At 37.7% G+C, this 72,089-nt stretch overlaps 3 protein-coding genes across 3 annotated transcripts; 2 read left to right on the forward strand and 1 right to left on the reverse strand.

The window, feature by feature from the left end:
- Window positions 1-649: 649 nt before the first annotated feature.
- RIOK2 (RIO kinase 2) lies at window positions 650-12,083 on the forward strand. The gene is made up of 10 exons (XM_032214342.1): window positions 650-816; window positions 1,599-1,737; window positions 2,685-2,801; window positions 2,943-3,118; window positions 3,964-4,052; window positions 4,683-4,874; window positions 5,358-5,450; window positions 7,928-8,443; window positions 9,200-9,296; window positions 11,737-12,083. Exons 1-10 carry the CDS (start codon window positions 751-753, stop codon window positions 11,896-11,898), a joined length of 1,647 nt encoding a protein of 548 aa, XP_032070233.1. The 5' UTR covers window positions 650-750; the 3' UTR covers window positions 11,899-12,083.
- A 4,340-nt stretch (window positions 12,084-16,423) lies between these two features.
- On the forward strand, window positions 16,424-50,449 carry LIX1 (limb and CNS expressed 1). The gene is made up of 6 exons (XM_032212493.1): window positions 16,424-16,517; window positions 28,770-28,933; window positions 42,372-42,512; window positions 47,098-47,193; window positions 48,033-48,110; window positions 50,022-50,449. The coding sequence occupies exons 1-6, from the start codon at window positions 16,436-16,438 to the stop codon at window positions 50,304-50,306; spliced, it is 846 nt and encodes a 281-aa protein (XP_032068384.1). The 5' UTR covers window positions 16,424-16,435; the 3' UTR covers window positions 50,307-50,449.
- A 2,151-nt stretch (window positions 50,450-52,600) lies between these two features.
- On the reverse strand, window positions 52,601-59,133 carry LOC116506213 (2'-5'-oligoadenylate synthase 1A-like). The gene is made up of 7 exons (XM_032213863.1): window positions 59,028-59,133; window positions 57,866-58,056; window positions 54,610-54,770; window positions 54,360-54,484; window positions 53,964-54,153; window positions 53,398-53,607; window positions 52,601-52,757 (listed from the first exon to the last, which is right to left on the reverse strand). Exons 1-7 carry the CDS (start codon window positions 59,131-59,133, stop codon window positions 52,601-52,603), a joined length of 1,140 nt encoding a protein of 379 aa, XP_032069754.1.
- Window positions 59,134-72,089: the final 12,956 nt, after the last annotated feature.

The following is a 72,089-nucleotide window of genomic DNA, read 5'->3' on the forward strand; positions in this document are numbered from 1 at the left end:
TGCATCTTTCCAGATTTTAATGTTTTTTAAAGTCCTTAAAAACATCCCTCGGCTTCAACTTTTCCCTAAACTGTTCCCCCCCCCCCTCTTTTCTCCGAGCACAGTTCACACGTGCTGATGGACACGGGACAGTAGAGGGAGGGAAGGAGGATGGCACAGCAACTGAAGCACTCCAACGGAATCTACTCCATCATCTGCCACCCCACCGTCTGGAGGCAACGGAGGAGAGAAGGGCACCATCATTCTGCAGCCGTTACCTTGGTTGCTGTCCGAGGCAAAGGAACTGGCCGCTCACTTCGGCTGTTCATGATGCTCAGGGGAGCCGCGGGGGGCGACCCTTCTTTCCAGGGCTTCCTCTCGCGCGACGCGTTTCCCCGGCAACGGATCCTGTCAGATGGCTACGACAGGAACCGTCAACTCTGAAGAAACCCAAGATTTCTTACTGAGAGGGCAACATTTCCCTATTAATATGCTAATTTTTCGCATCGTGAGCCAAAGATTATATTGGTTTGCTACAAACACCGACGAACGTTTTACTGGCGCGTTTACATAGCTGCCAGGATCCGAAAGGAAGAACGGCCTCAAAATAGCCCTCAATGCGGAGAGGAGGAGGTGTGTGCATTTTGGCGCGTGCGCATTAGACGGACAGGAAGAGGAGCGCGCATGTGTATCCCAAATAAAAGAAACGAGCTTGGGCGAGATTGAGGCGTTGTTTCTCTTTGGCCTGCCGGCGAGTATCCGGACGACGCCATGGGGAAATTGAACGTAGTTTTACTCCGATACCTTTCTCGGGATCATTTTAGGGTCCTCACTGCGGTAAGTCTGGGTTGACGGATTCGATTCGGTTTGAGAGCTGAATTGGTCGGGACGGCCACGTGTCTCCTGTTGCAAGAGATTTAGGTTGGCTCCTGGTAAAAGTGCTGAGACCGGAGACCTTCCAGATGTTCTTGAACTTCCAGAACCCTTCCCTTTTAGGCATACTGACTGGAATTGCTGGGGATTCAGGAACATCTGGGGCTTCCACATCTGTTTACAGATGAGTCTCTTTTTTTTTTAAAGTAAATAACTTTATTATCATATTGTACACTAATCGGCATACATTAAAATGAAATTTTATTGTATACAGCTCTGAAAGGGTCATCACCTCTAATATACACTATATAATCATAACAGAATAAATAAATAATTAAATACAAAATTAAATATGCATATACCCACATATGACAGCATACGTGTACATGGCAAGAAAAGTGAATCTTGTGAGTTTACCAAGTTATGTCTGACTTTTGGAAAGATGATAGAAAGCAGAGTGGCCGCCCCCACCCCAGATAGAGATAGATTACTCTTCCAGATTCTGGAAGATTGGGATTAATCTGGACTCGAATTAAGGCCTGCCAAGAATTTGTTCTATCATTCATTTGCCTTGAGAATGCCATTTCAACTATCTATATTTTATCAGATTATCAATGTTAAGGGAAATACATGCATTCGAAATAGGCGTTAGTACATTTAAAATACATTTAAAAGAGTAGGAAAGAGATCAAGTTGGGCTTATCATAATACCTTGTATTTATTATTCTTTCTTTTTGTTATTATAGGTAGAAATGGGCATGAAGAATCATGAAATAGTCCCTCCCAGTTTGATTGCCTCCATTGCCAGTCTTAAACACGGGGGTTGTAATAAAATTCTGAAAGAATTAACAAAACACAGACTTATAGCTTATGAACGAACTAAAAGTAAGTACAAATGTTTTTATTCTTCTGTGCACCTGTATACCTACCAACAAAGGTTAAATTTTGTATTAATGTAGTAATAATTTGTATTAGTATGATGTTTTGAATTATATAAATAATAGAAAACAGAGGACTTGTCATCATTTTGGCTACATTCAGTCCCCTTCATACTTAAGTGCAGAGCTTGGGCTGTACCTTAGTATAGGCAAGGTTTATTTCAAATTGAATAATTATAAGAGGTTGTTCCAAGATAAACTATTTCAATTCCTTTTAGTGATTTAAAATAGTTTTTCCCAACTTTTTGTCCTCACATTACCTTGGGTACAGTGCCCAACACATTCAATAAAAGAAATAATATGTGGCTTGGGTTTGAACTGTGCAGTTTGTTCTATCTGAGGTTGGCTATCGCAGTCAACTTGGTTGGTGCAACCAAGCTCAGAAAATATCAAGGCCTTCATAGTCAACATTACTGTTGATGTGTTTATTTCTTTGAATTTCATCTCAGTGCTAGAGTAAGTCTAAGCAGTTTACAAATTCCAATTAGAAATAATAGATATTACCATAGAACTAATAAAAAGAAAAAGAAACTGACATGTCCAGAAAGATGGCCAACTCATTACAATAACTACCAGGGAGAAAATCCGTAGGTTTCCTGTGAAGCCAACTTTTCACAGCTCTACAAAAAGAGTCACATCAATAGATCCTGTTCCACAGGATAAGTCCATTTACAGAGAATATATGCCTGCAAGCGTCCACAGGTTGACAGTGTCTTATAGTTGAGACCTGGAGCATGTCATTCCTTCCAGATTGTATTCATCAAGCAGAAACAACAGGATGATTGGCAATGTTAGGAATTATAGTTCAATATAATGGCATGGTTATATCATCAGAAATATAATCATATTAAATTATTAACATACGCACACTGTTGTCATATTTTAATTTTTCAGCTGTCCAAGGTTATCGATTGACTAATGGAGGGTATGATTACCTTGCCTTGAAAACACTGACTTCCCGAGACGTGATCTGTTCTGTTGGAAACCAAATGGGTGTTGGAAAAGAATCAGGTATTTTAAACACTAATTTAATTGGCAAGGACAAGTTGGGAAAGTTATCATAACCTTTGTTTGTAAATTCTCTCCCCACCACCTTCCCCAAAATGCTTAGGGATAATGTGAATGTGTATGAATGAAATTTTGTTTTCAAAGATATTTACATTGTTGCAAATGAAAAAGAAGAGCAACTTGCATTAAAACTGCATAGGCTTGGGAGGACCTCCTTTCGGAACTTGAAAAACAAGCGTGATTACCACAAACACAGACACAAGATGTCATGGCTCTACCTCTCGCGTCTGGCTGCAATGAAAGAATTTGCCTATATGAAGGTACTACTTATATATCCCTGATTGATGGCCCAGGGTAGTTGTAATTGAGAATAAGATACATCCAAGGCTCCGTTGCCTTCCTGTAATTTCCTTTTCACACATTAAAATGATGGATTTGATTTGGAATACCCGCAGTTTTTTTAAATATTTTTCTAATATGTTCCAGATAAGTCTTGTAAGAATCATCACAAATTTGAGTTCATTTAGCTCATCCATGATTGTGATTCACTGATAAGTTGATCCTTGAATTTTTAATAAAAATACCATGAAAAATGTTCTTTCCACACATAAGCTAACCTGCATTTTTCATGCTATTTTTGTTTGAGGGAAAATTGTGAATGGGCTTCTCTGTGGCTGTATATAGGATACATGGCTGTTTTGCCAAATATATTATTTTATAAGCTCATTCCCAGATGAGCCAAACTCAATTTTAGGGGCATATTTTGGCATTTAAAATTATTAGCTTATCCACCAGTATATATTTTAGTGTCATTTGTTGGAAGATAAGTCCAGACATTTTCTCCAGTCGATGCTTTTTGAGTGGCCATCTTAAGAAATGAGAGGGCTCTTTGGCCTGATATGACACTGCCACTCCTATATTAGTGCATAATTTGTGCAAATGTGTTTGGGCTAATCACTAAAGTTAATGTAATAGATTAGAACAGTGTTTCTCAACCTTGGCAACTTGAAGATGTCCGGACTTCAACTCCCAGAATTCCCCAGCCAGCATGCTTCTAAACATTGAGAAATATTGGATTAGAATAATTATTTGCTCTTCAGAAGGAAATTTATTTACTCATGTTGTCTGTGTGTATTTCTTTGGTGTTTATTTCCTCCTTGACCAGGCTTTGTATGACCGACAGTTTCCTGTTCCAAAACCATATGACTACAACAGACATGCAGTAGTAATGGAACTTGTCAATGGCTACCCACTGTAAGTATCAGTGCTTGCCTGGCACAGACCTATTAAGGCTCCTTCATTTCCAGTGTGGTAAATTGATAAGCTGCTAGTCACTGCTATTTGGAAAAAAAACCCGCACAGAAATAGTTATTGTGTTTAGGATGCATTTCAGAAGGAATAAGCCCAAAATCCAAAATATGTCACTTCAATTATATGTGAACTGTCCTCATTTAATGTAAACAATTATATAACTAGGTCTCCCAACTAGATAGTATTGACATATATGACTGTTTACCACGCATCTTACAATTGGCTTAAACTAGAAGTGGGTAAGTTTGAGAAACATTGTATTTTTTTCTGATATGTTGTTTTTAATTTTTTTTAAAATGTATGCACATACACACACACTTGGACATTTAACCCTTACTTGTAGCTGGGTGACATATCATCTGTAGGGCTTATTGCAGCTGAGTGGACCGCCTTGAGTTGACATGACAGGGAAACTACCAGTGCATATTTTGTCTGAGTTTATAATTTTTTCTGCTTTTCTTTGTTCTAGTGATATTTTTTTCTCTTCAGCCAATTGTATTCTAGTCCGTCTAATCTGATATTGTTTTTCTATATAGCTAAATGGAGCTTTTATCTTTTTAATTTTTTATGTAGATGTCAAGTGCGTCATCTTGAAGACCCTGCCTCCCTATATAATGAGTTAATGGAATTAATTGTAAAACTTGCCAACCATGGCTTGATCCATGGTGACTTTAATGAATTCAATCTCATGTTAGATAATAAAGACCAGGTTACAATGATTGATTTCCCACAGATGGTATCAACTTCTCACCCAAATGCTGAATGGTGAGTAACTTCTTCATGTAAATAATCTATGTGGCTCAACAAAGTTGCCTTGGTTTAAATTTCAACTAAATCTTGCATTGCAACTCAGCTTTGCTGAATAATAATGGCTTGTTCACATAACACTAAATTCCAATTGATAGCTTATTCAGAATTAGGATAAATTAAAACCAAAGGGCTTTATGCATCAATCACTATGTAAAATAATGTATTCTAGGGAACTTTGAATAATTACTTTGTAATTTGATATTTTAAAGATTAATGTGAATTTGTGTTGGAATAATTTCCAAGAGCTTTTTCCTGATTTAATAACGCCTTTTTGAATTTGTGTTTTTATTCTTAAGCTTGATTATTGGTTTTAAATTGTTCTTATTGTAAAGTTTGTACCATGGATATTTTAATTCTTTTATTCTAATTAAGCCATGAAGAGTCTTATAGATTGTGGCCAGAAATAAATGAGAATCTTCTAATAATATTTTAATTCAGGTATTTTGACAGAGATGTGAAATGTATCCGTGATTTCTTCATGAAACGTTTCAGCTATGAAAGTGAACTATATCCAACTTTCAAGGATGTTAGGTAAGCTGTGTGGCATATTAATACATGAACATGTATTTCATTCTTTTTAGTCTTCTTCCATAGTGCTGAGTATACAGTACACATTGAGATTTCACTTGTAGGTATATGTGCTAAGAACTCAAATCATGTTTTGTACTTCACATACAAATGTAAATGTTTATTAATCATGTAGGGCAGGGCTGTCAAATTTGCAGGCCAGATGCATCACGCCCTGGCCACACCCAGTTTAACAAAGGAGGAATATGTCACGTGACAACACGGATTTGACACCTTTGATGTAGGAGATTGACTTAACACGGGGTTCAGAGTAGCTATTTTGTAATAAATGGATGTTATTAATCTATTCCTTTCATTTATCTACAGTATTCTGGGGTTTCAAGATGTTTATTTTTAAACATTTTGGGCATGTTATTAAAATCTGACTGATGATCTCTGGAGAGCCAGGGATGGAGGCCACGCCTCCATCCTGGTACTCCTTGACCTCTCGGCGGCTTTCGATACCATCGACCATGGTATCCTTCTGCGACGACTGCGGGAGGTGGGGGTGGGAGGCACTGTCTTACAGTGGTTCTCCTCTTACCTCTCGGACAGGTCGCAGTCGGTGTTAGTCGGAGGGCAGAGATCGACCCCTAGGCCCCTTATGTGTGGGGTGCCGCAGGGTTCGGTCCTGTCCCCCGTTCTTTTCAATATCTACATGAAACCGCTGGGCGAGATCATCCGACGGCACGGGATAAAATACCACCAGTACGCGGACGATACACAGTTGTATCTGTCCGCCCCGTGCCAACTCAATGAAGCGATGGACGTGATGAGCCAGGGCCTTGAGGCTGTTAGAGACTGGATGGGGGTTAACAAGCTTGTACTCAATCCAGATAAGACCGAGTGGCTGCTGTGCTTCCCTCCCAATAATTGGCCAAGTGTTCCATCTCTCAGGGTGGGGGGTCAAATGATACGCCCCTCAGACAGGGTCCGCAACTTGGGAGTCCTCCTGGACCCACAGCTGACTTTTGAACACCACTTGTCAGCTGTGACCAGGGGGGCATTTGCCCAGGTTTGCCTGGTGCACCAGTTGCGCCCCTACCTGAACCGGGAGGCTCTCACAACAGTCACTCGTGCCCTTGTGACCTCTAGGCTGGAGTACTGCAATGTGCTCTACATGGGGCTGCCCTTGAAGAGTATTCGGCGACTTCAGCTGGTCCAGAATGCGGCCGCGTGAGCGATAGTGGGTGCACCACGCTTCACCCACGTAACACCTATCCTCCGCGAGCTGCACTGGCTGCCTGTTGGTCTCCGGGTGCACTTCAAGGTGCTGGTTGTCACCTATAAAGCCCTTCATGGTACTGGATCTGGGTACTTGAGAGACCGCCTACTGCCAATTACCTCCACTAGACCGATAAGATCGCATAGATTAGGCCTCCTCCGAATTCCATCAGCCAGCCAATGTCGGCTGGCAACTACCCGGAGGAGAGCCTTCTCGGTGGCTGCTCCGACCCTCTGGAACGAACTCCCCGTGGAGATTCGTACCCTCACCACCCTTCAGACCTTCCGCACCGCCCTTAAAATCTGGCTGTCCCAGCAGGCCTGGGGCTAAAGACCCTAACCCCGCCCGAATGGTATGACTGTTGTGCTTTCTTTTAATAATGTATTGTCTTTATGTCTATAACTTGTTTGTCATCCCCTCCCCCCTGAATTGTGAGCCGCCCTGAGTCCCCTCAGGGAGAAGGGTGGCATACAAATAAACTAATTCCAATTCCAAAATCATTAACTATGGATCAAATTCTTCTTAGAAAGCAATACATCCAAACAAGCATTCTCTTTTGTATAAATAGACCTCAGCAACGTTTTTCTTACTGTATTATGAAGGGAAGCCATTGTTCCCATTTACTTCTAGTTTCTACTATCATTTTTACTTAAATTCAGACTTTTTGTTGATCTAAATGGAAATCTCCCTCTGTTTTTCTTTATAATCATTATCTAACACAGATTCATCTTTTCTTCATCCATCCCTATTTTTTAAAAAATAAAAGATTGAGTCCATTTACAATACACAACTAATCATTCTTTTGACTTACTTGACTTAAGTCTTTAGCGTCGGTACGGCATCGCCAATCCCTTCGCTGTAGAGTCGCATGCATCCCGAATCAATGGGATCCATGATTCTAGGCTGAGTACTACTTGAGCTCGCCGGGCCCAAGAGTTGACAGAGCCCCTTCTGTTGGAAAACGGTGGGCACCTCGAGAAGGCTTGATAATGAGAGGCTATATTTTGCGCGTCAATTATCCTTGCCCACCAATCATTCTTTTAGTAATTTCTAGAATTCCATCTCAAGATCACAATTCTTTTTTCGTCCTCTCCTTTTGGAAAGCACTGGTACATTATAAATAAGCAATGTTTTTGTTGGCGGGGGGAGAAATATTATGGTTTTTGAGTATTACTTGCAAAATGATTTTTGTTTCACTTTATTTCAACATTACCAGGAAAGAGTGTTCTCTTGATGTTGAAATTTCAGCCAGTGGCTACACCAAAGAAATGCAAGAAGATGATGAATTACTTTACTTGGATTGCCCTGAACATGAGACTCTTAAAACTGAGACATTTTCTGATGGACAAGATCCAGAAGGAGAGATTGCTTCATGTAACAGCGAAGATCAAATGTCTGATGGGAACTTCATACATGAGGTTAAAAAAGCTTCAGAAGGTTTGCTGCAGAGCCCTGACGAAGATAGTACAGATGAAGATGAAGACAGTTTAGATTTGCAGGGATTAAGCTGTGCCTTACAGCAGATTGAAGGGCAGGTGATGATAACTGAACAGAAGGCTGATCCTGAAAGCTCTGTCATTGATTTTCCTGGTGATAAGAAGAACATGGAAAAATGTACCCAGTTGGAAGACGAAGTGGTTCATGAAGAAGATACTGCTGACAAAGAATATGAAGATGAATGCTCTGGTCTGGTTGATTTGTCTACATTCAACAGGGAATTTAGACCTTTCAGGTAGAGGGCTATACTAATCATTTATAAGCTTTCTATGTGTTGTTTCTTTGTTTTGCCTTTCCAGAAGGTGAGCTTCTTTTTCAATATCCTCAAGCATACAGTGTATTGTTTGCAGATAAGTGATTTTTAATGGTTTCTTTCAAACGTTGGCACATACTATGAGCTTCATTTTAACTTCCTTACATTTAATATACTCACCAGATCGTTTTGCTATTTCTTAATTGACCCCGCCATAAAAATATTAAAAATGTAGATTTCCCATTCATATATATTGATCATTTAAATGGCATCTTGTATTGGATCAGTTCATGATAGAGGAACATGGATTCTTTTACTTTGATATTATTTCACATTTACAACCTTTGCAGCATCCCCATGATCATGTTATCAAAATTCAGATGCATGGCAACTGGTTCATATTTATGACCGTTGCTGTGTCTCAGGGTCAGGTGATACCCTTTTGTGACCTGGCAAGTAAAATCAATGGGAAAGCCCAGAAAGTTTGGGATCAATTGTTGTAAATTGAGGGCTGCCTGTACACAATAAACCAGATTACTTTAAGGAACCCAAACAAAAACCTCCATCCCTTCAGCAAGTTTTGTGTGTGAATTCCTTAGTGCATCATGTCCATTAATGAAATTGGGATTGTGGGAACAGCCTTTGTGAATGTCACTGTTCTAGCTTATTTGCACTGGAAAGGCTGTTTAGCAAAACGTGGATTAAAAGTGAGTGATTAAAAAATATTTCTTATTTCAGGGATGAAGATAGCCTGTTTCATGTCAATCAGCACAGGACAAGAACCACTAGTATGACTTCAGTACGGAGCACTACAAGCCAGTCAACAATTCCTCCTGTAAGTTTTTACATAATGGGTCTCAGGATCTCTTCCCCCCCCCCCCAAAATCATCTACTCCCAAGCCTGACTGCAGATTTAGTAACACTTGTTCAGTCTAATTTCACATGCTTTAGGTCTTTACTAGGAAATAGAAATTTAATATTATTATATTGATAAATATTTTTTCAGCTATTGTCATTAAATAAATAAAAATAAATTTAAACTTCAGATAATGGATAAAACCAATTTAAGTGGATCCAGAATATTCAATTTCTTTATTCTTAAATTTCGATCATTTAAACAGCTTACCGTAAACAATTAAATTTTAAATTGTTTAAAAAAACTTCTTAAAGATGCTTGTTTTGAATGGAATGGTATAGAAATGACTTCTAATTAAATTCTAACACAGATACCTCTTTGAATCTTAAGGTGTTGATGGGATTATTGAGTTCTTCTAGTTATTTTTACCCTCAAATTAAAATTAAGATGAAATTATATATATATTGATTGTTGCTCTAATATAATTTTGTAAATACAGTGATCTACTTACTGCACACAACAAAATAAAATACATTTCCACAAATACGAAAAATGTCCCCTGTTTCCCTGAAAATAAGACCTCCCTGGACAATACGCCCAATCAGGCTTTTGAGCGCATGCGCTAAAATAAGCCCTCCCTAAAAATATTGCAACACAACCGCAGCCATGAGGTGACCACGCTCGCTGCCTCCTGCACCTCAAAAATAATAAGACCTTCCCGAAATAAGGCCAAATGCTTATTTCGGGGGCCAAGATAAATTAAGACTGTCTTATTTTCAGGAAAACACGGTATTTCTATAAATGTATGCTTCAGCTTTTGCATAGCATTATTGATTTATACTTTGCTTATGCAATAGTGCTTTCAAGAGGTTGCGTATTATCTGGAGAATACAAAAAAAGCTAAAGCATGCATGGATTTTTTAGGATTAATGCTTTACTTCCTGTTTAAACAACATTAATCAAGCATACAATGTGTGTTCATTCCAGTACATGCATCTTCACTGTTTTGAGGTTTCGGTAGTGCATAGAAATAGGAAAAGGCCCCTACTAGCCCCCCTTCCATGTCTAAACAATCCGAGCACAGCTTTCCAAACGAGCACAGATGGGGAGGTATTAATTCCTCCTTTGTTTTGGTGGGTGACCAAATGAATATTGTGTACCCCATTCCCCACCCATATCGTGGTCAACAAGATTGAAAGCAATCTACTTAACAAAAGAGCCCTCTTGCTTCTTTCAAAGAGATTTTCAGAGTTAAGTTTGAAAGGCCCAAAAAATTGTCACCCTGGAATCCAGAAATCCCCAAACAAAAGAGATGGACAAAAAAACAATAACATCTTTGTCTTCTAGATGCTTTAAATTCCTTTGATGGTAAAGTAATTGAAGAACAGTATTGTATCTTCAGCTTTGTATTCTTTAGGATCTTTCCTTGAAGAACCTTGAGATGCAAAATAAATGGGAGAAAAGAGCTGGTATTATTTTGCAGGAAAAAAGAGTAAGAAAAAAGGAAATTAGAGAGAGAAGAGGGTATAATCTAGTTCCCTAAAACTTCCTTTCCTTGGATATGATTACTAGGATTCCTTCTTTTAGTCTTCCCTTCAGAGTATTGAAAACTCTGCCTTGAAATAGATTTGACCCAGTGGTAAAAAGCTATCTTTGTATCATGCCAATGTCACACATAGAATTTATTTTTTATGATATCTCCGTTATGCAAAGGCTTCAAATTTCCTTAAATATAAATTTGTTTTGATTTGTCAATCCATATAAATCCCTAATGTTTTGTATCAGTGCTAATCGTATATTTTTAACTTTCTTTTTTATAACGTCCCAGTCTCCTTTTGGGGAACTAACTTGGAGCAATGTCAGTGAGAATCACTTCTTTGTCTTATAAACCTATAATATGTTTGGTGCTCCAGAGAACTTCTTAACCAAGTTAGAGATTTCAATCTGAAGATAAAATTCATTCTTAGCATTTCACCACATAGTTGTTAATGCCAGGCGCTCCTTTTTCATATTTTCAAACTAAAAATTATGTATTGTAGCTGTGCTCATTAAATTATTTTTGCAATGTTGAATGAAAGGAAAATTTTCATCCTGTCTAATGAATCGGGTTTCAGAAAATAGTTTCTAATCTATTTGTGTACTTCCTGGGCATTCATTTCTTTGCATAGCCACAAGAGGGACTAGTATTCTTCCAGACAATCTCAAAACACATCTAAAACATCTTTGCATGACTTGCTTATTCTCAAGTACATTGGTATTTTTTAACCTATTACAAGTTTTTTGTAGACATCAAAAGAAATTAATCTTGAATGCTCCCCAGAAATTTTATTTTGGTTGAAATAGGATAAGATGGATTGTAATATTTTGACATTGTTTCATTGCAAACAAGACTAATATTTCGATAAAACTATTATTTCAGGAAGTGGTAAAACAGAAAGTAAAACGCCAACTAAATAAACAACAAAAAGCTGCTTTCAGACGACGACTGCAGAAAGGAGAAGCTAATGTTTACACCAAACAACGGCGGGAAAACATGTACAATATCAAATCAAGTTTGGATTCATCCAGCTTCTGGGAATGAGATCCTAAGGAGAAATTTATCTTTTTTTCTGCCAAATCAAACGAATCTTTTATTTTGAAGAAATACTTTCAGAGAGGAAACACAAAAATAATCACATCTTCACAGCCTGACACAGGTTTATGTAATGTGCTTCATGACTGTCTTACACAAGTGAGGCAAATGGCAACTGTCCTTTGTGTAAGACATCACAACGCAAATAGTGTCAATTGCTGTGTAAATTTGGTCCTTTGCTTAGAAAGTCCATTGCATAAGTTTTAATTGAAGTGATATATTCCATTCTTGTATCCTGAGTGGGGTTTTTAGAAATTCCAAAATAATAGGTTATATGAGGGTAGGGGAATAGGACTGATTTTGAACAATAGGGTAAATTATGGCAGACCTTTCAAGACAGTCCATAACTTGATTAAAAGAAATTGCTACTTAATTTGACTGTGTTTGAATTGCCTCGAGGTCTATGCAATAGTTGATATAAAATTTTCAATGATGCTTGGATCTTTGAGTTATACAAATTTAACACTTGCACTAAATCTAAAGTTCTTTTTTTACAAATCCCAAAGGTTAACAATATAAACCCCATCTGTGTCAGGTAATGAAAATGATATTGCACAGAGCCTGCGAGAACATTTCAAAAAGGCAATGGGGTTCTGCTAATATTTTTTCATATATTTATTCAACATTTTACTAAATGGCCTACTGCCAAGGGTCCTGAGCCCTATAGGTAAGCTTATTTAGATAAAATGTTGTGCCTTTACAATATAAAAAATAATTGGCATGTTTGATTTGATCTAACATTATTTAAGAAAAACAGCATAGAAATTTGGATGCAACCCAAGGATTTTGATTTTTTTTAAAAAATGTTTTCAAAAAAATTACAGGAGAACAGAGTTAACAAAAAATAAATTAGTACCTGATGACTTAAGAGATAAAAAGCTCAGTGGAATAAGTACTTTAATCACTTAAAAAGTTACATGTGTATCAGAAAGTACTATTTTATTAAACAGTAATTGTTATTTTTGTGTTATGAACACTTCTTGCCCTTTATGAACTTTGTACGAAGAGTGTTTCTGTTATTTCAAAAAAAATACATTAAAATTATCTGGTATTTTGAAAAAACAATCAATTTTCATGTGGTATTACTTCTTACAGTTAACCAGAAGCCTAACATATGATAATTTTATTATGAGACACAACAATTTCTAATTTGCAACCAGACAGTCTGCTAGATTTTAATTCAGTGAGATCCCAGGAAGTAAATCAAACCATGATTAACTTCACCAAGGGTAGTGTTATTTTTTTAACTGGCAATATGCAGCAACAATCGATCAAGTAATTTGCAGAATGACCAGAGAAGGTGCCATCAAAGGAACAATGAAACCACATGTGATTTATCACCAAGCACAAAATATAAATGTTCACAACAAATTGAGAAAGTGGACCAACCAAGAGAATAGCACCAAATTCAATCACTGATCAATGGATACTTCCCAAGAAGTATCCAATCACCAACCAACCCCCCAAAATCAAGATCCCCCGCAAATTATAAATATGACAACAATTCACTTATGGGTCACTGCACTTCTGAAACATAGCAAAATGTCTGCAACATTTGTGATACACATTTCAGTTCAGATTTTCCTGAACCCAGAGAATCCCAAAGAAAGTGTGTAAAAGCAAAACTGAATTTGAGACTTCAGAATTATGCCTAATTTTAGCTGGCACAGTACAGTCTTTAGAATGTGACCAGGATCCTATAAATAGAGGTAATGCCACTATGTAATGCTCAAGTTACAATGAATCATCCTATTGGAATATACACATTGCATTTATCAAAGCATTGTACCTTTCTTCATCCCAAAAGTTCAAGTGAAAGATTTTGCTGTTAACAATACGATTTTTGTATTCACACACACCAGTAAACCAGGTTTTACCATAGTTTGACAAATAGGCCATTATAATTTGGCTTGCTTAGTGCAGTGTTATATGAAGCAAAAATCAAACCCATATCATTAAATCTTAGTATGATGCATAAATCTAGCTCTGATCTAATCTAAATGATCGATTTAATCCAAAATGTGGTAACTCAATATAATTTTTCCTTCCTTGCAAAACAAACTTTGAATTGGTTCAATGTAATTTTCCAACTCAATTAGGAAAAAAAAATCAAGCATCAGATTCAATTCATACACCATGCTGCTATTCCAATTTGGTAAATTGATTCCATTTAGTTATTTGATTTGATAAACACTGCACCATCTTTTTTCTAGGTTCTCATCTTATGGCTTGTTCATCAGCTTTTTCATACAGTACAGAAAAGGTCACTGGAAGAGAAAAAATGGTACATTAAAAAATTAAATATAAATGTAAGAATTTGGCTCTAATCCTATGCACATACTTCAAGGTTATGCACCATTGAACAATTAAATTTACTTCTGAATAAAACAGCACTACTTAGGGGAAAGGGATGGCCAAAAATAACCAATGTTCCCTAACTCCACTTTTAGATTAATACCAGTCTCTAAAAGGTCAACATGTCATTTATACAAAGCATGAACTCAACCGTTCCTCTTTCATATACATACATTCAATCAAATCTATTTACTAGGAACTTCAGCAAACGTGTAGGCTAGATGAATGAATGTTCCTAACAATCTGAACACAGCTGTACGCAATAACATTCCATAGAATGAATTCTTCAGTATTTTTCTTGCTGTATTCAGGACAAATATCCAACTAATCATTGCTGTTTCAAAAGTTGCAATTGTTTACCAAACTGCTTAATGTTAAATGGGATTTGGATTTTAGCAGGTGAGTAGAGATTTGTACTATGAGTTTTTAATACTCAGAAATTAAGGAATTACCATAAATAACATTTGATAAAAACAATAGAAGTTGGGGAAATTAGATTACATGGTTATCTTGGAAATTATTTCTCTTCCAGCCTGCATTAATAAAACAACTTCCCTGGCAATATAATTACTTCCAGGTAAATTCTAAGTGCTGTTTATGACTTTCATTATACAGAAATGGTTAGGGATGATTTCCTGAAAAATTCTTCCATAGGAGCCTGCCCAATTTTAATATCCTTTGAAAGCCATAAGGACCAGAAGCCCTTTTCTGGGGAATTCAATAACTTGGATCCTCTGGAACTACTGGGCTACTTTCTCTCAGATATTCATTTATCAGAGACAAGAATATTTCTACCCAGACAACTTTCGGCCTCTAAGCCAACTTTTTGCCAAAGAAATCTGTAGTGCGAGTGTCATTTATTTCTTCTTATTAAAGTATGTTAAATTTTACTTTCAATTAATTTGTATTTTTAATTTTTCTTTTAATTTCAGGTAGTCCTCAACTTACAACGGTTCATTTAGTGACCGTTCAAAATTACAACGGCATTGAATAAAGTGACTTATTGATTAGTTTTTCTCTGCAGTTTTTCACAGTTTCAGAGTTTTTCACTTACAACCTTTGTAGAAACCCCATGGCCATGTGAACAATATTCAGATCCTTGACACCTTGTTCATATGGTTGCTATGTCCTGGGATCATGTGATCACCGTTTGTGATCTTCTGACAAGCAAAGTCAATGGGGAAACCAGATTCACTTAATATCTGGGTTACAAATGTAACAGCTTCAGTGATTCACTTAACAATTGTGGCCAAAAAAGTCATAAAATGGGCCAAAACTCACTTAGCAAATGTCTCACTTAACATCAGAATTGTTGGGCTCAATTGTGGTAAGTCGAGGCCTACCTGTAATTTGTAAGTCTGGACATTTTTACAAGTCTACTTCTATTTGTTTATTACTCTTCTTGACTGCCTCGTGCTCTTTTCTGCAAAAAAAACCAGTGAAAAATGTAAATGAAAGAAAATGTTGCTCTTCTAATAGCTACTCTTTTCAGATTCATCACGACACTAAAGTGATTTTGTGATGAAATTCAGAGATAAACCCAATCATGAAAAAAAAACCTTAGGAGTGAGGCTAAAATGTTTGAAGGTGTCAGGAAATAAAGGAAGGTATTTAAATACAGACGGAGCATGTTTTCATTTAAAACACCAGCATTGTCAATAGCCTGAGTAAATCTGTTTGCATTTTACCACTGATTGAATATGTGAAATTCTATATACCTTGTCAATGTCTTTAATTTTTCCCCTTTGTGTTAGCGACATGAGGTTGTATTCTTACTTAAGTTAACAGAAATCCAAACTCTGGCTCTCTCGATGTCAGGATGAGAAGAGGAATGCTTTTCTCATGATTAAGCTTCTCTAGCCAGCCAGTAGGTGGGTGTGTTTCACAGAAGAAAGCGGTAGTCAGCCTCCTTCTCTCCCTAATTAGCTCAGCCAACAACAAAAATAAGTGAGCCAGGGAGGGAGACCCCCTGAAGGGTCTTTCGAATCTGGCCAATGTCTGATTGGCAGATGTTGAAAGGGATCAGTTGGTAATCCAGTTCATCAATGAGCTGCATAAATTCAAGACAGGACTGGAAGAATTCCGGCATGTGGACACTTGGCGGGGGCAGTCTGGCAAAAGGCAGCTCAAGATGGACAGAACTTTGGAATCTCTACAGCACATCATTTCTCAAGTCTTGCCTCACAGAGACCCTACACTAGCATTTAAAGACTGTGAGTACCAAAGTTTCTGCACTACTGGGAGGGTACTTGCTGAAATCTGTAGGACAGAGATGTTGCAAAGATGTCCGTAAGGTTTTATGTACAGATTCACTATTGAGAAAGACTAAGAGACTGTGCATGGTATTTTGCTTTCTATCAGTAACATATTTGACTTAATATAAAGTAACTGTTTTTACTGTCTTAGAATTCAGCAAAAAATAATAATCCACTCATGTATAGCATATTATATTGGGAATTACTTTGTCTCTAGGTAGTTTGAATGTGTCTTATAAAAGGCTTGTTGCAAAATATTAAGACTTCAATTTACATTGTGATCTTTATAGGAGATCATACATAGTTTTGCATGTATGTGTTATTTTAATACATTTCATACAATACAGAATCTCAGTAAAACATGATTTTAGTGTATGTACTCATGCAGACACACAATTACTGCATAGAGCATTTAGTTTCACTATAGGGAATTCTAAATTGGTGTTACAATTTGTGCTGTGTTTATTTTTCTCGTTAATATTTGTACTATAATAAATCTAGCTCTAAAAATGCTAAATATCAATATCTAAAAGCTTTCTTCCTTCAGCTTCAATCTGAGCTTGCTAGTTTTGAATCATGCGTCTAAATATTCAAAGATGAACTTTTAAAGACTAAGAGGATCAGGATCCTGGAATCCCAAGTTCAGAAAAGTAAAATCCTTGAATGCTACAGAAAATCAGTTTTGAGCAGTTTGCAAAATTTCTTAGGTTTATTTAAGAATATTCCATCACCTTCTTTGATATCACATTTTGTTTACCATGAGTGTGAGGTAGAAAGACAATGGAGAGAGAAAGAAGGAGACAGAGGAGCAGTCAGTTAGTTTTATCCTAATTTTCACATTTTTTTTCAGAATAATATTTTTAAAAATAGCTAATCATGAAATATGTTACAAAACATTAAGGATATGCTTAATTCTTATGTTAAATGACACTGCATACACTGCTTCTTTCTAAATTAAATGGGATTAATGCTTGAAATAAGCAGCTGGCAATGAGCAGTTATGCATTTGTTACTGCATACATAGTTTGTCAGAAATCAACAGTTATGTAAACAAACATGAACAGAACTTCCTTAGCCCACCCAGAATTAAAACTCCCTCCTGATGCAACCATCCTACGTTCAACTGAGGTTTTTTTTTTTTCACTCTGTAACCTTGTAGGAGCAGATGCATCTTATAAGCAAGGAGCATTTGGTATAGAAAAGATGGGAAGCTTTCTTTCCCCTTCTTTGTGGTGAATTCCTGAAAATCATCAGACAAGGTTTTGATTGAAAGTATATTTACTGGCCTCTCAGATGGTTACTGTGACCACCCATAGATTATAGGGTGAGAACATAGCTATAATAAAGCAGAAAAAGCACATGTCAAATAAGATGTGTTTAAAATATCATTTTAATAGAATCTCACCACAAAAGTGGAGCCAATCATCAGAAACAGTACTTTAGTCATCTTCGCACTCTTTAATTATTTCACTACTTCTTATTTGCTGTGTTATAAACTGACTGCTCTAAATCACTTCTAAAGTAGAAATTATCCTTTAGGAGGATTTGAGAAATCCAATAATCATATTTCAATATGGCAAATTTCCTAATATTGAAAATGTGGAATCCAGTTATAAGTTCTACAGAGTACTGTAGAAGTACTCAGAGCACTCTACAGGGTACTGAGAAGCAGGAGTGCGTTCCGGCAGTTGCTACTGCCAGTTCTCTCATGGCTGCACTGCGTGCACACTCTTGATGTGCACATGTGCAGAAGCAAAAACAAAGAGAACCAGTTTGGGGGTGTGGCAGGCCTGGGTTGCTGCAGGTTACAGCGACCCAGGCCACCAAACCACTACCTTTTCTACCGAACCAGTCCGAACCGGTAGGAACCCATCACTGCTGAGAAGTAATGGGTCTTTGTCAAGCTATTTCTTAGTTTTCCAGGTGTCCCTCAAATTTTATGTTATGAATCTTTAAAGCAGGCTCTTGGTTTGGTCATTATATTTATAAATCCTTTGGGATCTACATTTTGTACCCCACAGTTTAGACAACATTGAAGTGAGCACCAGGACTGTATGTTCATTTAGAACATGCTTTGTGAGTTCTACAAATATTGAAGTTGTCAATTTTTTAAATTCATTTTTTGTCTTTTAATGACTCAGTAATATCTTGCATGGGGGTGGAGTCAGGGCCACCTAATGGAGCTGAGTGTTTATTGGCCGGATGCCCTTCCTGTCACCAATGCAGAGTTTGCTGCAGATATTTTCTCATTGTGCCCAGAGAGAGAAATATCTGCTGCTACCTAAGAGCAGGATTCCTAGGGTTCCGAAGTTTCAATGGCTGCCCCCAATGGGCACATGACCGCATTTCAGGTGTTCAGCCACACAGCTGTTTATAGTATTCTGTGGTCACATGACCACGATTTAAAACCTTTTTTTAAATTAAAACTGACATTCGCTTCCAATTTTCAGCAAAAATACCCCATAGCAAAGAAGCTTAATGACAGTGGATTCACTTAACAACCATGACGATTCACTTAATAACCACTTAAAAGATAGTAAATTCAGGTTGGTCATGTGATGACCCACTTTACAACCATCACTACTTATAATGGGCAGGTCCCATTACGGTCGTAAGACAAGGACCATCTGTAATCAATCTACAACTGTTTCAAATTGAAAATAAATAGGAAGCCATGGGCTTTTTCTCTTCCCTTCTTTACAGTGACCTTTCATTATTCTGTTTGGATGGTTGGGTTGATAGAAAAGATATTTGTAGACAGGCAGACAAAGACATCTATATGGTTGTCAGGGTCCTAAGTGTTGCTCACCTATATAATAGAAGAAAACATTATCGTCTCTTTTTGCTTGCCACACCAGAACAATTTTGAATTCAACCCATCAAGGAAATGTCATCCAGGTCATGATTATCCCAAAGGTGCTTTTCAAAGGCCACTGGACTTCCTTTGTTTTTTCTTGAAGAGTTTTCATTTGTCATCCAAGAAGTTTCTTCAGTTGTGACTGAATGGTGGAGGATGGAAGGATTTATATTCCTTGCAGTTATCTGGTCGTTAGCACTGTTTATGTGGATCGTTGAGGTCACTTTGGGGTTTATCTGTGCCCTCAGGGTCACCTCAATAGTGCAAATAAGTGTGAAACCTTCTCAGTCCTCTCTGTCCACATTTCTCAGTCCTCTCTGTCCACATTTCTTAGTCCTCTCTGTCCACATTTCTCAGTCCTCTCTGTCCACATTTCACAGTCCTCTCTGTCCACATTTCACAGTCCTCTCTGTCCACATTTCTCAGTCCTCTCTGTCCACATTTCTCAGTCCCCTCTGTCCACATTTCTCAGTCCTCTCTGTCCACATTTCACAGTCCTCTCTGTCCACATTTCTCAGTCCTCTCTGTCCACATTTCTCAGTCCTCTCTGTTCCCATTTCTCAGTCCCCTCTGTCCACATTTCTCAGTCCTCTCTGTCCACATTTCACAGTCCTCTCTGTCCACATTTCTCAGTCCTCTCTGTCCACATTTCTCAGTCCTCTCTGTTCCCATTTCTCAGTCCCCTCTGTCCACATTTCTCAGTCCTCTCTGTCCACATTTCACAGTCCTCTCTGTCCACATTTCTCAGTCCTCTCTGCCCACATTTCTCAGTCCTCTCGGTTCCCATTTCTCAGTCTTCTCTATCCACATTTCTCAGTCCTCTCTGTCCACATTTCACAGTCCTCTCTGTTCCCATTTCTCAGTCCTCTCTGTCCACATTTCTCAGTCCTCTCTGTCCACATTTCTCAGTCCTCTCTGTCCACATTTCTCAGTCCTCTCTGTCCACATTTCTCAGTCCTCTCTGTCCACATTTCACAGTCCTCTCTGTTCCCATTTCTCAGTCCTCTCTGTCCACATTTCTCAGTCCTCTCTGTCCACATTTCTCAGTCCTCTCTGTCCACATTTCACAGTCCTCTCTGTTCCCATTTCTCAGTCCTCTCTGTCCACATTTCTCAGTCCCCTCTGTCCACATTTCTCAGTCCTCTCTGTCCACATTTCACAGTCCTCTCTGTCCACATTTCTCAGTTCTCTCTGTCCATATTTCACAGTCCTCTCTGTCCACATTTCTCAGTCCTCTCTGTCCACATTTCTCAGTCCTCTCTGTCCACATTTCACAGTCCTCTCTGTTCCCATTTCTCAGTCCTCTCTGTCCACATTTCTCAGTCCCCTCTGTCCACATTTCTCAGTCCTCTCTGTTCCCATTTCTCAGTCCTCTCTGTCCACATTTCTCAGTCCTCTCTGTCCACATTTCACAGTCCTCTCTGTCCACATTTCTCAGTTCTCTCTGTCCACATTTCACAGTCCTCTCTGTCCACATTTCTCAGTCCTCTCAGTTCACATTTCTCAGTCTTCTCTATCCACATTTCTCAGTCCTCTCTGTCCACATTTCTCAGTCCTCTCTGTCCACATTTCACAGTCCTTTCGGTTCATATTTCTCAATCTTCTCTATCTACATTTCTCAGTCTTCTCTATCCACATTTCTCAGTCCTCTCTGTCCATATTTCACAGTCCTCTCTGTCCACATTTCTCAGTCCTCTCTGTCCACATTTCTCAGTCCTCTCTGTCCACATTTCACAGTCCTCTCTGTCCACATTTCTCAGTCCTCTCTGTCCACATTTCTCAGTCCTCTCTGTCCACATTTCACAGTCCTCTCTGTCCACATTTCTCAGTTCTCTCTGTCCACATTTCTTAGTCCTCTCTGTCCATATTTCTCAGTTCTCTCTGTCCACATTTCACAGTCCTCTCTGTTCACATTTCTCAGTCCTCTCTGTCCACATTTCTCAGTCCTCTCTGTCCACATTTGTCATCCAAGAAGTTTCTTCAGTTGTGACTGAATGGTGGAGGATGGAAGGATTTATATATCCTTGCAGTTATCTGGTCGTTAGCACTCTTTATGTGGAGCATTGAGGTCACTTTGAGGTTTATCTGTGCCCTCAGGGTCACCTCAATAGTGCAAATAAGTGTGGAACCTTCTTGGAACTGCTGAAAGGACTGTGTTGTAAAGGGGACATAGGTAGTGTCTCTATCCCCTCCCCGCTCTATTGAGAGAGGCCTGTTCAATCTTAATGTCTCTTTGACTCCCCTTTCAAACTAGCAGTCCTCTCTGTCCACATTTCTCAGTCCTCTCTGTCCATATTTCTCAGTCCTCTCTGTCCACATTTCTCAGTCCCCTCTGTCCACATTTCACAGTCCTCTCTGTCCACATTTCTCAGTTCTCTCTGTCCACATTTCTCAATTCTCTCTGTCCACATTTCACAGTCCTCTCTGTCCACATTTCTCAGTCCTCTCTGTTCACATTTCTCAGTCCTCTCTGTCCACATTTCTCAGTCCTCTCTGTCCACATTTGTCATCCAAGAAGTTTCTTCAGTTGTGACTGAATGGTGGAGGATGGAAGGATTTATATATCCTTGCAGTTATCTGGTCGTTAGCACTCTTTATGTGGATCATTGAGGTCACTTTGAGGTTTATCTGTGCCCTCAGGGTCACCTCAATAGTGCAAATAAGTGTGGAACCTTCTTGGAACTGCTGAAAGGACTGTGTTGTAAAGGGGACATAGGTAGTGTCTCTATCCCCCCCCCCCGCTCTATTGAGAGAGGCCTGTTCAATCTTAATGTCTCTTTGACTCCCCTTTCAAACTAGCGGTCCTCTCTGTCCACATTTCTCAGTCCTCTCTGTCCATATTTCTCAGTCCTCTCTGTCCACATTTCTCAGTCCTCTCTGTCCACATTTCACAGTCCTCTCTGTCCACATTTCTCAGTTCTCTCTGTCCACATTTCTCAATTCTCTCTGTCCACATTTCACAGTCCTCTCTGTCCACATTTCTCAGTCCTCTTGGTTCACATTTCTCAGTCCTCTCTGTCCATATTTCTCAGTCCTCTCTGTCCACATTTCACAGTCCTCTCTGTCCACATTTCACAGTCCTCTCTGTCCACATTTCTCAGTCCTCTCGGTTCACATTTCTCAGTCCTCTCTGTCCACATTTCTCAGTCCTCTCTGTCCACATTTCTCAGTCCTCTCGGTTCATATTTCTCAGTCTTCTCTATCCACATTTCTCAGTCTTCTCTATCCACATTTCTCAGTCCTCTCTGTCCACATTTCACAGTCCTCTCTGTCCACATTTCTCAGTCCTCTCTGTCCACATTTCTCAGTCCTCGCTGTCCACATTTCACAGTCCTCTCTGTCCACATTTCTCAGTTCTCTCTGTCCACATTTCTCAGTCCTCTCTGTCCACATTTCTCAGTCCTCTCTGTCCACATTTCACAGTCCTCTCTGTCCACATTTCTCAGTTCTCTCTGTCCACATTTCTTAGTCCTCTCTGTCCACATTTCTCGTTTCTCTGGGTTTCTCTGCACACTTCTAGAAATCAGAGAAGGAGTTTTCCTGAAGGTATCACCACTGAAACAATCACACTATTACTTAGGACTCGAGCTTTCCTGTAATAGTGCCCACACCTTTGAGGCACCCTACCACTTCAAATCATCTCATCTTTATCAAGCTTCCAAAGAGTTGTAAATCATAGTGAATGAAGACCCTAAGGGTGTTGTTGTTTTGTTTTATCATTGATACTACTTAACTGGCTCTAACATGTGCTCAGCATGAGTGAGTGAAATCTAACAAAGACCACATTCCATTGGATACCACCAGGTGGTCAAAGCAAAAGAGAAAGGCCAAACAAAAGGCGATGCCAAACATTTCAGGAAGACCTGAAAAACATCAATCTTAAATGGAAAGATGTGGATTGAGACTTGTAGAGTATGCTTGTAGCCCAATGTGCTTAGCACAAGACATAACAGACACTTTGTTATTATTATTTTAATCTTATTCATTTCAGTTTGCTGTAAGTCAATGAAAACCTTTTGGTGATGATTGGCATATGCATCAAAGTAAATAAACTGTTTTGCTTTTTGTTGTTATTTCTTGTATCCATATAGCTATTTCAGCATGCATTTTTCTCTTTGTATACATTTAATGTGTGTATGCAGAAGTGAGAACACCTTTTGCAGCTTCGGTGTGAGGTATCTGTTAAATTATAGCCCCTAATGGGAGGCAGCTGCCAGAAGGGGAACATTAAAGTTATATATGTTTAAATTACCTAATTTTACTGATTACGTGCTGTAGATTGATTGAGGAAATGGGGGGCAAGTTTAGTAGCCTTGCATTAAAGAATTTTCCTTTAAAAAAAGAGGGTGAGGGGACGTTGGATATATACCACTAAACTCCAAAAGACTGTTATTTTTCCTACTCAATAGTCAAACAGTTGTTTAATATTAATCTGACAAGTTAAATAAAACAACCTTTCTCTTGAAAAGTCTTTTTACAATTGACTTAGCAGGAAATATATACTGCCTGTCTTCTGTATAAATGGTTTACTTCTGACCATTAAAGAGCCTCAGGATTGTCTAAGTTCCAGACACAGCTAGGAAGGTTGCAACAGGCTTCTGCTCTAACATTCCTCCATCAGTTCTAACAATTTATTCCTCGGGTGGTTTCCTTCACTTCTGTGTGGTCTCTTTATTGCAATTTAAACCTGAGACTATTGTCTTCTTTGCCTCTTTGATGCTTTATGTATCCAGTGCAAGTCTCCATTATTTTTGCTGATTTCCAAGGGGCCCACTTCCACTTGATTGGTAAGGGCACTGACCTAGCAATAAACCTCCACTGAAAGCAATTTTTTTTGCAAGCAATCCTAAACAGAACTATTCCAAAGCAACTCTTTCGCAAAGGAAAAATGTTATTGGGGTTGTATTATTTTATCAACTAGAATATAAGGGAAAGGAAGGGATACGTTACAGGTTACACTCTTGATAAAAGAAATAGTTTCATTGAAAAATAAACCTTTCCCAAAACGTAGTGAAAAAAATTCAACCTAACTTAATCATTTTATTAACTGTTCTCTGCTTTGTGATGACTTGTGAAAAATGGTCAAAAACAAACATGCTTGTCCTTCAAAATATCAAAGCCTTGTAGTGACACTGCTTGAAAACAGGTAGGTAGGTAGGTAGGTAGGTAAGCAGTTAGGTAGATGAGAAACAGAGAGAAGGAATGGAGGGAGGGAGGGAGGGAGAGAGGGAGGGAAAAGAGAGAGGGGGAGGGACGGAAAAAGAGAGAGAGAGAGAAGAAAGAGAAGAGAAAAGAGCTAATTTTCTATTCTTAGTCTACAGGATAATTTTGCTTTCCTAATTCACACATCTTGTTCCTGTTCCATATTACAACCTCAAGCCTAATTTATCTAGGGTAGAATAATGCACAGAAAGAATGTCACAGAAATGATTACATATCATGAATGGAGAGCCAACAGAAACAAAGAATCTGTGATCAATGTAGTGCTTTCTCTAAAGCAGTTATTCTGTAATGGTTCTTCAGCTTTAATATTGATCATTTGATCATTTGTTGTTCTATAAATTGCAGCAAGTTGGTAACTCATGTGTAAGTAGCCACAAACAAATTGTTCAAAGCCATAATTAAGTTTGTATGTCTTTAGCTTTCTAAAATAAGTAATGCATCAATTATGGCTTCGTGTTAATAGCAATAGCATTTAGACATATATTGCTTCACAGTGCTTTAGAGACCTCGCTAAGCAGTTTACAAAGTCAGCATATTACCCCCAACAATCTAGGTCCTCATTTTACTAACCTCAGAAAGAAGGAAAGCTGAGTCAACCGTGAGCCAGTGAGAATCAAACTCCTAGAGTGAGCAGTGAATTAGCCTGCAGTACTGCATTCTAATCACTGTGCCACCACGGCTCTTAATGGGTAAACTAAGGGCACTAACGCATGTGTACGTATGTGTTATGCATGTCCTAGCTTTGTGAATACAGTCAAAGTAAATAAAATACAATTTGAATTATGCAGATTTATGACCCCAACTGAGCTCAAAATTTCTGTTGTTAAGTGAAACATATTGAGTTTTACCCCATTTTACAACCTTTCTTGACACAGTTATTAAGTGAATCACTGCATCTGATAAGTTAGTTACCTGTTATTAAGTGAATCTGGCTTCCCCATTGAGTTTGCTTCTGAGAAGGTCACAAAATGTGATCGTATGGCCTTGGGACAAAGCAACAGTCATAAATATGAATCAGCTGCCAAGCATCTGAATTTTGATCACATGATCATGGGGATACTGCAAAGGCCATAACTTTGAAAAATGATCATAAGTCATAGGCAATGCTAGGCTTTAAGGACAAAGAGATTAAGTAGTATCCCTTAGTGGTGATCAGAAATCAATTTTGTTAATTTTCTTTGTTAAATCTTAATTCTACGGTACTACTATACAATCACCTGTTTTCTATTTTAGTTTTTGTTTACTTGGATCTCTTTGCTCTTCTGACAAGTAGATCAACCCCCTTTTTACTCATATTTTATAACAGCCTTTCCTTAATCAGATACCTTTCTAATTCATTGGGACAGCAAATCCAGAAAGCTAATCTTACCGGTAATTCTGGAAGTCTGAATTGCTCCGTGTTGGAGAAGGCTTTTTGATAGAGTTGGAGGTTTTCCATTAGATCAGTGGTTCCCAAACCTGGCAACTTTAAGACTTGTGGACTTCAACTCCCAGAATTCTCCAGCCAGCTCTGGCTGGAGAATTCTGGGAGTTGAAGTCCACAAGTCTTAAAGTTGCCAAGTTTGGGAACCACTGCATTAGATTATCTATAACAGGATGGTGAAACAAAAATATTTAGCGTTATGGTATTCTTATATAAAGCTGTTCAATATAGCCAGACTATGTACTTTTTTGAAATAGCTATCAACATTTTGATAGATGACATAAGACAAAGAGAGAATAAGAATGATGTAAAATGCATGGAGTTTCAATAGCAATTGAGAACCTATTTTATAGAAATGGCTTCATATGGTATTCTTCATCAGAAATTTTCATTCTGTTACCACACAGCTCTGCACTAAAGACAGCTATAGCACACTCTCACATTTTCCTCCATTAAATTTTAAATGGACCTGAAACAGGTGAGGTCAGCTGAAAGCTAGTTTGAAAACACATTACTTTGTTGTAACATGGAGATCAATAAGCTAAAAGGAGAAATCTATGCAACTGATACTTTGAACATGACATTTGAGCTTTGCTTTGATGCACACTGGTTGGCCACAATATCAGAGGTGGGTTGCTTCTGGATTGTCCCGGATCAGCAGAACCAGTAGTGGGGGCGGCAGGGGGCTCTGCCCACGAACAAGTGCATACGCAAGCATGAGCGAACTGGTAGTGCTGGAATTTGAAACCCATCTCTGCACAATATGCAATAGATCTGTGATGGTGAAACTATGGCATGCATGCCACAGCTGGCACGCAGATCCATCTCTGCGGGCACGTGAGCCATTGCCGTTTGTCAGCTACAGCGCACATGTGTGCACCAGTCAGCTGATTTTCAGCCTCTCCATAGGGCCAGGGGAGACCATTTTTGCCCTCCCCAGGCTCAAGGACAGCTTCTGGAGCTTGGGGAGGGTGAAAAACAGAACTTCCAGAAGTCCCATTTTTTGCCCTTCCCAGGCTCCAGAAGCTTTCCTAGAGTCTTTGGGAGGGAGAAAATGGCCTCCCCTGGGCTCCGGGCTCACATGCACTTGAGCAGGTGGGTGGGGCGCATTGCATTGTGGGTGGAAGGCACGCACCTGCACACTATCATGCACACACACACAATTTCGGCAGGTGAGGACAGAAAAGTTCGCCATCGCTGCTATAGAGTTTTGTGTTATTTTTCTATGCATGTTACCATTTTGATTTAATTTACTCTTTTATCCCCAAACCAAATTTCCTGACAGTGTGAGAAATATTAAGAAAGGTATCACTTAATTATTATTACTTTTATATCCTGTTGCAATTCGATCAAGCTTTTCCAAGACATGAAATATAGAAGGACACACACACACACACACACACACTATATCTTCTTGTCAAAAGATCTGAAGGCTAGAAAGAAACATATTGTCTAATCTTAATAAACTTAGCTCCAGTTGTCTTTACAATTAAAGGGAAGAAAACATGTGAATGTTAACTAAAATTTCATGTATCTTTGAGATGTTGCATGCAAGTCTATAAAGTGCAGAGAGTTACATAAAACAGTCAGCCTGTTACTACAACAGTCTATTATCCAAACAAGAGGCAGGTGGAAATTGTCCTTTCAACCCAGAAGACACTGGCTTCTCTGAGTTACATTCCATGGGCAGTAGAAAGATGTAGGAATCTGAATCCTGACTTTGCTCTAAATGGATTTTGTATTTAATACACAGCTGTTGCTGGGATTATTTCATAATGGCTCCATTAGCTGTTTTATAATAAATCTAATCAGAAGTTCTTGTATTCTGTACATCTTGTTTCCAGTTCATATTGTAAAGAAATGTAATAATCTCACAGGAAATGATCAAGACTTGTTCTCTCTAAATCCAGAGTGCAAGACAAGAAATTCTGTAATGGATTTAAGTTGGTTAATTTATTCATGACAGAAGCATCACAATTAAAATAAGGCAAGCAATATGACAAAATTTAAAACATAAAATACTGCACATTAAAATATGTACAAATTAAACAGATCTTGCCCAGAAACTAGAAACATTAATTGTGTTCTGTCATGCTACCATGAGGAATGGATTTAAGTGATAGGAAGTGAATACTGATTCCAACTGAATATTAGGATCCCCCCCTCCAAAAAAAAGTAAGAATAGTTCATCAGTGAGACCAGTTTTCCAGAAAGATGGTAGCCTGCTTTTCCCTGGAGATGTTCAAATAGAGGCTAGACAGCAATTAACTGTGTTTTCATCTTGATCCATGCACTAAACAGTAGGTTGACCTCAATGACATAGTATGCTTCTTCCAACTCAATTCTTATGAAATCAGAAAAAAATGAAATAATTATTGAAGTTCTACTTTAACTAATCAACTTTCCTATTTGGAAAATGAAAAATGCCAGTCTATGTGAATACTTCAAATATTGAATCACACTTGGGTGACCCAAAACAGGGCTCCCATTTATGGACTTCAACTACCAAAATTCCCTCTGGCTGAGAAATTCTGGGAATTAAAGTCCATGCATGTTCCAGTCGTCAAAAATGGGAGCCCCTGCCTAGACAACTGCTTTCTGGCTACAGGTTGATCAGTTCAACAGTGGTATAACTCTTGTTTTGCTATTAATATAGGGTTTTAGGCAATGAATTGTGACTAAAACATTCACTCCTATATTTTGATAGTGAACGTTGTGGCAATGCTTCAGGAATTCTGGGAGAACAAACAGAAACAGAAAGGTGTATTTTCAAGTGAAGGCACTGTGGTATATGAGTCACTAAACTTGCCTGGGCCTCCGTTTGTAAGTTATGTCACCCTGCCTGGAGGAAGCTGTTTTGGTAACTTTCAGGTAAGAATGTATAAGGTAGTGTATTTTATGACAAAGTATGAAATATGGAAGAAATCTGATTTATCCTACCCTGAGTTCGTCAGAATTATGTCAATATCACAAGAGCCAAAGGCAATGGCTCTTTGTGAGGCAATGTGGGGAAAAGATCAAATGACCTAGTGAAACCTATATGGAATTTCCCTCCCACTGGAAGCCCAGACATTTTCCCCATCTGTTCCTCAAGATCTCCCTATCTCCTGGAACAAATGCCCAGGAGACTTCAGGATGGTGGAACAATCAATGATATCACTGCTTCCTTTGACCATTTTGGTCTGTGGGATTCCTCAACTGACTTAGAGCCTCCTGGGACTGGAGGATCCTTTCATTTACAAAAAGTTCATAGATACATCTAATAAAAGTAGCAACATGTGGGGGCCAGTTGCTAGATAGCTTTTTCAAAAGAAACATTGGCAGATAACAATCACCAACTGGATCCTTTAAATCCAAATATAATATTTGTCTCAATGTCATAGAGCAGGCCTTCACCTTCTTATTCCTTTCATGTAGACATCTGGGACCAGATTTTTAAAAAATATTCTTAAAGTACAGTGTACAGTCTTCACATTAACTAGTGTATTGGATTATTAGATCTAATACCTAATATTAGATCAGGTCAAAATCACAAAGCAAACAAGTATGTCAAATGTAATCAGAACAAGCATGAAAGATATTCAAGTATTACAGTTTAAGTTTTCAGCTTAAGTCCCTCTATATTTTCTCCCTTCACCCCAAGGTCAAGCTACCAACAGTTCAAATATTATATAATTCTATGTTGTTTATTTCCAAACGTAGAATCATATATAAATAAATAGTAATGAATATGTAATATTCAAAAGACAGAACCCAGAAAGGTGCCTTCCATTTTAATAACATGTGTCTAAGGAATTCTATATAATACTCTTGTACCTGTAACCTTTAACTGGGTGAAATATTCCATTTTAGGGCAACCATTTTTGAACTAAGATGTCTCAAACAAACTAACTTACAGAATGTGTTCAAAATCTGGGTCCCATGTCTTCTATCGAATTGAAATTTGGCAAATGTTATAAAACATTTTATACATAAAATTATGTATTTTATGACATTAAAATCATCATAAAACAGTTTATGACATAATACAAAATATCACAAAACATTCCCGGCACTGATGTTTGACTGCTATACAGTTCAATATGGGCTTTTTTGAAAACATGTACATCTCCGAATAGATCCCAATTTTTCCAATGAAGGCAGTGCTGTACATTAGAAGTTCTGTCATTGCTGAAGGTATTGAAGAATCTGCTAAGGAAACATCTCTGAAAGGATGACCCAATGAGTCATTAAATGAAAGTTACTCTTTATTGTAAAGAGCGTTGTATTAACAATTCTTCTACTTGATGCAAACGGGATTGAATTATTTCTCTGAATTTGCAATCGTTGTAGTGCTTTCAGCTACCAGGGATTTGCATCTAATGAGAGAAAAATAATGGGAAGATTGTCATTAGTTTGCCTTTAAAGTTTTTCATAAAAACAATGCAATTACTACTTGTTATGCCATCATCACTGTATAATATTTCACTCTGCTTTGCCAACATTTGCAACTGTGTCAGTACTCCTTCCATTAGTCTCATCACCTAAACTAATGTTTCCTAAATGCAATTACAAAGGAGCTGATGATACACTTTGGATGCTGTTAGTTGACATGGAACATCCATTCTGTTTAGCCTTCTTTATTGATAGCTATGATTCATTACCGAGTCTATCAGTGGAAGGCTTGAAAGGGTAATTAGACTGATTAGACAGGATAAGCCTGATGTACTCTTTAGACAGGCGCCTCTACTTTTTTTCAGGAACAAAGTAAAGGGGGGTAAATATCCTAATTGCAAGACCAATTTCCAAAAGATGGAAGCAATAACACTGATTAATGGGTTGGCTTTTAATGCAACCCAGTGCACAAACCACCTTTTTCCTTTCCTATCTATGAAACACTCTCAGCAATAACAGGCAGAACATTCCACTGACTAGGAATCAGAGTTAAGAGTTTGAGGATATTTCTTTTAGGTGCATGTGAACTACCTTGCCAAGGCTTTTGCAAAACCCTATACACTGATGTTAGCTAATAAAATATGGGATTTGAGTATTACATTTATCTCTCTTAGGTCACTATAGTGTTGCAGTGGTTTCACACTGAGATTGGGAAGAACGACATCATTTTTTTCTTAATAATTATAGTTAAATTAGCTCCTATTTCAGGTAGGGTGCTTTTTCTAATTAAATATCAATATTGTGTTTAAGGATTTTTTTAAAAAAACAGAATCAATTAAAATATCTCTCAAGCATATTTGAACACTAGTTCTGGAAGGGTCTGAGAGTAATGAAATTACCTGCCCTCCGCAACTATGTAAAATTTAAGAAGTTTCATGGATCTATATCATTCTTATTTTCTTAATGCCTTTTATACCAGGCATTAGCAGAAAAAGCCACCCATGAAAATGGTGCTTCATTTTCCACTTACTATACAGGAGGGCAAGCAGAGGCCTATCTGATAAGCTTTTGGCTCCCCTTTCACTGAACCCTGATGTCAACCTATTCATTATTCTAGCAGATGGTTTTGCTTTTTTACCAATAAGAATGTCACTCACAAAAGTGTTTACTGCCATAAAATGAAGAAATTCAATTTATCTTTAATTACAAATAGGTTTTGAAATTTCTTTTAACATTTAGGAAATAAAGAATTCTAATCAAAATTCAACTAGTATTGACATTAAACTAAAAGTTCTTACCCTACATCATTTGTGGGCATGTTTACTAGGTATTAGACATGTATCTGCTTTAAATTCATTCTAGATGTTTATATATATATATATATGAGCTTATATACAAAAAGTTACTATTTGTTGTATCTAGAATCAGGAATCCCATCTCAGAGGTGATTTTATTGTTTTATCAAGCAACACAAGAATTACCTCTTTATCAATCTATGTGTTGTCTCAAACACAGGTGTAACCAAAGCGAAAAGCAATTTCTGCTTTAAATTAAAACAACTTTGAAAGTAATAAAATACAAAACAGTAAGTAGCTATTTATTAGGGAGAATAACCAATTCAATATAATTATAATAATTGGGAATAAACTACAAGGAGTAAATCATTACACTGACCTATCCCGCTGAAAGAACTAATTCAATTGGGCCAAGACTATATGAACCATGTGAAGTTTTAGAGGAGATACACCACCTAGATTCCACAGGATGACAGTTTTTTACAGCTGGAACTTTGAACATGCCAACTGGTCAGTAAGGTTTTGTTTTAAAGCTTAAGCTATAAATGAAACAGTGGTGAGTAACTTTCCATCCACACTATACGGAAAGCCTACATGTGTATCTCACTGTTTTATCCATATCCATGAATGTGACACAGCTGCAGCAGACCTACAAAACACTGCAGGAAGAAGTTCCTAGAAAGTTGATCAAGAGCTTTATTTCAGAGGTCCTCGACTAGGGACCTAAATTTATTTTAACTGGATCCAAACTTACAACAACAGCTGATAAGTATCATCATGCATGCATTTATCTTCTATACGAACAGTACACTGAGCTATAAATTAAAAAGGGAAACTTTTAGACATAAATAGGTCAGTGCAGGAAAATCTCATGAATGAACAATTAAATAGTAAATATGATCTTACTTCAAAAAAATCAAACATCTTACTCCAAAATCAATCTGACATGATTTACAATAATATAATGTATTGATGGGAAAAGTTGATTCAGAGCATATGCTGTAGTTGAGGTGCCACTGACTATAATGCAATCTGTTTCACATTTTAGCTGAAATATGATCATGATAAATAATGTTCTAAGAGAAAGTTCAGCTCTTTATTTAGATGAATTAAAGGAAACCTGAATATAAGATTGAGAGTTTGTATTACAGCTAAGAAAATGAAAAGTAGCCAATAGTTAGCTCAATTTAAATCTTAAAATGCATGTTAAAGTTATTGCAGCAAAAAAAGAAATGTTTCTAGAACTTGTTAAACCTTTGCATGCTTGCAATTGAAAATTGCTAGGGAGAAGTGAAAGTAATATTACAAAGAAAAGACCACATGTTTTAATAGGTTGACCTAACAGCATCATGTTGGGAAGCATTGCTTTATATTTAGCACTATATGTTTAGGTTGTGTATGTAATCCATCGATTTTTTTCAAACAATTTTGGAGTTAGGCAAAGAATTATAATTTCAGGAAGATTATTTTTTCTAAGTAGCAAAAGCATTTCAGTTATGCCACTGGAGCAAAAAATAACCGTTCAATAAAAACTGATATTGCCAATCTTGGAATTTTGAAAAAATGTAATAGTGACTTTTACCCGTGATCTATTATACTACTAATCATAAGGCTTGGTCTCCAAACACATAGGATTTTTGCATTCAAAGGTGGGTTGGCAAATCTAACTATTTGCTGAAAGAATGCTTTGCAAGACATTGATTTCTGAGAAACCAATCATGTGGTCCATATTTTTCACAGATAGGTAGAAAATGCGTTCAGGCATTTCAAGCATTGCAAAGGGAAAGGGGGGTGAATTGCCTCAGTTTTCACATAGTGTTTGATGTGGTCTTTTAGATCCCAGCCAGAATTTACCAGCATCTGGCATATTCAAAATTCACTGTCTCAAAACATGGGGAACATCTGCAATGATATCTAAAGTTGATTGCAACTGCTAGACACAACTTCAAAAGATTTTGTGAAGAATAAATAGCATGAATGTTTGTTTACCAGATAGCAAAAGTTGTATACACTACAAGATTTCATCAGTATCAGTGCTGAATATTGATTCATAAGGCATCTTAAAGTTTGCATTTGTTTATTTGTTTATTTAATTAATTAAGGGTATGCAGCTGCCCATCTCACAAAATGTGACTCTGGGACACATGCAACAATTAAATAATGACAAATATAAACACAGACAATATAATTTACATATTGAAACCAGTAACAATCAAATCATGCTAATTATAGCTCTTGTAAGGGAGAGATTATAGGAACATGGTGGCTCAGTGGCTAAGATGCTGAGCTTGTTGATCAGAAAGGTTGGCAGTTCAGTGGTTCGAATCCCTAGCACCATGTAACAGAGTGAGCTCCCGTTACTTATGCCAGCTTCTGCCAACCTAGCAGTTTGAAAGCATGTAAAAATGCAAGCAGAAAAATAGGAACCACCTTTGGTGGGAAGGTAACAGTTTTCCGTGCACTTTTGGCATTTAGTCATGCTGGCCACATGACCACAGAGACCTCTTCTGACAACACTGGCTCTTTGGCTTTGAAACAGAGATGAGCACTGCCCCCTAGTGACATCCTGAAATAATACCTTTGCTGGCATGTGCTTAAGTCCTGCCTGGACTTAAGTTGATAATTCCTTCCATCATCGGGACTCACCTGCCTTCTCAACCTTCTCCTTGATCAGATTTCTCTTCAAAAGGCAATTAAAACCTGACTATTAACTCAAACTTTGTAGGTAAAGATCCTTAGATCACTCTAAGACCTAACAATATGTAGAAACTCATATATCTAGTTGTATAGTAATACCCGATTTAAAAAACAAAATTCATCTCAGGAAAAGAGTAGGATATAATACTTTAGTTTCTGGGAACAAGATATAAATGTATAGAACAAAATTTGGTGGAGGATAACATAATGAATATATTAAGGAACAAAATGTAAATATTCTATATGAACAACCTTAAGGCTACTTCTATCACATATACCACAGGATAATTTTCTATCCCCCTTTATTGTCTTCAGATTTTTTTAAGCCTACTCTTTTCAAGAAGTGCCTGAGTTGTTATATAGCACAATAGTTTATTTTATATATACATACATACATACATACATACATACATACATACACACACACACACACACACATACATACATACATATACAAACTAATTGTGTCCCTTCTTTTCACTCTCCTCCATCTATTTGAATATCCAGCTATTTAGTACTGATAACCTAACCCTTTTCACCCCGATGATTCATTCACAATTAGAAAATGAAACAGTGCTGAAGCAGTGTTTAAATTAAGTACTTCTAACTTAAAATATATTTCTACAAAGCTCTGAGATATATAATAGATCTTTTTACATAAATAGGTATTTATTTCTATACTAGGAAGAGCTCAGTTTTATTATTCTCAGATTATTGTGATTTACAGAATTCTTTAATTCACTGGCTATGGACAATCATCACCTAAAATACATGAACATATGGTTTTCATCTCCTTCATTGTAGCCTTAGGTAACTTCCTGAAACCACATCCTTGACTCTTAGAAGGCATGCAATTGGGCCCCAGTCTCGACCTTCTGTTTCTATATAGTGATATTTTGTATACCCTTCCTTTAATCTCCAAGCTACATATAAGCTGCTGTGAGGATTGTGGCAAATAAGATCTTTCAATTATAGCCCCTGAACCACATTTTCTTCAGTTTCATTTAAATTTGGGAAACTGAGTAGCTGTATCATACACCCAAGTTATAACTTTTTGGGTTTATGTCTCCTTTTACATAATCAAAATATATTTCTATACCTGTGAAATATTTCAATAGATACAGCCAAATTTTCTAGTGTTCAGGTTCAGGGAATCAAATAGCCATCAGGAAGCTCAGCTATGTGTAGAGGTGGAAAACAAAGGAGACCTTATCACATTTCCATGGTACTGCAGTCTCATTTCTGCTGTCTCTCTGAAAGTAACTCTGGGCAAAGAAGAGTCATAGCTTATTCTGATTTTCTTGAAGAAGCACAGCTCAAAGAAGGATATTGGGAAAGTGGGAAAGCATAATTTTCACATACAAAATTCCTGTGAAAGAGAAATTATTTCTTACGAGATCACTTTCTATGTTCCTTGGACAGTGCAAGTGCATTTGCTTCCCATGGAAGTGTAAACAGATGCTAACATTTTTGTTTCCTGTTCTCATTCCCATCTTTTCCATGCTTCCTTAATTATGAAACACTTTTCTGAGATCTCCTCATTTCTATATGTGATGGTTAATATATTCCCTTATCTAATACATGTAGTGGTGGGTTTCTGATCCATACACAGGAATAGGAAAGAAAGCAAGATCAACCTCCCTACATTCCCTTTGGTTAAAAAAGGGATCCAGATCTAATATTATTAAGTGGCAGTAGCCATAAGGATAGCAAAAACTATTGGGAATACAAAGAAGACCAACACAGCTGATAAACAGCATATTCATGGAACAAGCAGAGAGCTTTCAGTACAGCAAATAAGCCTCTGTATTTTAGAATTCATTGTTTGCATCACCCAAGCAGTATACATGGACACGTAATTCCATTCCATTCCATTCCAATGTAAAAAGCAGCATTTTTCAGAAGATGCTTTACAATGAGCCCGAAATAAATGACAAGAGAATATGAGAACTTACTTCTGAGATCACTTTTTGAATGTCTTGTTAGCCCAAATCAGTTTCTAACCATTCTGCTTTCAAAATTATAAATAGTGAATTACTATTAAAAATATTTTAGATCCTTGTGGTTCCATCCTTCCGTTATCTATGGAAGAGAAAGAAACTGTACTAAGATGTTGGTATCTTAAGAGGAATCTGGAATCAAAGATTGAAATAGGAAGTATTAGGAATATCAAGCAAGAGAATATGCATGAAAAGCTGTAAAACAAGAATCAAAAGACTCAGTTTTCCATTGATTAATCTGGCCCATGCCATGTTCCCTTGAAAATAAAGTTTCACAAATGAGGATTTAATTAATGTATAAGGATTTAACAGGTTCAATGCTGAAGTCCCACCTGAAATCATCTTATTTAAAAAAATAAAGCTTTAATTCACTGGGATTACCTTATTGGTTTAATTTCAACATATCTGTATTACTCATTGTACAGTACATTACAGACTAAAGCTGGACACATGTAACAGATTGCCCACGGAGCAAATAGAAGCCTTCTAAAACTATTCAGAGTTCATTAAAAAGACTATTCAAATTGTTTTGGATTTAAAAGGGAATCACAAGGAAATGTGCAGGAGCTTCTATTGTTGTTGTTCAGTCACTAAGTCATGCCCAACTCTTCATGATCATGGATCACAGAATACCAAGCCCTTCTGTCCATCACTATCTCCTGGAGTTTGCTCAAATTCATGTTCATTGCATCAATGACACTATTTATCCATCTCATCCTCTCCTGTCCCTTTCTTCTGCTTTCAATCTTTCCCAACATCAGGGCTTTTTTCCAGCGATTCATATCTTCTCATTAGCTGGCCAAAGTATTTGAGCTTCAGCTTCAGTATTTATCTTTACAAAGAACAGTTAGGATTGATTTCTTTTAGGGGTAACTTCTGTAATGATTATTAATGCAGTTTGTCATTGAGTGGTGAGAACGATTTTAAAATTATACTGTATTGGTCTTCTTTAGCAAATTGCCAAATTCCTTAACTTTCTGAAAAGTCCACCTTGCCCAACTAGCCCTCAGCTGCCTGGATATTTTCACCCTTGCCTCATATGCTCAGTTCCTGCACTTCATTTCTACTGCCAATCCATTGTCCTGACTTAGAATTCTGAGTTTCTATTTAATGTTGAATATTGAATTTTTTTCATAGTTGTAGAGTATCTATCTGCTGCTGCAGTTTGTTGTATTTTCACATTGCTTGGCCACATCTAATATCTACAATTGTTTTGTTCTTTTAGACCAGTACATCACTGCAACGGAGTCTAGAACACAGCATACATGTCCATTTATTTATTTAGCACATGGCATACAATGTCAGGGAAACCTACATAGAATAGAATAGAATAGAACAGAACAGAACACAACAGAACAGAACACAACAGAACAGAATAGAATAGAGGTGAAACTCAAAAAAGTAGAATGTCGTGCAAAAGTTTATTTCGGTAATGCAACTTAAAAGGTAAAACTAATATATGAGATAGACTCATTACATGCAAAGCAAGATACTTCAAGCCGTGATTTGTCATAATTGTGATAATTATGCCTTACAGCTCATGAAAACCCCAAATCCACAATCTCAGAAAATTAGAATATTGTGAAAAGGTGCAATATTCTAGGCTCAAAGGGTCCCACTCTAATCAGCTAATTAAGCCATAACACCTGCAAAGGGTTCATGAGCCTTTAAATGGTATCTCAGTCTGGTTCAGTAGGAACCACAGCCATCGGAAAGGCTGCTGACCTGACAGTTGTGCAGAAAACTGTCATTGACATCCTCCATAAGGAGGGAAAGCCTCAAAAGGTAATTGCAAAAGAAGTTGGATGTTCCCAAAGTGCTGTATCAAAGCACATTAATAAAAAAATTATGTGGAAGGAAAAGGTTTGGAAGAAAAAGGTGCACAAGCAGCAGGGATGACCACAGTCTGGAGACGATTGTCAGGAAAAGGCCATTCAAAAGTTTTGGGGATTTTCACAAGGAGTGGACTGAGGCTGGAGTCAGTGCATAAAGAGCCACCACACACAGACAGATCCTGGACATGGGTTTCAAATGTTGTATTTCTCTTGTCAAACTGCTCCTGAACAACAAACAACGTTAGAAGTGTCTTACCTGGGCTAAAGAAAAACAGATCTGATCTATTGCTCAGTGGTCCAAAATCCTCTTTTCTGATGAGAGCAACTTTTGCATCTCATTTGGAAACCAAGGACCCAGAGTATGGAGGAAGAATGGAGAGGCACACACTGCAAGATGCTTGAAGTCCAGTGTGAAGTTTCCACAGTCTATGTTGATTTGGGGAGCCATGTCGTCTGCTGGTGTTGGTCCACTGTGCTTCATTAAGTCCAGGGTCAACGCAGCGATCTATCAGGAAATTTTGGAGCACTTCATGCTTCCTTCCATAGACGAGCTTTATGGGGATGCTGACTTCATTTTCAAGCAGGACTTGCCACCTGCCCATACTGCCAAAAGCACCAAAATCTGGTTCAATGACCGTGGGATTACTGTACTTGATTGGCCAGCAAACTCGCTTGACCTGAACCTGAGCATTGCCAAGAGAAAGATGAGAGACATGAGACTGGACAGTGCAGAAGAGCTGAAGGTGACTATTGGTCTTCCATAACACCTCAGCAGTGCCACAGGCTGATAGCTTCATTGCCACCCCTCATTGAGGCAGTAATTGCTGCAAAAGGGGCCCAAACCAAGTACTGAGTACATATGCATGCTTATACTTTTCAGAGGTCCGATATTGTTCTATGTACAATCCTTGTTTTATTGATTGTATGTAATATTCTAATTTTCTGAAATTGTGGATTTGGGGTTTTCATGAGCTGTAAGCCATAATCATCACAATTATGACAAATACGGCTTGAACTATCTTGCTTTGCATGTAATGAGTCTATCTCATATATTAGTTTCACCATTTAAGTTTCATTACTGAAATAAATGAACTTTTGCACGATATTCTAATATTCTTTTTTGAGATTCACCTGTAGAATAGAATAGAATAGAATAGAATAGAATTCTTTATTGATCAAGTGTGATTGGACACACAAGGAATTTGTCTTTGGTGTATATGCTTTCAGTGTCCATAAGAAGAATAAAATACATTCATCAAGAATAAAAAGATACAACACTTAGTGATAGTCAAGGTTGCTGATAAGCTATCAAATCGTATTAGGAAACAAATAAAATCAATATAAATTGAAAGATACAAGCAACATGGTTATAGTAATAAGTTGGAAGAGATAGATACTAGTATGGAAGAGAATAATATTAATACAGTCTTAGTAAATTATTTGATAGCGTTGTGGGAATTAGTTATTTAGCAGAGTGATGCTAGACACAATGCAGTCCTGACAGCCTAAATTGCTAGTCCATTCTATTTGACGCTTGCGTGCCTATCTTTGGTGCACCACATGGGCCAAAGTAGCTTACACCAGCTGACTAGTAGCGCTCGGCTTGCTGGCTCTTCCAGGCTTCTCTGCCAGATTTGCCTTGTATTGCTATGCCTCCATTAATTAAAAGGGGTGAACACTCTCTCATGTTCATACTGACTACTTCATTCTTTTCACCTAAGAATATTGCTACAAATTTTTTAAACACTTCCGTAGAACAATCTGTGGAAATACCTCTGCCCTCAGGAAAAAAAAATGGCTAAGATTTCCACAGTTCTCATGAATTCCCAGAATGATGAATATGGCTTATATGAGGATGGGTATTAAGAAGGTCACAGGAGAAAACAGGTACAGGAACTAAAATATAATCTTCAAAACTACTTAAGCTTTTGTGTCACCAACTATTCTCAAAAAAGAGGTAAGAATTATTCTTGATGTGTAAATCTCTCAGCCTGCAAAGATTTTCTATTTGCTTTTAAATCTATGCCGTCTCTTTGATCTGTTACTTTGCTGGTCATACTTAAAATAAATAGTTTCTTTTATCTTGCCTTTTTACTGGGTTTAGCCTTTGCAAATATGGTTTAAATCTAAATTGTTTGGATTGGTTTCTATTATAAGGTTTATTATTAAAAGCATGCAGTTCTGAATTTTGTCTAGGAATTTGAAAAAGTAAATATTCATATAACCCACAGGAGAAGGTTAAAACTAATAGAAGAAAACTGGTGAACTACATTGACTTGGGCAATTCAAGAAAGTTGTAAAAGATGTGCAAGAAAAATTTCAGAGATTGTTCAGGAGTCTTTGTACATGGCTTCTTAGATTTTTCAAAATATATTGAACTAGCAAGTAGGAAGGAAAATGAATTTTATCTTTCTTGTAAGGATTTTGTTTAAGGGAAAATGCAAGCAATTATAACAAGCACAGGCCAATGCTACCAATATTTAATCACACTGAAGAACGAACAGTCTTCACTGCATCAAGGGAGTGTTGAAGCATGAGTTTCTCTACTAAACTAGACTTATGCAAAATTCAGCATTGCAAAAATTTGGCAGTGGCAATGAGCTTAGATGGTATTCAGAAAAAGATTAGACAAGTTTAGGAAATGTAGAAAAAATAAATACTAGCCATTCTCTTGAACTATCCAATTAACCATCGGAAAACAACAGTAGGTAGGACTAACAAACTACGTACAGCTACTGCCTATCTGTAGTTTGTTACCTGTTCTTTGTAGTCTTTCCCATAACTAAGGTAGTGAGCCACTATTCAACCTGAATCTCCTGAATACTAGTTTAGCAGGAAATCAGCAGTTCTAGCACGTGTTGCTTGGATTGTGCCCATTAGTTTCTTTGAAATGGACACCAATAAACCAATTATTCATAGTCTACTTGTATTATTTATAGTCTACTGGGCCATCCAAGCTAGGTTTTTTTTAAAAAAAACTTTTTATCAAATGTTCAGACCTCCCATCTCACTCTCTGGACAATGCAAAATTAAAAATATAAAATTCATATTAAATAGTTAAATAGCTTTTTATAGATATCCAAAGAAATAAACTTGGTATAAAACATGGGTGTCAAACTTGTCATGTCACATTGCCATCAAGGGACATTTTATGACATTTTCCCCATTCATGGAGCTGGGGTGGACGTGGCCTCCTTGTGATGCATCCAGCCCATGAGCTACCAGTTTGACACCCCTGGTATAGATGCTTTCCCTGACTTGTTTCAAGTGGAACTAGTGTGGGATACTATTGACAGCGTGAACAAGTTTGTAAGGACAAGCAAGAAACATCAGTGAAGAATTGCAATTTCATTTGCACAAGCATCATGGTGCATATGATATCACTCTGACTTCTGTAGTTGTAAACAAGCCTCCAAGTTGTCTATACTTTACTTCCTAAATTGTCACTTGGAAGGCATGGTAGGAGTAGATATCATGTGTTAACTTAGTCCTTGTTTTCTGCTAAGCCAGAATCCTGATAATTATGATTTGCCATGGCATACAAATATGTATGGCGTTGTTGTTACTATTTGCCTACTCAATATATGGCCCATAAACTTCATTGTGTTTGCCTTGAGTTTTAATATTCCACCTGAGTGGAAGAACGTGCCTTTTCTTCTCATTATGCACTGTTTTATAAATCTCATCTCCCCACCATTACTTCTATTTCTCTAAACTTTAAATCTCCAAATATTTTAGTCCTTCCACAGAAGAAAGGTGCTCCAGTGCCTTAATTATTTTGGCTGACCTTTTCAACACCTTTTGCAGCTGTCTAAGTTATTCTTATGAGATGAGTGAATGACCAAAGCTTCAGAGTATTATTGGAGTCTGTACAAAACAAGCAGTTCCACATGAATTACAAAGAAATAAAATGCTTCTTCTAACCCCAGAAGAAGTGAAAACTGGCAACCATGTGGGAACGTTCAGCTGATGGTGACTCATCTCAGAAGAATGATTTCTTTCAGGTCATCAAGTATTCTTCTCTTTGGTGTTAAGTATAATAAGGACAACCTCATCTTATAAAAGATGGGAAATATTGCTCCAGTTCTTATGTTTATTTGTATTTTAGTGTTCCCTGAGTAGGGCAGAAGCACGACGAGATGCTGCAAAAGTGGCTCTTATCAATTCACTGTTCAATGAGTTGCCTTGTCGCAGGATCACAAAGGAATTCATTATGGAGAGTGTCCAAGAAGCTGTGTCTTCCACCAGTGTAAGTATTAGCCATCATTTTGTGTGCTGTAGTCCTATGTACTGTATTTATGATAAAATTACAAGCAGGAAGAAAATTATTCATGTAAGGGCAGTATGAGAAGGCCTCAATGATGAATGTCTCATCAAATATAAAACAATGCTTCCCAACATTCCCTACCACCCTGCTCTGATGGATTGGGTAGATGTGACCGACAAGAGATGGCCCCTCAGATAACCTGGTCCCAAGCCATGAAGGGCTTTTAAGGTGACAACCAGCATCTTGAATTGCACTCGGAAGCAAAGTGGCAACCAATGCAGCTTCTGCAGGAGAGGTGATACATGTGCACACTAGTGTCCGCACAAAACCACGCGGGCTGCTGCATTTTGCACCAACTGGAGCTTCTGGATGCTCTTCAAGTGGAGCTCCATGTAGAGCGCGTTGGTCTATATGGGGCTCCAACACATCAAGACGGGAAATGACTATGGCATGAGTGACTGTGAGTAGGGACTGTTGGTCCAGGAAGGGGGCAGAAATAAAGATTTTTTTAAAAAAAACAGAGCTGCAGTTTAGACTTTAAAAGTGATGGGAAGATGGTGATGATATGGTGATGTCAATGGGATGTAGAGTTAAACATTTTTGTTTGATTGCAAGTGGGAAAATAGGTGTTCAGATCTAAGACACTCATACTATATTTCACCAATGTTACACCATCAATTACATTTTGCTTGTGATGTGGCAAAATCAAAGTGAACTATATGGGAGTCTAGTGCTCTCGAAGTGATTTAAAAAAGAGGCAAAAACTTCATGTGGGCTCTGATTTAGCCTTCTGACATATCCCAACAACAATAGCAACAGCACTTAGACTCATAGGCCATCCCATAGTGCTTATTGCACTCTCTGGGCATTTTACAATATCAACATATACCCCACCCCAACAATCTGACTCCTAATTTTACAGATTCTCAGAAGAATGGAAGGCTGAGTCAACTTTGAACCCATCAGGCTCAAACTGCAGGCTGTGCACAGAGTTAGCCTGTAATACTGCATTCTAACCACTGTGCTAATCAGGGCTCCTACCACCATTACCCATTTTGAAATAAAGCGCTAAAGATAAAAACTAAAATAGGCACCGAAACCTAAATAAAAGTTTTGATTAGATTTGATTCTGAAAAGCTGAATTTTAAAAAAGATTAGGAGATATGTTGGATATAATTTCCACATTTTACTGGAGCTAATAGCCACTCACTCATGCTGTGTAGAGCACTCATCAAAAATAGGACTCAGGAAGTTGACCAGATCTGTTCTGAGTAACATCAGTGCCTTGATTATCCAGTTTCAATACAGAAAATGTATTTTCTTCTCAATAAAAAGTAGAACATTGTATATAATCAAAGCAAAACCCTGAATTAGAAATATTGTTTTAGCAATCAGTAGGTCATTGAAGCAATGAAAGAAAAAATATGTACACTCAATAGTCACTCATGCATACTTAGTGTATCAATTAATGTTAATGTTATTAAGACAAATGCTTAAAAATGTCTAGTTATACCCTGCCATTCCCTCAGAGAATATATACTTTCTTGAAATGAGTTATAAAATATAAAGAAAGTCAGTAATGGCCCAAAGGCTAAAACAGAAGTATGAATTATCTGAGCCCTTTTATTCGTTTTGCTATATTTCTATTCTTTCTTCTTTATTATTTAACTGCCTCTGGCAAGGAAATAAGTTGGCAGGAGTTTTCGTGAAACAGAAACAGAATCAGATGTTAACATCTGCATTTGGGGTTACCTCCATATTTTTCATGTGTTGGTTTACAGTTATCGTATGTTGTCATCAGCTACTGTGTCCCATCATGGAAGTTTCTGCATTTACTAATAGATAATTTTTAAAATAATCATTACGTTCTTCTTGAACAGGCACTGTATATGTTTCCTAGTTATAAAGATATAAAAAAACATCAAGTAATTGCAAGTTTATAATATGGGGATTTAAAATATATATATTCTTTATATTATGGATTTATTAAACATTAAATCCATTCCTTCCCTTGAAATAAGACAGTTCTAAAATTCAGTTAGATACCCTTATAAGTTTTCAATGCTAGCCAAAGATTCCAGTTTTTTAATGCTGCACAAGTAAACATTAGAAAAGAAATATATAATTTGGTTCTGGTGTTCCAAATATTTCCAATGGACAATTAACTATGTATATATAGGAGCCTATACATATAACAAGAGTAGGTGATATGAGGCTTTAGAATGCCTTGTCATACTTCAGAAATTAATGTGGAAGGAGTGAATGAGTGCCATACTTAGTGCAATTCAAACACAACACAAGAAAAAGTTGCTCATTTTAGTTATACAGCCAATAGACACACTTGGTTCCTGCCAACCTCTGTGATTCAAAAATAAAATAACAGAAGGAGAGACAATGAACTCATCTCCTCTCCATCCCCATCATCATGATAGAAGTATATCTAATGAATTTGGGATTGATGGGTAAAGATAATCTTACTGGAGCCATATTATAGCTTACGGCTATTGGTAGTAGGAGCAGAAATCTATTTCAGTTAGAGCATGTGGATAATCTAATCAATAATGCAACAAAAGTTACAGAAATAAATAAATATGCTGACCTCTGCTGAATATATTACTTTAGTCTCCAACAAACATAATGAAATATTTCCCTCTCTATGGAGAAACTCTGATAGGAAAAGAACAGGTGGACTGGAATTACTTGGAAAGGGGTGACCTTTGGTAAAATATGTATATAGCACTCTCCCACCTCTACTATGACTCTAGGTAGATGGAGAAAGTGTTTAACATTAAGGTGAATGTATAAAGTAGAGGAGGTTTGCAAATGAAATATATCTTTTCAAACCTCTTTGCAAGTCCTGAAAAGGGCTTTTAAGTGTCCGGTTCTATTTTTGAGAACAATGCTATGCATTTGGGGAAACTAAGCCATTATTAATTTACATGTGACTTTCTAAAGAAAATTCATTTTGTGCAATATGTATTTTTTTTCATTGGAAATTTTCTAAGATAAAAGCTTAAAATCCCAGAGTTCTAAGCCATTGTCCTCAGGGATATTTAAAAGCCAGCATAAATATTGTAGCAGCAGCATGCTCACATTCTTGCATTTCCAAAGCTATAAATCTGCTAACAGTTCCAGTGCAGAAACCATTTTGTGGAACAATGCGCTGTTCAGCTTTCTACAGCTTCTCCAGAAAGATTGTTAGAAAGAAAAAGGAAATAAAAAATCAGCAACTATTTCATCTTAGATGGTTGCCGCAGAATGGAAAACAATAGCACTTGGTTTAAAGCTTTGATTCAGGCAATTTGACAAACTCCACAAGTCCGCTTACAACAATAGTTTTGAGTTAAATTTTAAAGCCCTCATAAAAAGGGAAGAAGAAGAAGAAGAAGAAGAAGAAGAAGAAGAAGAAGAAGAAGAAGAAGAAGAAGAAGAAGAAGAAGAAGAAAAAGAAGAAGAAAGGCAGAGAGTGCAAAGGAAGGTTCCAAGAGGTATTATCCCTCCCACAACCATGTAGCTTTCTCACACCAGGTTTTTGTGTACAAAGGAGGGAAAGGGAGAGATGCATAGAAATGCAGTTCCATTTCTCATCTAGAGCCTCTTCTGGGGCAAAGGTCATTATATTGGCTGTGAACACACATTCACACACAGCATTTTTTACATGTGAAAAGGGCTGTGCTTTCAATGTGTGACTCCAGCCTCCATCTTAACTTTTTTGTCTCCTCCTGCAAACACCTCTGATCTATTATATTATTATTCTCTCAGTTACTATAATAATTGGAGTCACTAAGTTGCATGGACTAAATAAGTAAGTAATATGATAGCTAGGTAAGTTGGCCTTGAAGAGACCAGGTAGATTCTCTCATTTACGGAAAATATTTGCTTAAAAATCTGGTGCTGCCCAGGAGAAATTGAAAAACAGATCTGCCACAACTAGCTTATATCAGACCATAACTGCTAACAGGACAATTCTTGTGATATCTCTTTTTTAAATACGAAGGGAGATATGCATAAATGCTAAGAAAGTAAAGTAGGCTTTGATTTACATCCACAATTGAGTCCAAAATTTCTATTGTAAGTAAGACAATTTTTTGGTGAATTGTGCCCCACATGGTTATCACCTTTTCTCCACTGTGGTTAACGAAATCACTGCAGTTGTTAAGCAAATCTGGCTTGTTGGAAACTATCTGGGAAGATTATAAATGGCGATCACATGACCCTGGGACAGTGCAACTGTCATAAATACATGCCAGTTACCAAGTGCTTAAATTTTGATCACATGATCATGAAGATGCTACTACGATCAGAGATGTGAAAACCAGTCATAAGTCACTTTTTGCCATTGTAACTTTGAACAGTCACTAAATGAATGTAAATCAAGGACTACCTGCACACTTAATTAAGGCTTAAACTAGTTTTTATATCATGTGTATACTTTCCATTAAAAAGTATCCCATTGCTTTTGTTGGAAAAGATTCATGCCTAAATAAGTTGTATAAACTGAATACATTTTTTTCTACTTCAAATGAGTTTTTATAATTCAGTTTTAATTTATCTTTCTCCTTTCAAGGGTACTTTAAATGATGCAGATGATCCAAGCACAAGTATTGGAGCATATCACTATATGCTAGAATCAAACATGGGGAAAACAATGCTAGAATTTCAGGTATTTGTGGTGGCCTTTATGTGATTCATTTGCCCAGAATTGTCAAGATACACAGGATGATTTTTTATATGTACTGGTTTGTTTCATTGTTGTTTTGGTTGTTTTGATGTTCTATCTCTCTAACCATATCTGTCCAATGAACAAACTTCCTTTAAAAGTTTAGCTCTTACAGCTTTGTTCTTGGTTTCTATTTTTCTTGGGTTCCTATTGCTAAGAATAGAATATCCAGATCCAGAGAAGACTGTGTTTTACTGGAATAAATGACAAAACTTTTGCATAGTGGAGCATTGAAAATATTTGCTTTTGTGTTAGGCCCGTGACAATCCAACTGCAACACTCATGGTTCTACCACAATAGCTTCATAACTGTTATCTTTTCAACAACCACTGCACTGAAATAAGAGAAAAAACATATTTATTAATTTAATTTATCATAGTAAAATGCAATAAAATAGTGTAGCATCCCCAAATCTATTTTTTTCAATGGATGCACATCCAATAAATGTGTATGATACCACAACATTAACAGAAAAAGGATTTAATGTCTGCAATGAACTTTTAAATGGAGAAATCTGTAGAGTTAAACCACCTATTATAAAAACAGAGAAATAGACTTGTGCTGCTCTAGACCAAAACGTATAGTAGTATTTCTATGGTGATTTGCAGAAGTGTAATTTTGCATTTTGTAATAATCCATTGCTTGCAAACCAAATCTTGCAAAAATTTTCACTTAAAAAATGCTGTCGAATAGCTAGTTGTTAATAAAACTCTACATTTTCTAAACATGGCTTGAAAACAGATTCTCCATGTTATCTCCCCTCCACACCCCATTCCCCCTAGGAGCTTATGATTGTGTTTCAACTTCTGCACTGGAATGGAAGCCTTAAGGCCCTGCGTGAAACTAAATGTTCTCGGCAAGTAAGTAGCCTTCCAAAATGCAATACTAATTGTCAGTTATTCCCAGCATTCGTTTTAGAAAAGTCTACTTGAAGTTCTTCTGCACTTCCTCTTTTCTAATAAGTCACTAGCTGAAAACCCGGCGCTGCCTGGATATTTATTTATCCCAACCCTTCTTCCATGCCACAGTGCTAATGTTGGATTTCCCCCTTACCAGAGGAGCCCCCTTATGGAGTACTGTGGCCATGGCAACTCCACTGTGCTGTACAGTAGAAGTCATTTTACAGCACAACAGGCTATATATCTTAATAGAACACATACCCCAAGGGCTATTAGGGGTGTCTTGCCCCTGCAGTATTTGTTTCCAGAGAGTAAGTTATCTGTGTACCAAGTTTGGTTGAAATTGTTTGAGCCATTCCAGAATTACACTGGAGCATACACACACACACACACACACACACACACACAGATATACTTACATACATATATGTGTGTGTGTGTGTGTGTGTGTGTGTGTGTGTGTGCGTGCATATATTATTGTTGTTGTCGTGGTTGGTCTGGTTCAACCGACTAGCAATTTTCAAGTTCCATTGCTAGAAAATGTTTAGTTTAAATTTACCGCTTTTCCAACTGCCCTTGTTTGTAATCAGTGTTGCATCTAAGACATGAACTGGGCATCACAGCTCAGGAAAGCAATCACTGACAATACAATATGGAGGTGGAGACCTCCCAAGAAAAATGTTGTAAAAACGTATAATCAGAAATTGTGGACAAGAGTTGGGATGGAATGAATAGGCTCTACATCTATAAACAATGTAAAACATATATACATAACACCAAACATTTAAAAAATGAAATAAACAAAAGAAATCTCCGATTTCAATAATAGATAGTTCTGGCTTATGTTGGTAGTAAACAGAATTCAGTAGGCAAAATTCATTTCATATTAAACATATGCTGAGAAATATGTCATATAGTCCAATAAACATTTTTATTATTACTGTAAGCAATTACTACTTGTTAATTAATTAACAATCACAGCTAACTTCAGTTTTTGCTGATGGTAAAGTAGTAAGAAGGAACCCACTTGGAGAGAGACTGGATTCTAATAGTACTGTATCTAAATGAACATCTGAAATGTTAATTCTTTAGCATAAAAGACCCCATTTTTAAAGGACCATGGCAGCCCTTATTAACACAAGCCTGCACACCATTTGGTAATTGATATTATATATGGACAAAAAGCATGCAAAATGGCAGATCGTGAACAAATAGATATGGAAATACAAAAGCAATAATTAAAAAAGCTTTAAGATCTTTTAAGTACAATGTCTGATTTTATGACATTAGAAAATAATTCTGTCCTTACTATACATTAACCTAAGGCTTTGGGGTGTGCCTTCAAGTCAGTGATGACTCCAGGTGACTTCAGAGACTGTTGCCTTGTATGAAGTAAAAAAAAGGATGACCTTGACAGGTAAAGGAAGTGCAGACCTGCAGGATTTTGAAACTATAGCCAACCTTAATAAAAGTATTTTTAGCCCTGCGTGGGTTTTCTTTCTTGGTCTGCCCTATGTCATATGGCTGACATTGCAGTAGTCCTTGCAATATTTTCAGAAGTAGTTTGCTAGTGCCTTCGTCCTAGGGCTGAGAGAGACTGACTGGCCCAAAATCTTCCAGCTAGCTTCATGCCTAAGGCAGGATTAGAACTCACAGTCTCCTAGTTTCTAGTCTAGTACCTTTAATCGCTACACCAGACTGGCTCACAGCCCTCTTAATTGCTCATAAAGCTCCTACAGAACTAGGACTGCAGTTCATGACATGTTTCTTTGGTGGGATAGGTTACCTGGTTTGCCAACATCTATATTTTAGGATGTGTTTAATTTTCTATATTGATTCCTAATTCTTCTTTTTGGGGTGGGCGGGTCATAGGAAGTGATTTCCTACTATTCCCAATACAATTTAGATGAACGGATGAGAAGTCATATGGCACTGGACTGGCTCATGAAAGAGCAAGAAATTCCGGGCATTATATCACAAGAGCTACAAGTAGCACTTAGAGAGCTCGAAGAAGCAAGGAAAGCTGGGCAAGAGTTGCGGTTTTACAAAGAAAAAAAAGAAATCCTTGGGCTGGCACTGAGTCAGCTGTACAGCGATTCTGCAACTACCTCTTCAAATGATGATCGCATGAGCCTAGCTCTCAGTGGCTATCGTTAGCCTACATTTGAGAGATGGGTTTATAATATGGCTGCATCTTGGTTAATCAGATCAATAAGAAGTAACTGTTTACTTTACTTAGCATACCGTGTAATGTACTAAGCTGAAAGTCTCCGATTTCTTCCTTGATGAGAAGAAAGTATCCCAAGTATAAAAGGACTCCTTGTATAGCAAACTATAGCAAATCCTAAACCAGGAAGTAAGGAAAGGACATAGGATTCAGTTTATCCTTCTTTCATCAGATGAGCAATGCCTAAAACTGAGATAATACTATTTGAGAATAGACCGAGGGACTTTTTATAGTAGCTGTTTAAGTTAAATAATAACATTTAGGCTTCTAAATTCTTTAAGAAGCATAGTTAGTTAAGTATTGTTGATCAGCGCTTTCAGTGTACTAATTGAGTTTATTCATTTGAGAAAGAAATAATATCCTTGCAATATGCAAAAAACCAAAACTGTGTAAATTTACTAGTCTTTTTAAATAGAGAACAATGAAGTTTGAATAGTGACGTGTTCTCAAAAACCAATGAGATAATTTTAAAATATACTTAGTTGTAGCAAATCTATATCAATTTCTTTTGACCTAAGAAAGGGGGGTGGGATTCGGGTAGTTGAAAGAAGCCAATTATGGTCTAATTTGCTAAATAAGTTAGGGAAATAACACATCAAGCTTGTTGCCTTTGAGTAAGGAATCAAGGAAGGAATCAATGCAAGGAAGCATTGTTCGCTAGACTATTTTATTTTCCTCTACAAATCAGAGAAAGAAGTGATATCTTTGAACTGCAATTGAAATAACTGCACATCTTGTTCAAAGTCCCCATCCAGAAATGGGTTCTGTAAATACTTAGCACAGTAAGACTGGCTGCTATATCAACACGATGTCAAATCAATGCTGGAAAGGTCAGAATAATACTGAAGTGTATAGCTACCAGATCTGGACTGCAGAAATTCAAATTTGGATTCTTTAAAGCAGATGCATCCATTTTCAGGATTGCACAGAAACCTCAAAAAAGATGGATTGCTCTGCGAGAATAGCAGAGAGGTGCTGTTCTCATGGAAAATCCGAAACACTTTGGAGTCACTTCTCAGGTAATCTCAGCTTTACTGACTGTCACCACCACAACAAAAAAATCACATGTATTTTGGCATTGAAAACAATAATTTAGAATCATTCAGCATATTTCCTGCAACAGTGTTTTGCATCAGGCTTCACATGAAACAAGGATAATTTAACAACTGAATTGTAATCTCCTTTTAAGATTGCTTAACTTAAGACCTTCAAGCAAAATTATTCAGTGCTATAGCATTTCATCCATAATGGATTTTTTAATTTAGCAGGAATCTTGGCTGGTTAGTCTTCACTGTTTCTGTATCACAATACATTGTTTATGAAGCACAATCCAGACGATCTACTGTGATTGTCAGATGCACTATGGTTATCTATAACACAAAAGAATCATGTATATTACTATATTATTGTGAATAACCTTATATTCACAACATTGCCACAAAATGGTAGTAGGATACCAAGTAAATTGGGTGATTTTTTTTAATGTTCATCTGTAGTTGTCATCCTTGTGCTACAGCAAATTATTTTAGCATTAAAATAAGATCCATTGTCTATACAGAATTACAAGAATGGGCAAATGAAGGAACCATCACATTAAAAATGGCTGTTGTGTATTTCATTAATGCATTCTGTTTGATCATCCTCATCTGTAGAATTTGGACAGTAATTCTGTAAAATAAAGTGTTTGAACCCTTCTCAGAAAATAAAGCAAATGAATGTTTTGCATACATGTAAACCACATAAAAAAGAGACATACTGTGATTGCTTATTTCTCTGGGGCATAAAAACTTATTTTAAGGCTTCTTTCATCTGATTTTATTTTAGACATAAAATATGAGTTTTCTGAAATCTCTAAGCAGTCAGGCCCATTGATTTGCATCCAATGTTGTCAGTTGCTTTCAAACTAAATTTTCTCCTCTTGACATTTCTTATCTTACCAAATCTAAACCTATGTTTATCTTGGAAACATGAGGTGGAATGTTGCAGAAACAAAAGCTGGGTGCATCTGTTTGTGGATATGGGGAGTGAAGTAGAAAAAAATGTCACAGTTTATGTCCTCTGATTCACCAGCTGCCCTCCTATTGTATGAGTTTTGAAAGGGGGAGGAAATTGAAAGTAAAATATATATGTGTCATGGCTCTTCATCTGTAAATTTCATTTTCATATGGTGGTTTTCTCCTAGCAGTAGAAGTCCTTGCTGATTGTAATAAAGATCTACTTGAGTTCACCAGTTGTTTGTAAAAAGCCAAGGCTCCTTTGCTGCTATGCCATTGAAGAGGGGCTTGAGGAGACTCTGTCTGGCCACGTGGGCTACTTCATCCCAAGCATTGCTGTTTTCACCCACATTGAAGGTTGGGTTAACAGGATCCAGCACAAATGGCCTAAGAGAGAGAAAATATCCCATATTGGCAGGTGATATTTACTCATATATGCCATGCGACAAGACACTTGTTGAGTCCATCTACTCCTAATGTTCACACATGCATACATCCCCTCTCATCCAGTCTAGACTTCCAACTCTCCCTGCTCATCCCTTTCACAAATCTTCACTCTCATGTGCCATTGCTTTGGTACAGTATTGCCTTCTGCAGCAATAACTTAATCCAATTAAAATGTGTCTGGAGCAAAACCCAGAAATATAGAGCAAGCAGACATGCTCCATAAGTGAAACAGCAGCCATACGCTAATGAGAGCATAGAACAGGGGTATCAATCTCACAGCCTGAGGGCCAAATCTGGCCCGTGGGGTGCTTAGATCTGGCCCATGGGGCTGCCCTGGAAGCAGGAGCCCATTTTCACTGGCAGAGCACTTGGGCCACCACAGGCACCCCGACACAAGTGATGTCAAGCTGGCCATGCCTGCCCTGCACCCCCCCTCGAGGTCAAATGGAATCCTGATGCAGCCCTCAAAGAAATCAAGTTTGACACTGCTGACATAGAAAAGATCACAAGCCCAGTCCTTCCTCTTTTCTAGACTGGTCTATAAATGAGGAACAGTCAAATATGCAGAAGCCTTAATTACCTGCTTTGCTTCAAAAACATTTTCTGAAAAATTGGAAAATTTGGTCTGTAGTGTCTGTGCCATGTGATGCTTATCTCTTGATACTGAGTCAAAAGCTTCAGGACAGCTCTCATCCCCTGTATAAAGCTGAAAAAGATGGGCTTTCCAGCCAGTTCCCAGACGTAAATGGTGATCAGTTCAATTGTATAGGAGGAAGGAAGCCTGCGAAACCTAAATGCACAGAAAGAGAAGTTTCAATTGCAAGAAATGGTTAATAGTAAAAGTCAAAATGCTAAAAACCAAGAACAATATGTCATTTTGTTTTTAACTTTTAATTTGTTAACTGTTCCTTGCATAGGAAGATTTGTGGTGTTTTTTTCATATTTCCCCTGTTGCCACCAAGCTTTTGATTTATGTTTTCTAATTTACAAATTAGCCATTATGTGGAGCTGGAAAAGATATGGAAAAAAATATAAAAATCTGTAAACTGCATCTCTACTGTGTTACAGGTGCTTCCCATTATAAAGCTGGGAAACACGACAATACGAAGATCTAAAAAATGTGAACTTTAGATGCTAGCAACGTACTTATTTTCTTTGGTTGGTTCAGCAAATGAAGTTTTGAACCAGTGCTTCATTAAACGTATGAAGTCCTTCACCGTTTCTGTTGATGCTTTGACAAATTCAACTTGGTATTTCAATAAGGCCATGGAATACAGCTGGATCTTATCATCATCATTGCAGAGGTACAGCTTGTGATAAAAACTCTCTTTTGGACCTGTTAACACCAAGCAATCTATAAGACTAATGATGCAGCTTTGACCTACTGTACCTTTAGATCTTAACCAAAACCAAACCTTACAAATTGTGAGCACCAGGAAATATTTTATCAATCTAAATCTAAATACTAATGTGGAACTCCCAGTAGTGATGTTTTGGTGACAAAAAGAAGAACCGCTTTTCCAAATAGTAGCCACACCTTACCTGTTGATAACACAGATGCAAACATGTCATAGCAAGGCATGATGTCAAATGAGTGGCCATGGTGATTTTTATAACACTTAAAATAGAACCTCAAGGAAAACTTCGTGTGTTTCTGCATGACTAACCTTAAAAGAGGAAGAAAGTAAAAAATATAATGAGGCTTTAATATAACAGCTTTACTGTACATTAGGGGAGGATGGGGAGAATCAAAGTAGAAAGCAAAAAACATGAAACAAATATAAATTCAAACCTCCTTGTCCATGAGGATTTTATCAGGGCATTTCCTAACTCTTCTATGACCTCTGGAGTTGTCCTTTGGCAGTCTTCTATACTGGCAAAAGCTTTGCTAAAAAGAACTATGTCCACATCAGAAAAGTCTTGGGTGTCCGTTCCTTTTACATATGAACCACCCTGTTGCATGGAATATTACCCAAAAAAGATGGTTAATACTTGATTTTAACTCACATTCTATTGAATGCTTTAACCACAAAACAGAAATACCAGCTGCACATTTGCAGTATCTTAGGCTATTAGCGGAAAACAGGTGCATCACGGTAAGCTGCTTATCGAAAGGATTATTGGACCTTCATAAAAGTAGTTAGTGCCATATGTCTAAGTGCCTTTAAGAACATGATTACTCTAAGAGCAGAGATCAAATATGAAGGGGATTGTTTTTCTTTACTATCATCCCCAACGAAGGAACTTTATCTCATCTCAACTCTAAAAGAAAGAGGAAACTTAAAACTGGGGATATCCAAATTAGACCATTGCAAACCACTATGGTGTATCATGCAGACTATCTTGTAATGCCAAAGATTTACTCACTAGCTTTACAGACAATTGCTGTACGTCATGTGAAAGACTCTAACTCAGGGGTGTCAGACTCGCTGCCTGCAGACCAAATGTGTCACATGCTGGCCACACCTATGCCCGGTTTAGTGAAAGGGGGGAAAGTTGTGATACATCACATGACACCGCCATGATGACACGAGTTTGACACCCCAGCTCTAACTGAATAAGTCTTATACAGGTTTATTGCCTTTTTGTGTTGTTTTTGACAATTGTCCTAGTCATAGCACAGGATATCTAGAGACTGTCAAGTTTTGTTTGCAATTATTTATTCTATAGAAATGGACCATTTTCTACCCCTTATGCTAGATTTATATTTTGAGAGAATATGCCTTCTTGTCATTAAGAAGGCATATTCTCTCAGAATTCACTTGATTAATTTTTAATTTAGAGCAACATCTTGAATTATATAAATCTTGTGTATGTAAATTTCTTTGTTGATTCATCTATCAAAGCATCTGAATATCTCATGGATATTGGAAAACAATTTCGGTTTGAACAGCTAATTTTTTTTTTTTACTTTGCTTTTTGAAAGAGACCAGTTACTATTTGCTTTTCCTTGTATAACCCAACACCACTCATGTACTTAATAAATCTCAATTTATATGCCCGGAGATACTTCAGTAGCTTAGTCTAACATTAAAGTTTGATACAATATAATTTACTCTATATTGCCACATATTTTTTCTTTAGCCCTCCCCCATTTTTCTGCATTTCTAACAATTTTCCTTGATGAAGAATTTTTTGAAATGTGGAACCTTGCTAGTTGGTCTAATCTAATCAAGATATTACTTTGGTATAGATTTATTGGTCATGGTTAGGACTTAAAGAAAGTTCCTTGAATCCAATTATCTGACCACAATCCCGTTAGCCCCATTCTCCTGAATTCTGGATCTGTATTGGATGTCCAGGTCTCCCTGTTCCTCTCAGTCTGGCCTTTTGCCATCTTCTGAATCTTGATTTTACCACTGAGTGTTGGCTAAATGCATTAGTTATGCATGGACTTTACCACCTTAGAACAGGATAATTAACTATGAAGCTTTACTTAATGAAATGTGGCATATTTCCAGGACATATCCTCATGCATCATTGATCCATAAAATGTATTGCCTGGAGATGCAAGACTATCATCTGCTTTATCAGTTGCATTGGTTCTTACAGATAATACATACAATATAGCTGTCTTGCATAATGCCCATCCATGCGTTCATTTTGCTTCCATATGTATAATAGCTCACTGGCATACATGTGAATGGAACGCATTTGCTCAAATCAATTCCACATGCTCTTTTCCTTAAACAGAGATTAAGATGAAGAATATAATGTATGAAAAAACCTTAAAACACTTGATTGAATTATACACCACAGACCTCAAAAGTTCACAAAGCAATAGTGATTCAAAGGATGCAGAAGCTGTATTTTATTCAAAAATGTATATACTGCTTCCCATGAGATATTGCCTAATTCTTAACTTTTACCATAATAAGTCATATCCAGGGTTGGCGTCAGTGGTGGGTTTCACTTATTTTTTACCACTGGTTTGTGCCACCTCCGCGCACACATTTTGCATGCACGTGCACCTTCGCATATTAGGCCAGGCTTCCACGCAGGTACTTTGCTTGTGTGTGTGCCTTACGCGCATGCGCCTGTATAAAATGTGGCTAAATAGGATGGCATAGCGCCGGGGATATGTGTGCAAGTCTACCCATCAGGGGTGGGTTTCGACCGGTTCGCACCGGTCCCTGCGATCCCGTTGGTCGCCGAACCCGGAAGTAAGTAACTTCCGGGAACGGCGAAGCCCCCCCGCGCGCCCGCGTGCGCCCGCACACCCGCGCCCGCTCCTTACCCGGTTTTTTCGAATTTTGCGCTTTCCACGCATGCGCAGAACGTCTGCATGATCCTCCAGGAGCAGCTGGAGCATCGCGCAGATGCTAATACGCATGCGCACGCCGCGTGCGTGCGCGAGGATGCCGCGTGCGTGCGCGAGGACGCCGCACGTGTGCGCGAGGACGCCGCGTTCGTGCACGAGGACGCCGCCGGCCTCGTTCCAACCGATCCGGTTGGAACGGGGCGAGAAACCCACCCCTGCCCCATGATCTCCGCTATCAATTCACCTGAACCAGTCTGAACTGGCTGAATACCACCTCTGTTGGCATCTTATCTGAAAGTTAAAGAAGGAATTATTCAGGTCCCATATTCACTTCAGTCACAGCCACATTGGCACAGGCAGGCAAGATTGTCCTTGCTTTAAATCTCATAAGATTGAAAGAGCCAGGCTATTGCAATAGAATTTGATGAAAGGTCCACAGATTGGTAGTTTACAGAACATCCACATTTTCCATCAGATGATAATAATACTATACTAAAATATTCTGGGCAAAATCTCTATCCAAGGGGCAAATGCACACATTTCTCTAAGTAAATTGAGTGCTCCTATAACAGTCTCACTGCAAAGCATTACTCTTGAGAGAAAATATGAAATGGATGATACTAATGAGAAACTAATGTATATATTTTGCACACAAAGCTACTAATCCAATTATGTGGACAATTAGTAAAATATAGAATGACAGATTTAAAAAGAGAACTTTTTCATAGGGGATGAGAATGTACTTTTGTGACCAGTCTCAAGACAAATGCATAGGAGATATAAATACCTTGACAATGGAAGTTATTGGCAATGGAAAAATTTCTTTGATAAATGTAATAATGCCTTCAACTTCTGATGTACAGGCTAGCTTTACTGGACCCAAAATGGGTCTGAGGTTTTTTTTCACAAATGTATTTATCTCCATTGGTGTTGTATATTCCAAGAAGCTTTCAGGCTTAAAGTTAGTGGCCATTTGAGCTGTACCAAAATAAATAAATAAAAATCACAACAAATTACAAGTTTTCTTAACTTATTATTCATGAGTATTCTGCATTGGATTAGTAATACCTCTGAAGCTTATGGCTACCATCAGTACCCTAACACATTTCTAAGAAAAAAAGTGGAGGTACATCAGAGTTCTTATGAGAAAATGGTCACTCGTTAAATGATGGTCATTGGAAATTGTTACACAGCCAATGTACAGAGTTGTCAATACATCAAACAAGTGGTAGGATGTTGTCTGGGTTCCAGGAGGGAGGGGCTGCATTCCAGAGGATCAAAAGACAGCAAAGTTTAGGTAGTGTGGTTGGGAGGAACAGGATCAAAATCAGGGGTGGATTCCTACCGGTTCGGACCAGTTCATACAGTTTGGCTGAACTGGCAATAGCTTGTTGGCCTGGGTCACTGGAACTGGCAGCGACCCAGGCCTCCCACACACCCAAAGTGGTTCACCTGGTGGCGCCTATGGCAGCGCCATCTTGTTTTTTGTTTCTGCGCATGCACAGAGCAGTTTTAGTTGTACTGTGCATGCGCACACAGTGCGTCCCTGAGCGAACCGGCAGTAGTCTCTGCCGGAACCAACCCCTGATCAAAATAGCTCCATTCTAGAAGTTTTCAGAGTACGGTGCAATAGTTTGCTTTAGCTTGGCAAGATTCTGTCTATAGATGAGGAACGATAAAGGAAACTGCTCAGAAGAAACTCTGTGTGCTTTATTTGGTCTTTGGGCCTGACAGAACATGAATACCATATGTTTAATAGTTTGTCTTGTTGTTGTACTAAATATTATAATTTCATGGTAATTTTTGTAGTGGCTTTGGAAGGTCATAATTTGCATACCTTTTTGTAGGAAAATGCAACATCTGGGGCAACTTTAAAAACTAGAACTGAAATCACACAGACCTTCAGCCATGAAAGCTCTCAGAGTGAAAATTCAAAATAAAAATATCACCTCTTTTATTGGCTGTAAAGTGGTGCTTCTGTTTCTCATGGTGTTCCCTGGCATGGACTGATCCAAACTGCTTGCAGCACATTCGACAAGATGTGGCTGTTCCCATGGCGACAAATTTTGTTTCCCTTCTCAGTGTCATATTCCAGCAACTCCTTTGATTGTTCACAAGTACCACTTCATGCTCAGCCTGTTAAACAAATTAACTATATGAGTGAATTAATACTGAATCACCTGGATCAGGGTCAAGGAAATTCATAATTTGAGGAACAGAAAGCATAACAAAAAATTAAATTTTATTGAGGTAGATTGAAAACCATGGAAGGCTAACGTTCTGTTTCTACAGTAGCCAACCAGACACTCATGGGAAGCTTCCAAATTTTACACAGACACATTATCTTCTCCTCCTAGGCAGCAGGTATCAACTGGAATTATATCTAGTTCTCATGTACTGACCATAAGTTTGACCATTTGCTCAGTCATTAAGCAAATCTGTCAATAAGTGAAACTGCAGGTTTGCTTTGCTTTACAGACCTGTGAAAGTTATAAATAAAGAATTGGTTGCAAAGTTATATTTTCCTCACTGTCATATCTGTGCATGGTCACTGTCGGATGCTGTTGTTCAACAAGGACTAGTTGCAGAATATGTTTATCATAATTAGTTGCTTTATGAAGCTTTACACTCTTTGAAATTGTTCCATGGATCTGCTGATCTTTACCGTCCTCCAAAACAGTTCCATCACTTTATTTGGGAACAAAGAGTAGATGAATCTTATAATATGAAGAAATAAGTTATTCAATCTGTTTCAAATTTTCCACCATATAATTTCCATGAATGTATTTAGTCATTAGGAGACAAGAAAGCTCCATTTTTCATCTACTTTCTCCATATGGCATATAATTTTATGTAACTTTATTAAGACTCCTTCCAACCATTTATTGCTCAAACCCCTGAAAATGTTGTAATCCTATCTTGCAGGAAAGCCCTTTGATCATTTTGATTCTTCTTTTTTGTCTTTTTTTCTGTTCTACAATATACTTTTACCACACTGTAATCAGAACATCACAATGTTTAAGACACATATTTCACATTTTAAATGTTTCTCCAGGAAGGCAAATTCCCTGATTTTGACCCAGATTTAGAATTTTCAACCTGCACTGAGTGCTTAAAGCTTTGAAAGACTTAACATACCATTTCATCCCTTAACATATCCTCCCCCCAAAGAGAGGGAAACCAAGCTGTTGAAATAGCCTTGAACACCTGAGAATATTATATTCTTACTATGTTTCTCTCTGCAGTTTGTAGTCAGCCCGCCCCCGCAAAAGGGGGCCACTTAGTGCCATGTTGTAGAGTATCTGTATTCAAACAAATCTTAGTAGCACAATTTTATTTATTTACTTGTTTACTTATTTATTTATTTTTTTAAATTATATTGCCGCCTACTTGCACATGGCGACATCATTTTTCATCTACTTTCTCCATATGGCATATAAAGCTGCCTCAGGACATGTAGTAGTAGTTGTAGTTTATTCAATTTGTATGCCGCCCTATTCCCGAGAGACACAGGGCAGCTAACAACCAAAAAGGGGAGGGGATACAGATAAAAATAAAAAGACACTGTTTATATAACAAAAAAATTTTTTTTTCTTAAAAAAAATAAAACATAAAATAAAAAAACAGACAGATTAAAATACCACAACAGTTGTAACATTCAAGTGGGGCTGGAATTTCATCAGCCCCAGGCCTGCCGGAACAACCAGGTCTTAGTGGCTTTGCGGAAAGCCGGAAGGGTGGTGAGGGTCCAGATCTCAACGGGGAGATCGTTCCAGAGGCCCAGAGCAGCCACAGAGAAGGCACTCCTCCGGGGTGTTGCCAGTCGATACTGGCTGGCAGATGGAATTCAGAGGAGGCCTAATCTGTGGGATCTGATAGGTCTTAGGGAGGTAATTGGCAAGAGGCGGTCTCTCAAGTACCCAGGTCCGATACCATGAAGGGCTTTAAAAGTAACGACATGGTGGATGCTCCACTGGAAATGTAAGGCTAAATAGGCATTGTTGGTGACTGTAGGTGCATTTCCATCCTGAGAATTCTATGCTTCAATGGCATGCAATTTGTATGCTGACAAAGGGTTTGCTCAGCCACTTGGCCATCTCATTCAGTAGTATCTGCAGCTTTTGCAGTAAGCATAAGGATATCCCCATATGTACTGCATTACAATAAAATGAAAGTAGAGTAACTATCTTATGAACAATTACATATATTCAGGAAAGGGCATAAAGCACATAATTATATAAATAAAGACACAAATGTACATTCCTAGCCACAGAGATTATTTGGGTGACTCTGGTGTAGCTTCCTCCCTTAATTCATTCATTGATTCATTCACTCCTTAATTCATACCAATGATATTTCATCCTTTTTCTTATGTTCCTCAAAGTAGGTAAAAGTAATAAATATACTTAGACTATTACTACAAAAGAGAGAAGGATAATTCAGATGGAAATGGAAAGCTTGAAGGAACTTTATCTCCTGTATACCTAAAAATGAATCTCAGAAAACAAGGGAATTTGTAGGCTTCTAGTGTTGACCTGAAAATGCCTCAATCCATATACTATTAAAGCTCTTGGGTCTATAACTATGAAAGAGGGCAACCATTTTTTAACCAAGGTACCTCAAATAAGTTAACTTATGGTATACATCCAAAATCTGGGACCCGTGACACTCAAGGGATTGAAATTGAGCAAATTTGTGGTAGTTGATGTTGCCCCCCAAGAATGGACCAGATATTCCATCTCTTAGCCTGGGGGGAGAAACTCTTCACCCCTCAGAGAGGGTCCGCAACTTGGGCGTCCTCCTGGATTCTCAGCTGACATTAGAATACCATCTGTCGGCTGTGACCAGGGGGGCTTTTGCCCAGGTTCGCCTGGTGCACCAGTTGCGGCTCTACTTGGACCGGGAGGCACTTCAAATGGTCACTCATGCTCTCGTCACCTCTAGGCTTGATTACTGCAATGCGCTTTACTTGGGGCTGTCCCTGAAGAGTGTTTGGAGACTACAATTGGTCCAGAATGCGGCCACGCGAGCGATATCGGGTATACCTAGGTACACCCATGTTACACTTATCCTTCGCGAGCTGCACTGGCTTCCCATCGGTCTCCGAATGCACTTCAAGGTGCTGGTCATTACCTTTAAAGCCCTACATGGTTTGGGGCCTGGATATCTGCGGGACCGCCTCCTGCCACATACCTCGCAATGACCCATAAGATCCCACAGGCTGGGCCTCCTCCAGGTACCGTCGACCGGGCAATGCCAGTTGGGGACTACTCGGGGGAGGTCTTTCTCTGTAGCTGCCCTGGCCCTGTGGAATGATCTACCCGCGGAGATCCGGACTCTTCCCACTCTCCCAGCCTTCTGAAAAGCCGTTAAAACCTGGTTGTTCCGGCAGGCCTGGGGCTGTTGACCCTAAAATACGGTCCAGCCCCATTCAGAATAGAGTGCATGATGTGTTGTATTTTATATCTATTTTCTTCCTTGTATCTTATTTTTATTTTATTTTATTTGATTATTGTTGTATTGTAAGCCGCCCAGAGTCCTTCGGGATCGGGCGGCATATAAATGTTATTAAAACTTAAACTTACCATCTGAATTTTCAGTAGACTGGTCCTATCCTAGACTTCCAAGTAAACTGGCCCCTCTGGCCATTGGAAATTTAATTTAATTTACTTATTTTGTCAGGCATGTATAAGATAACAGATATAAGTATAAACATGATTATGAATACAGGAAATGGATGCTAATAAGTGGGGACAGTAGGACAGGGACGGTAGGCATATTGGTGTGCTTATGCATGCCCCTTACAGATCATTTAGGAATGGGGTGAGGTCAACAGTAGACAGTCTAGGTTAAAGTTATGGGGGTTGGGGGACGAAATAACAGAGTCAGGTAGAGCATTCCAGAGAATGACCATTCTGTGGCTGAAGTCATGTTTTCTGCAATCAAATTTGGAGTGATTTACATTAAGTTTGTATCTACCCTGTTTCCCTGAAAATAAGACCTCCCTGGATAATAAGTCCAGTCAGACTTTTGAGTGCATGGGCTAAAATAAGCCCTCCCCCAAAATAAGCCCTCCCTGAAAATATTGCAACACAGCAGCAGCCATGAGGTAACCACACTCGCCGCCTCCTGCACCTCAAAAATACTAAAGACTTCCCTCAAAATAAGGCCAAGTGCTTATTTTGGCAGTCAAAAGAAAATAAGACCCTGCTTTATTTTCAGGAAAACATGATATTGTGAGCTCATGCATTGTTGCGGTTTAAGCTGAAGTAGTCATTGACAGGTAGGATATTGTAGCAGATAATTTTGTGCACTATGCTACTATATGACTAGGTAGACTAGTCCTACCCTAACCCTCCAGAGGCTCGGTTGATTGGTCCTACCCATCATCAACTGCCAGAGAGTGATCAACTGCAGCCAAGCTGGCAGGAAGTCAGAGGTTTCTCCTATTCCCACTATTTGTTTTGCCCTTGTTCATTCCGTTTCTCTCTTTAAGTAAGAAATCTCTCTGAAACAATGACTTAATGAGTCAGAAGTTGTTTAGTGGTTCATATTTTCATAGGCAGCTTCCCAGATTAAATCAATCATGCTTAGAAAGCAACCAAACAATCCTGATCTTTCAATTTGGGTTTAATGTGCTCCTAGAACAATAGTATTCTGATGCTGCCTTCCCGCCCCCCCCCCCATCCTCACTCCAAAAGAGCACTTCCAGATAGATACAGTACTTAATAAAGTCATTCAGTGACAACAGCAGCAAAAGAACTTACAGTAACTAAGAACGAATAAAGTAACATCTTCCAGCTTACCTTTGAATCATGTGAAAGAGCCCCACATAAAATCTCTACACTGCATGTTTCACAATGAACCTTCCCAAGATGTTTAGCATGAAAATGATACCTCAGAGCTGCATGGCTAACAAAGTCATTCCCACATCTCTCACAGTTATATGACTTCTGTTTTACACCCCACATCCTGTAAAAAACACAGAACCATGCTTTTACTTTTGATCATAATACAGTACAATAATATATCTCCTATATGCACAAGAGCAACCAAATCTGAACAAATTTCCAAAGATGTCAGATAGTCTTCATATTTAGAATCAAACTGATTCAGTTCTGATCAGCTTGGAAACAGTGAAACTATCTAGAATCCTAATTTTTTTTTTTTTAAAGAGTGCTGATTTCTTTTACAGATTCATTTTTGTGTCCCTGGTTTAAAAGGACAATTGGAAAGGAGACATTTTCTGTCAAAAAGAAATCTTACTTGCCAAAGCCATTGTGTCCTTATTTCATGCAAGTGTGTTTGTTTCATTATTGCCCAGTTACACTGCCAGCTGGCCAAATCATTTCTGTACCACCCCCACTGGCTTGGAATTGTGGGTGTTGTAGTTTATGCTATCTTAGTAAGAGACTTGGGAATTTGGCTTCATAATAAACTTGGCTCTAATAGCATTGCAATAATAGCTATAAACATGCAGTGTGCATTGCAGCTCCTTTAGGGCTCTTGCACATTTTACAGTGCCTGGAAGAAGAGTTTGATATGAGACCTTAATCCATATTATTTATTGTCAAATTCCAGATATTTTGAATAATATGCAAATTGAAGTTTTGGAGATGTGGGCAATGCATTATCACCAATTATTGGGTGTGTTTTTCTCCCATATTCCCACCACATAAATGGTTTGATTGCAGTGTGAAGAAGCTGGCAGCTCGGTTTGCTTTGTTAGGCAAGTTACAAGTAAAAAAATTGATTCTGTAAATTAAGATAAGAAGAAAACAGGAATGTGATCTCTTTCTCTTAGTCTACTTCTGCAGCCTTAAACAATGTATACTAAGTAAGCCATACTTTGGTTAAGTCATGGCCTGATGAACAAATCATCCACTTGGGTAGATATACACATGTTATTGTTTGTTCAGATGATATGAATTGCCTAGAATTATGTAGAGAATATTAATATTTTTAGCCAATGTTAATAATAAAAAATAATTTGGAGTGTTCAATGTGGCCAGGCTCACACAACATGCTAACTCCAAATAAATCAAGCCATATTATACATTAAGTCTGATACACGAACCTAGTTACTGCCTTATTGCCAGACCAGATCATTCACCCGCCTCCCACATCACGGCCTGTATGATTCCAGGGCTGCCCTTCAGGACTTCAAGTACTCTGAATGAGCATATTAAACATTAATCTGTGAGGGTTTTGTTAAAATTTCAGGTGTTCAGAAAACTTCAGGCTTCTACTATCTGCTTTAAGTCAGGATGATTTTTAAGCTGTCATTGAGTACAGAACACTGGTCAGCTGAGAATTCTCAGACCCTGGAATGCTGGGCTGGATAAAGGCTGGTGATAGAATCAGAACCAGAAGCATAAGAACAAGGGAGCAGGAGAAGAAGGCGGGGCTTAGCAGTGAGAAGATGGAGTTTCAGGCTACTCCTGAAATTCCTCTATACCGAAGGATTTTTGGACGGGTTCTTTGAACTCTAGCTGTCCCGGAGACGACAGTGAAGGTGAGGAGAGACCCAGGACCTCAGAGACACCCGCAAGTCTCTGGGGGGGGTACTAACTCCTTGTGCCAATTCCTTTTTGGATTAGCTGCGTGCTAACTGAAACTGCAGGTTGCCCCTAAGAATGGTAGAAGTGATGTCATCTGGTCAGCTGATTTTATTATCCAAGAGAGACTGTCCGCGTTAAAAGCTTAAGCTAACTGAAACCAAAGAATAGGAAAATTTAGCGGCGAATTGGTTTTTTTTTAATGGATTTATGGCTGGTGGCTACTTTACTTCTTAAATGCTTCAAGAAACTCCTCGACATCCTCCCCCCTCTGACTCTCCCTAAGTGGATCGTAAAATTTATTTTCTACTAATTAGCCCGTCACGATTCGACATTTTTATTACTTTATTACTTGGCTCTGTTTACGATCAGATAAGATGGCACAGCCTGCAAGAGACTAAGAAAAGTGCTTCGAAGTCTGTGGAAAAAAAAAAGAGCTTGCAATTTTTAACTGCGACACACCATGGCGTCTCAAAATACCTCTAAGATTTCATTCCAGATTCTTTTTTCCGCATGTAGAGAGCTTTTTGACTCTTATCAAAGGCTGGAAAGAAAATTGGATCATCTGATTTTAAAATATGAAGTAAAAACTGAGATCGTTGAATGTTTAAATGTTCCTGAAATACAAATGGAAAATGTGAGAAATGGTGTCTGGTCTATCTCAGAGGAAGAAAGGAGGGGGGGAGCTATAAAGAAGACTCATTTAAAGAGACAGAGTGCAGGAGGAATGGAAAATCCACCCTTGAGAATTAAAGTTAATTTGGAAAATTTTACAAGCCCGGGACAACATTATTATTTCATCACTGACATTCAGAGTCCAAAGGTGCGAAAATATCTTTGTCTGGATTTGCTTATGAAAACATTTGGTAAATTTATCCAACGCGTGGCAATTGGTTTGAGAAGATTTTGCTATTGGAGAGACACTGGCTGACAGATGGAAGACCGCAATTTAAAATTAGCTAAATCTGATTACCTTAATGTGTAATAGATATAGCTGAATAATGACTGATATGGATAGTAATATATATAATTTGAAACTGGCTGATAGATTGAAGAATACAATTGAAAACTAGCTAAACCTAATTGCTTTTTTTTTGTAACAGATATAGTTGAATAATAATTGATATTGATAGTAATGTATATAATGTGGAGTTGATATGATAACTAACAATTGGATATGAGAAAACATTTTTAGATTATACATAAAGAGTATTAACTACAATAATTATCACTATTAAAAAAACTAAATAAAATACATACAATCAAATGTTAATCAATACTGGGAAAATGTTATGATATATGATATAATTAAATATTATGGATGTCCAGCTAAAATAGGACATGAGGATTTGATGATAATAGAGGATTTTACAAATAAGTAAATGAATTGTCAGCATGTGTTATGGATTAATTCTTTGGCGTAGCTAAGGATGAAGGATGTTTAAATAACCATAGGTAATTAAAACTGGAGGTATAATGACGTTGATATGGTAAATATCCGAGTTAAGATATTTGAATTAATATGAGTTAATGGAAGAGAAGCACCAAAGCATGTTGTAACCAGTTGATATACTTCTTTTTTTTTATAATAGACACCTGTGTTTTGTTTTGTTTTCCTGCCTTGTCTCTTGTCGTTTTTGTCTTTTTTTGTATTATTTTTATTTTTTATTTTAATTTTTATTTTTATTTGCCCTTTTTTTTATTTTTTCTTTTCCCACTGGTGTGGGCAGGTATTGTTCAAGATTATTACTTTTATTAATATTTCTAAATAATAATTACAGTTAAATGAAAATGGATATATAATAATGCTTGAGTTAATATGAGTTATGTTGGTTGACTGTGGAGGAGATGTACCAAAACTTATCTGTAATTGATTGACACATTTTCTACAGATGTAAAGAAAGATGCTGTACCTGTTTTAAATTAAAATTAAAAAACATTTATTAAAAAAAAAAGAACAAGGGAGCAGGGAAATCATTCCTCTCTGAGTCTTGAATTCAGCTGCTTGAGATAGCAAGTAAAATATTTTTATATTGCCCAGACTAATGTGAATATTGATGTCATTCATTGTAAGAAGATACCAAAAGGAGGAATTCTGTCCAGTCTTGCCCAGAATAGGAAGAGTTGGTTTGTTTTTGTTTTTGTTTTTTTTGTTTTTTTTGCCACATGTATATGAAAATTTGATTTTTTGGATTTTTCGATTATCTATGCAAGTTTATCACAATGTAAGGCAATTTGATAATTACATCAAAGAAAAGAGACCCATACTACTTTATAAAGCCATTTGGGAGAAGTTCTTTTATTTAAAATATTTTTTTTATTTCCATTTTCATAACATAAAATCACATGTATACTATACATAGCCAGTATCATATAGTATTAAATAATAATTACATCAGTTCCTCTTGTCAACAATACCCAGAAAAATAAAAACCCATTATAGCTCTTCTGCTCTCCATCCACCTCTTTCTTCTACCTCTCTCCAACTTCCTATCTTCCCTCCATCATCCTTTCCTACTCTACTTCCCCTTCCTTTCTCCTTCTCCTCTCTCTATATTCCACTCCTCCTTATCCTCATCCTCCTCATCTTCCCCCCTTACCCTCTCTCCTATCCCTCTCTTCCCATCTTTCTTCTCCCTTCTGTTTCCCACTCCTCCTCTCATTGGTGTATTTCCGCTTCATATCAATATACTTAACATATCCTTATCTTCTTGCCCGAGAAGTTCTTTTATGCATCCATTCCTTTAGTGCGGGTTACAGTAAAAAAAAAAAATCATCTTACCAACCTAGTCCATTCAAGTTCTCTTCAAAGTATTTCCTCTGGTCTCAGTTTTCCAACACTCTCAAGATTGGCTGCTTGCCATCTCTGCCAGTCTTATAATATGTCAATTATGATGTGTGAAATGAAGGCATAATCCACCCACTTTAGCAATAAAATCACAATTACCTGCACATACCCATTACAACTATCTTGTCAAAATCATAATTACCTGTACAGACTACCTTGTCAATTTTCCTTTTTTATCTGTCTTCACTTTCCATTCCTAAATCTTTCCAGCTAATTTAGCACATTACTGAGAAGTAAAGGTTTGCTATATCTGAAGAGAACATTTTGTGACACATGCACAAGAGTGTGAAAGAGGAATATTTGAGACTGATATCAGAAGGGGTAATAATGATTTGCAATTAATGAAACAAGATGAAGCACTGCTAATCAAGATCAATTTTCCCGGAATGGATTTGAGAAGTGGACACGCATTCCAGCAAAGTTTCTAAGGAATATTTTTCAAAAATGTTCATTTTAGCAAATGTGTAGTGACTTAGCCCAAAACATAGAGTTTACAAAGCTGTAAGTAAATATCATATAGAAATACAAAACAATAAAAAATCCTAGCTTACAGTAATTGCACTCCACAGAAAGGATATATCCTTGTTGATAAATTATTTATATCAGCTAATGGCTATTGAAAATAAAAGTCTGTAAAGATGTGAAAGGAAATTGGTAGAGGTTAAAAGCTGGAGGGCCAGGAAAGAGCATGATTGTGTACAATTAGAACGTGATCTCTTCTACAAAGTAAAAGACCTCCATACACCAGATTTATTCCATTTGCATTAGGCACAGGGCACTCATGATGAGATAATAACATAATAACTCTACTGCAGCTTTGTGTTTCATTCTGCTCTATTTGCATGAATACCTCTCTCATTCTTCATTTCTAAAGAATGTCCAACCAATATAGTTATTCAGCTTCAACAGATGACCTGCTATTCAAATGAAGATCCCTGAAACATAACACGGGGAAAACAGAGTTCTTTTGAAACATGTGTGGGCAGATTGCTAGTCCTGCATTAGAAAGAGAACATAACTTGATACTAAAACAATGAAGGAGGATAGGAAGGGTTTGAAAAGTCGAGATCAATATGATCAATGCTCCATCTTTTCTCTTCTGCATTAAACCTTGGACTGGGAATAAATTATCCTGTGATGTTAAACCTTTGGATTAGATACAGAAAGGCCCAGCTTCAAGGGTATTATCAATTTTGAAAACTTTATAGGTGATTTGGGGGCAACCTATGTTGTGCTGTTGTGATTGTGGAGAAAAGTAAAAGAAAGGAGTACTGCTAGATTGCCTTGAGTGGGATATTTATGAAAGGTGGGATATTTATTTATTTGGTTTTGCCAGTGGGCCTAGGGAATTCTGAGTGGGTTTGGAGCCCATCAAATGGCTTACTTAACTGTGTGTAGGCGTAGGGGTAGATAAGTGGGAGATTATTATTATTTATTATTATTATTAATAATAATAATAATAATAACCGATAGCGTCCCACCGTCCAGTGCGATCCCACAGAGTTGGCCTCCTTAGGGTGCCATCGGCCAGACAGTGTCGGCTAGCGACCTCCAGAGGGAGAGCCTTCTCTGTGGGAACGCCTTCCCTCTGGAATGAGTTGCCCCCGGAGCTTCGTATAATCCCCGACCTCTGGTCCTTCCGACGCGCCCTAAAAAGTTGGCTTTTCTAGCAAGCCGGCCTGGCCTGAACAAAATAAAATAAATGATTCATTATTGTTAATTTTAATCTATTTTTTAAATGTTATTGTTAATATTAATTGGGTTTGTTTTTGGATACTCTATCTAATTTTCTTTTTAACTTTTGTAATATGTGTTTTTTTTAATGTTGTATGCCGCCCTGAGTCCTTTGGGAGAAAGGCAGCATATAAATCCAATAAACAAACAAACAAACAAACATAATAATAATTTATTTTCTCTACTGTGTTTTTATTATTTGTAAGCCACCTAGAGTTGCTGAGCAAATAGGCAGCTATATAAAATTTCCAAATAAATAAATAAATACATGTATTATGTATTATTCAATGTATTTGCCATCCCTCTCATTGGTAAGGCAACTGTGGGCCTCTTACAGACAGCAAAAAAATAAATCAATACATATAGAAACAATTACAATTTTAAACTCTACAGAAATATTAGAACCAAGGAGATGGGCATGGGGATGATGTCATCTTCTTACCCCATCAACCATTTCCAGTGATAAGCGGTCCTCCCCGTGCCTTAGGACCCCAAGCCAATCAGCAAAACCAGGTTTTGATAACCTTCCAGAAAAGTAGGAACAGTTCTCACTTCCAGTGGTAGAATGTTCCACAGGGCCAGGCTCACAGCAGAAGAAGCTTTTCTACTTGATCTTGCTAGATGAAATTCCTTGGCTGATGAGGTCCACATCACCCTTCCGCTGGAGCGACTATTACAGACTAGTCTCATTGAGGTAAGACGACTCCTCAGTTATCCTGAGATATAAACCTAATCAATAATGTTTTTAAAAATGTACTTAAACAACAGCCCTTATTACTGAAACAAATATTTTTTGTTCTTTCTTAATCAAGAATTTATGTCATCAACAGATTTTTACCATCCATATCTTTCATCTTTTCCTCTTATATTTTGCATACTTTGTAACCCTGACACATGGCACATTCTATTTCTTCATTATATGAAGAGGATAAAAATCATAATTATAGCTTTATCCAACCCAGACAGTTTTTAGATCCTTGTAGATATTCTTTTCCTTTCCCTGGACCATGTTTCTGTTCCTATGATTTACTTGACTTTTTGATTTTTTTTTTTTTAAATGAATAGTAAAATAGCTGTATTTTGCTATAGGAATAGGAAAAAAATAGAGAAAATTTGTAAGGTATATTACAGTACTATTGCAGAAAACCAAAAACAATGCAAACATTATTAATCTTTCAGCTTCACCAGAGGTGCTGTACATCAGTTCACAGAGCCCCCAGCCATTACTTTGTTGCTGTTTTTAATATTTGAAACTTTCCTGAAGTGAATGGGAGCAATTATGCCTCAGAATACTGAGGAGGAAGAGGAGGGAAGACGGAGGAGGAGAAGGGGAAGGGGGAGTGGGAGATGTTTAGAATAGTTGTTACGGTGTTATGCTACAAACCAGGGAACTGTGAGTTCTAGTTTTAACTTGGGCATGAAAAAGTAGCTGGGTGACTTTGGGCCAGTCACTCTCTCTCAGCCCAATTCACCAAAGAGGATTGCATTGTAGTTGGGAAAATAGGAGGCAGAAGCATTAGGTATGCTTCAATGGTGGGTTTCCAATTTTTTTACTACTGCTTCACTAGTGCGCGTGTGCGTGCAAAGCTTATGCACATGCACAGAAGCGTCTGGGTGGGTGGGTGGGTGGAGCCTCCCATCGTCACTACTACTGTTCGCCCGATCCGGGCCGAACTGGGAGCAACCGACCTCTGGTATGCTTGCTGCCTTGAATTGAACAAAATATACATAAAAAGGCAGGATAAAAACCTAATAATACTATCTTAAAGAATATATTTTTCAATTTAAGAACATGAGCATTTGTAGTCACATAGAAGCATTTTAACTAATAATAAGAGAGCCGGACATATCTTCAGTATCTACGTATGTAG

This window comes from Thamnophis elegans, chromosome 3 (assembly GCF_009769535.1).
Source record: "Thamnophis elegans isolate rThaEle1 chromosome 3, rThaEle1.pri, whole genome shotgun sequence".
Lineage (NCBI taxonomy): Eukaryota > Metazoa > Chordata > Lepidosauria > Squamata > Colubridae > Thamnophis > Thamnophis elegans.

What these genes read in the sequence shown, in the direction of transcription:
- LOC116506213 (XM_032213863.1), bottom strand. Translation starts at nt 59,133, where the DNA reads ATGGGAACAGCCACATCTTGTCGAATGTGCTGCAAGCAGTTTGGATCA. An exon ending in CAATAACTTCCATTGTCAAG is followed by an intron (nt 54,771 to 57,865) that starts GTATTTATATCT and finishes TCCATGCAACAG; the next exon opens with GGTGGTTCATATGTAAAAGG. An exon ending in ATGTTTTTGAAGCAAAGCAG is followed by an intron (nt 52,758 to 53,397) that starts GTAATTAAGGCT and finishes TCTCTCTCTTAG; the next exon opens with GCCATTTGTGCTGGATCCTG.
- LIX1 (XM_032212493.1), top strand. Translation starts at nt 16,436, where the DNA reads ATGGACAGAACTTTGGAATCTCTACAGCACATCATTTCTCAAGTCTTG. An exon ending in AAGCTGTGTCTTCCACCAGT is followed by an intron (nt 42,513 to 47,097) that starts GTAAGTATTAGC and finishes TCTCCTTTCAAG; the next exon opens with GGTACTTTAAATGATGCAGA. An exon ending in AAACTAAATGTTCTCGGCAA is followed by an intron (nt 48,111 to 50,021) that starts GTAAGTAGCCTT and finishes GGCGGGTCATAG; the next exon opens with GAAGTGATTTCCTACTATTC.
- RIOK2 (XM_032214342.1), top strand. Translation starts at nt 751, where the DNA reads ATGGGGAAATTGAACGTAGTTTTACTCCGATACCTTTCTCGGGATCAT. An exon ending in ATTTTAGGGTCCTCACTGCG is followed by an intron (nt 817 to 1,598) that starts GTAAGTCTGGGT and finishes TTGTTATTATAG; the next exon opens with GTAGAAATGGGCATGAAGAA. An exon ending in TCTCACCCAAATGCTGAATG is followed by an intron (nt 4,875 to 5,357) that starts GTGAGTAACTTC and finishes ATTTTAATTCAG; the next exon opens with GTATTTTGACAGAGATGTGA.